This window comes from Chiloscyllium punctatum, chromosome 19 (assembly GCF_047496795.1).
Source record: "Chiloscyllium punctatum isolate Juve2018m chromosome 19, sChiPun1.3, whole genome shotgun sequence".
NCBI lineage: Eukaryota > Metazoa > Chordata > Chondrichthyes > Orectolobiformes > Hemiscylliidae > Chiloscyllium > Chiloscyllium punctatum.
In genome coordinates, this window is record NC_092757.1 from 65379954 (window position 1) to 65452042 (window position 72089).

Here is a 72089-nt window from a genome sequence, read left to right on the forward strand (position 1 = left end):
GCATTCTTTTTCAAAAGATATAAATTTAGAGTTTTGCAGCTAATTAGACATAAAAGTACAAAGGTGCATGTTGTCAAGTTGATAATTATAAAAACAAGTAAATCACAGTTCTGGTGATGGTATAATTGCCTTGAGAGGTACTATCGTTCTCTGTCACACTTGTTTAATAACTTAATTGTCTTCTGCTCATCATTGTCACTCAACATTGTCACATATTCACCATTGTCAGGGTGATTTTCTAAATGCTCCATACATGGTTGGTGTGCCACACATTAATTTGAACTGGTTTCTGTTCATTTGTAATGAGGCACCATGATCAATAATGATTTTGTGTGATTTGGATTGGTTGCATGTTTTAGAAAACTTTGCTGCCATTCAAGATTTTCCTTTTGGATTTGTAACTTGCACATTCTGCCCAGTGTACAGTTTTGATCCTTCTCTACCTGCTCATATGTTATTTGTCTTATTTATTCTCCTGTCTTTGATGAACAATGTCCTGTGTTTTGGAATGGTTAGATAATGTGCTGCTGGTAAGGGTTGTTCATACTTGTCTTCCGAGCATAAATTATGCTGGGGTTGGTAATCCCTTCTCCATTGATGTTGCAGAAAAATGCAACAATGTACTGTGAATGTCTTCTTTCTCAACAGTTAATTATGTTTGATTTGATAGTACATGTTCTGCAAGACTGTTTGATCTTAGATAGTTGAATGATGATATAAGACCGTAAGACATAGGAGTGGAAGTAAGGCCATTCGGCCCATCGAGTCCACTCCACCATTCAATCATGGCTGATGGGCATTTCAGCTCCACTTACCCGCATTCTCCCCGTAGCCCTTAATTCCTTGTGACATCAAGAATTTATCAATCTCTGCCTTGAAGACATTTAGCGTCCTGGCCTCCATTGCACTCTGCGGCAATGAATTCCACAGGCCCACCACTCTCTGGCTGAAGAAATGTCTCCACATTTCTGTTCTGAATTTACCCTCTCTAATTCTATATGATTGATATGGGTCACTCCCTGCTTCATAACACATTGAAATGGGTTCTCAGTAGTTATGAACCAAACCAGACACTGTCAAAATATTTTAAGAAGGTAGCCTAGACCCTCATTTTTTCTTGTTTTAAAGGTAGATGTGAAGTGTTGTATCCTAGTGGCTGGTCAAACTACTCAGCATCAAGTAGAACATAATTTATTTAAACATTATAGTTAAAATACAAACAAAAGAAACAGGAGTTTCAAATAACTTAGCTCTGTTGGAAAACTTAGCTGAATGATAGATCCAATAACTATGACTCATTAACTGTTCCAATATAGTAACATCCCACAAACACATCCCTTGTCAAAAAGACAAGTTACGACACAGATTCTCACAGGCAGTTCTCCAATCCAGGAGGAAAAATTATCAAGAGAAAATTCAGAGAGGGTAGCTGCTAGGAGACATTCAGTGAGACTTGCATCTCTTTTGAGACCCCAATAACTTCTGCTGTTACTCAGAAATCCTGATCTGTGAGAGTTGGCCACACATAACCAGGCTTTTGAAAAAAACAAGGCCTCACAAGTTGTTTATTTTCTTAGAGACAGTTTGACAACTCTCTTGATAATAAAAGTAGGACAATATAACCTCTTAAAGTGACAGCATTGTCACACAGTGTACTGCAGTCTATTGCCAAATGCTAGTTATTTCAAAGCATCCAATAAATTGAAAATAACACTTATTGTATCAGCAACAGGTGCATTCATTGTATTGCAAAGTCATCAACAATGGAAAATTCTGAGAAATAATTGCTCACAAGGATGTAGTCTACTATGAAAAGGCTTGTTGTTACTTTGGTCCAAAGGATGGATGGAACATTTTATGGAAGTACCCTCAGCTGCTGGAGTTGATATGTTTGGCATGCCTTACGTGCATTCACACGTTATTGACTATCTTGATTCAAGCCTGTACACAGATTCATGTGCTGGCAATCTTGTACATTTAATACCTATATGTCCTGAGTGAACATGATGTCTTCGCTCAATGCTTTTGGTATTAGTATGCTTTCCATTGAAAATGATTTGTCATGATTTACTAAGATAATCTCTGTTTAGCCAAAATAATTGAATCTACTCGAGTACTTTTTAATACTTTTCTATATTTCACTGCAAAATCATGTGCATGGAGTTTATTGACTATTTTGAAGTCATCAAATGTAGTCTGTCCTGCTATGAGTGTGTGGTTTGACTCTCATAAGTTATAACTAGACTGGGTTCTGTACATACTGTTAACCCTGCCACTGCTGGACCATTTGTAGCTACTTGGTAGAGGATTTCAGGAAGCCAAGATAAGCTTGTGCATTGGCACTGCAAAGTGATTCTGCCAGTACATGGAATTGGTAAACCATTTTGGTCAACATGTTGGCTCAGTGGTTAGCACTGTTGCCTCACTGTGCCAGGGACGTGAGTTTGATTCCAGTCTCAGGTGACTGTCTGTGTGCAACATAGAACATAGAATATTACAGCCCAGTACAAACCCTTTGGCCCTCGATGTTGCATCGCCTTGTGAAGCCCATCTAACCTACGCTATTCCATTCTCCTCCTTATGCCTATCCAATGACCACTTAAATGCTCTTTAAGTTTGCAAGTCTACAACTGTGGCAGGCAGTGTTTTCCACGCTCCGACTACTCTCTTAGTAAAAAAGCTACCTCTGACACCTGTCCTATATCTATCACCCCTCAATTTAAAGCTATGTCCCCTCATGCCAGCCATCACCATCCTATGAAAAAGGGTCTCACTGTCCACCCGAACTAACTCTCTGAGTATCTTACATGTCTCAATTAAATTATCTCTCAACCTTCTTCTCTCTAACGAAAATCAGCCTCAAATCCTTCAACCTTTCATTGTAAGACTTTCGCTCCATACCAGGCAACATCCTAGTACATCTCCTCTGAACCCTTTCCAAAGCTTCCGCATCCTTCCTATAATGCAGTGACTAGAACCTCACGCAATACTCCAAGTGTGGCCGCACCGGAGTTTTGTACAGCTGTAGCATGACCTCATGGTTCCAAAACTCAATCCCTTTACCAATAAAAGACTAATACGCCAAATGCCTTCTAAACAGCCCTCTCAACCTGGATGGCAACTTTGAGGGATCTATATACATGGACACCGCGATCTCTCTGCTCATCTACACTGCCAGGAATCTTACCATTTGCCCAGTACTCTGCATTCCTGTTACTCTGACCAAAGTGAATCACCTCACACTTTTCTGCATTAAACTTTATTTGCCACCTCTCACCCCAGCTCTGTAGCTTATCTATGTCCCTCTGTAACCTACAATATCCTTTGGCACTATCCACAACTGTTCCAACCTTAGTGTCGTCCACAAATTTATAAATCTATCCTTCTACACCCTCATCCAGGCCGTTTATAAAAATGACAAACAGGAGTGGACCCAAAACAGATCCTTGCGGTACACCACTAGTAACTGAACTCCAGGATGAACATTTCCCATCAACCGCCATCCTCTGTCTTCCTTCAGCTAGCTAATTTCTGATCCAAACCACTAAATCACCCTCAATCTCATGCCTCCATATTTTGTGCAGTAGCCTACCCTGGGGAACCTTATCAAATGCTTTACTGAAATCCATATACACGACATCAACGGCTTTACCTCATTCACCTGTTTGGTCACCTTCTCAAAGAATTCAATAAGGTTTCTGAGGCACAAACTACCCTTCACAAAACCACGCTGACTATCCATAATCAAATTATTCCTATCGAGATGATTTTAAATCTTATCTCTAATGACCTTTTCCAACACTTGACCCACAACCAAAGTAAGACTCACAGGTCTATAATTACCAGGGTTGTCTCTACTCCCCTTCTTGAACAAGGGGACAACATTTGCTCCAGTCTTCTGGTACTATTCCTGTAGAGAATGATGACATAAAGACCAAAGCCAAATGCTCGGCAAACTCCTCCCTGGCTTCCCAGAGAATCCTAACATAAATCCCATCTGGCCTAATTTGCACATTCTCCCTGCATCTGCGTGGATTTCCACTGGGTGGTTGAGTTTCCTCCCACATTCCACAGATGTGCAAGTTAGGCGGATAGGCCATGGTAATGCAGTATTATAAGGGGTAGGGAGGTGGTTCTGGGTGGAATGGTGTCAGAGGGTTGGTGGCGATTTAATGGGCCAAATATCCTGCTTCCACACTGTAGTGATTCTATGATTCAACACTATGTGATGATCCCTCTTCAGCTGTATTATCAAGTGCCATTTGCTGAGGGTACGTCTTTCAGGATATATAGCGGTAATATACTTTCAAGAGCTCCCATATCAATTTTAGCTTTTAGTGTGTGCTTTTCTGTCTTTTCAGGGCACATGATATTAATCTTGTGAAAGTTTCAGATTACCTTATACCTTGGATATGCTGCATGAGGTTAACAATAAGCAAAAGTTGGTTATTTTCTGAAATTTGCCATTTGGACAATTAACTCAAAATCTCATCAATTTGTTTGTGTTTTGGCAACTTCTTAATACTGTTCTTGCTGCCAGTGTTGTGGTGTTGTACAACCTTTTTATTATCTCTGCTTTGTTCTGGGATCTGGTTTGGCTTTTAGAACCAAATTTCCTGTCTACTTTCCCTGGGCACCACATGCTTTACAGATATAATTATGGACAGCATAGTGGCTTAATGGTTAGCACTGTTGCCTCACTGCATCAGTGACCTAGGTTTGATTCCATCCTCAGGTAACTGTGTGGAGTTTGCACATTCTCCCCATGTCTGTGTGGGTTTCCTCCAGGTGCTCCGGTTTCCTCCCACAGTCAAAGGATGTGCACGTTAGCTGAATTGGCCATGCTAAATTATCCAAAGCATCTAGGGGTGTGCAGGCCAGGTGAATTGTCACAATAAATGCAGGGTTACAGGGATTGGTTAGGGAGCTGGGGTTGGGTCTGGGTGGGATGCTCATCAGAAGGTCGATGATAGGCCAAATGGCCTGCTTCCAGACCACAGGGATCCTGTGATTTTAACTAATGCACAAGAGTATGGGAAGAAAGCAAGCAATTGTCAGTAGGTAATGATGCTCATTTGAAGAGTTGGTGCCGATACAATAGGCTGAATGGCGTCCTTGTACACTGTAACAGTTTTGGGATTATGTGAACTTCATAGATTTCCAAATTGCTGAACTGCACTACATTGGCATCAGTGCAAGAGTGAACCTCAGCCTTTTCATTTTTTTTTATAAAAAGCAATCGTAGAAATTTATTTTATTTCGAAAGAACTATAGTTTAATCAATAGGATATTAATTCTGATGTCAATGCTTTCTCAACAGGTCTGTATAACTGTTAATACTCATTGAAACTTTGCTGCTTATGGGTTAGAGATTCTCCCTTTGTCCGAATTCTCTGTTGTCTAAGGCTGTTGATCTTCAATTAGTTTTTCAAGTCTCTACCATTAAGATATTGGAGTGTCTTATAGATGGCACCACAACTACCGTGATGTGAATTTGCCTTCAACGGGGTTCTTTTTTAACTGATGCAGAAATGAGAATGTTATTCCTAGTAGCATAAGGAACTGCGGATATTGGAACATTGATGAAAATTTTTTTCCTTCCTGTCTAGGCCAGTGTTTGCAGTCTGTCCCTAATTGCCCTGTAGAAGATCGTAGTGAACTGGCTTTTTGAACCGTTGCAGTCCTTTTGTTGTAAGGCCTTCCACAGTGTTTTTACGAATGGAACTCCAGGATTTCGAAACAGTGAAAGAATAGCAATATATTTCCAAGTCAGGCTGGTATGTGATATTACATACTGTTGCCACTGTTTGTTGATGGTGAAGATAGTAAAAGTTCAAAGTACTATTAAACAAGTGAGCCACTTCTATGTGCTGGTGTCAAGCTTCTCCAGTGTTGTAGGAGTTGCCCCCATCTAGGCAAGTAGACAATATTTCATCATACCATTGACATGCACCTTCTAGATGATGAATAGGCATTGAGAGACAGAAGGTAAACACTTATTGCAGCATTCCTATCCTCTGATATACTTTCATAGCTAGAGTATTTATATGGTATGTTCTGTTCATTTTCTGGTCAATGGTAACCCTCATTGATGTTAAACCATTGAAAATCAAGGGGTGGGTGTTAGATTGTCTTTTATTGGAGGTGGTCATTGCCTGAAACTTATGTGGCATGAATGTTACTTGTCACTTATCAGCTCAAATCTGGACTTTGGCCAGGTCTTGCTTCCTATGGTGACGGACTGCTTCTGTATCTGAGGAGTTGTGATTGGTGCAGAACATTGTTTAATCATTAGTAAACATCCCCAGTTCTGACCTTATATTGGAGGGAAACATTATGCGGAGATGCCAGTGTTGGGCTATGGGTGGACAAAGTTAAATACCAGGTTATAGTCCAACAGGTTTATTTGGAAGTGCAAACTTTCAGAGCACTGCTCCTTTGTCAGGTAGCTAGTGGGGCAAGGTCATAGATCACAGAATTTATAATAAGAGATCAAAGTGTCATACAACTGATGTGATGTATTGAATAAATCTAGATTGCTGTTAAGTCTTTAATGACTTAGAATGGGGATGCAGGTTTCGATTCATTAATATGTAAATCCTAGAACTTCTTTCAAGTCACATTCCCAAGATAACTTAAGGCTTTATAAAAAAAGTGCTGAATGCATTAAAGGTATGAGGTTAGAGTCTGTCTGAATCCCAAACTTGAGTCAGTCTGGTTCTATTTCGAGAGTAGGAATTTATAAAACGTCACATGGACTGAGTGCCTACAGATTATGTGCTTTTTGAACAAAGTAGAATATATCTACAAATACAAATCTGCAAATGCAAATTCACTCCATAGACTTATTGCCTCAGTTGTATGACATTTTGATCTTTTACTATAAATTCTGTGTCCTATGATCCTGCCCCACTAGCTACCTGATGAAGGAGCAGTGCTCTGAAAACTTGTTCTTCCAAATAAATTTGTTGGATTATAAACTGGTGTTGTGTGATTTTTAACTTTGATGGAGGGAATGCCATTGATGAAGCAGCTGAAAACGGTTGGGCGTAAATCACAACCCTGAGGAATTTCTGTCAAGGTGTCTTGGAGCTGAGACAATCGACTTCCAATAACCATTACTAATGTCCTTTGTGCCAGCTATGACTCCAATCAATAGAGAACTTTCTTCTGATTCTCATTGACTCCAGTTTTGCTAGGCTACTTGAAGCCACACTTTGTCAAATGCTGCCTTGATGTCAAAAGCACTCCCTCTTCCATCACCTTAAATTCATCCAAGGCTGGAATGAGGTAAAGAGCTGAATGACCCTGCAGAACCCAAAATGAACATTAGTAAACAGGTGCTGCTTGATAGTACTTGATAGTACTTAACTGTCACTGACCCCTTTCATCACTTTACTGATGATCAAGTGTAGATTGAGAGATAAATAATTAGCTGGGCTGGATTTGTCCTGCTTTTCTTGCATAGGGCTTATATGGGCATTCATTCACAGATTTGGCTGGATGCCAGTGTTTGGCTGCACCAGAACAGCTTGGTGGGGTTAGCAAGTATATTCTGCAGCATTTCTTGCTGGAATGTTGACCATAGTATCGAGTCTGTTTAGCCTTTTCTTGATATCATGTGGAGTGATTCAATTTGGTAAAAGATCTGTGGTGCTGGAGTCTTCAGGAAGCTGAGTTGGATTATTCACTTGGCGCTTCTGTCTGAATGTGGATGCAAATATTTTAGCCTTGCATTTCGCACAGGACTCCTCCATCACTGAGGATGGGCAGGTTTGCAGACCATCCTCCTCCTATTTTGTTATTCAGTTGTTCACTCCATTCATGACTGCATGTGACAGAACTGCAGGTTTAGATCTGACCTGCTGGTTTTGGGAACATTTAGCACTGTCATTTACATAGCGAGCCCTGTGTTGTAACCTTGCCAGGTTAGCACGTATTTCTAAGTGTTGCTGCTCTTGACATGCCCTCCTACACTCTTCATTGAGGCAGGATTGATCTCACAGATTGGTGACATTAATAGAGTGGAGAATATGCCAGGCAATTCTACAACTGATGATGATCCACAGCACCTCAATAATGCCTACTTTTAAGTTACTTAGATCTATGTGATGTCACATTGAGCACAGTTGTTGTGACATACCACATGATGGAGGGTATCCTCAGTGTGAAGACTGGACTTTGCCTCTTGTGGAACTTTGTGGTGGTCACTCCTGCTTATACTGTTATAGGCAGATCGCATCTGCAATAGCTAGATTGACAACAATGTGAATAAGTGAATGTTTCCTTTTTGTCAGTTCTCTTACCACCTGCTGAAGACCAGTCTAGTAGTTATGTCTTTACGACTTAGTGCACTGCAGAGTAGATGCTGAAGTTTTGTATCCTACAGCTTGCAAAATACAATTGCTTCTTCCAGTGACACAGTAACTAAATACTCAATGGGGTATTGATCTGAACCAATCAGAACAGCCAGGTACCAGGGTTTGATTGTCAGTCTGTGCTCAGCTCAGTTGCCTTTTATAATGAACCATGCCTATGCCAGTTGTACTGGCCCCTTAGTGTGCTGTAACCTCACCTTGGTGGGCCCAGGCCAGTGATCAGGATAATCATGAAGAAATTACTTTTTCTAGTTATCAACTGGAGAAAATCCTATCAAACTTACTTTCAGGTTGTCAAAGTTTCTCAAGACATGGGTGTCTGAAACAGGTGACGCTGGAGTCGTTCTGATCTTTATATAAAAGCAGATTTAGGTGATGTCAGTACTGTGATGATGGGAATTCTTCTGATTACAATTCAATGACTCCAATGGGATGGAACAGTATTGATCGGGTTGATCTGTTCGCTGTCTTTATCTCATTCATGACATTGCATCATCGACTCCTAACCTTTCGTTATCTTATCATCTTTACAATGTATAAAATCATATTCCTTGGTAACTCACAGCATTATATCACATAATCACACAGTAAAGAAGAGGCCCTTTAGTCCATCGAGTCTGTTCCATCAAAAATATACTCAATCTATTCTTCAATTACTTAATGGAATATATCAATGGTCTTTATATTGTTGCACCCACATAAGTAGTTTAAAGACTGACTATGCAGATACAACTTTTAAAAGGCACTTAGATAAGTACTTGAATATGAAAGTTTTGGAAGGATATGGGCCAGGAACAAGCAGGTGAGACTAATTTAGTTTGGTATTATACTCCACATGATCTAGTTGGACTGAAGGGTCTGTTTCCATCCTGCATGATTCTATGGTTCTGTGACTATGACTCTATGAAGGATGTAGAGAGGAGGCTTGTGTTTAGCATATCACCCGCAGAAACCACCCGCCTCCCCTAGTTGGGTCAAATGGTTCTGTTTCCAGGGAGCAAACTCTGTCACTAATCTACAAAACAGTAGCTAATTGTTAAAAATCACACAACACCACCTGATGAAGGAACGGCACTCCGAAAGCTAGTGCTTCCAATTAAACTTGTGGACTATAACCTGGTGTTGTGTGATTTTTAACTTTGTACACCCCAGCCCAACACCGGCATCTCCAAATCGTAGCTAATTGTGTTTACTATTTTTCAGAACTTCAGTTCATTGGAACTTCCCTTGGAATTACCTACAATCAGCTCTGTATTCTATTCTTTTTAAGCATAAGGTTGTACATGAGTTTAACTTTGGAATTTTGATCCATTGCAGCATCAGAAAGCTTGAGAGCCACAACTTCCCTTTCCCTCAAGCACAGCAGTTTAGTTTGTGCCAGAGCTCAATCAGCTCAGCACAAACACTAAGCTAGTACTCAATTCCAGCCCAATCTATCACCTGCTTTCCACTGCCATGTATTGATTTGCCTATTCAAGCGAGCTTTGTAGATCAATAACTGTTTTTAGAGCAATATTGTGTGGGGCTAAATAAATTAGTTTATTTTGTAATAGGAAGAAACAAGGTGTCACTCAGTAGGGCTAGTGCTACAGTTTCCTTTCATTAAAACCTCAGCATTACCTTTCAGTAAACTATTTCTTTCTTTAATTTTGAAAGGTAAATGTTTGAATTTTCCCCTTTGTTAATGTGAAGTGAACACATGAGGTCTGCCCTTCATAATTTGATGCCACGTTTTTCAATGTTATGGAGAGAATACATTCCAGTGTCAGTTGTGAGACATATTTTAGGTGAAGCATGTATTGTAAGATTAGAAGAGTTACACATGCAAATATATCTGAAATATAGAATCATTTTCATTGTTAAAATTGGTTTGAGTAGATCATCCATGAAATTGCCTAAGGAAGATGACAGTTCTGTTGCTTTTACCTAATGTCTGATATATTGCACCCAGTATAAAATGTACTTTTCAATATAAACAGCCTCCCTATGCACTCCAAGACATATTGTTTGCCTGCTTTCCAAATGTTCTCTAAAGAGAAAAACAGAAAGACCTTTGAGACATGGAGACAATTTGCGACTTTTGAGCCCACGACTGAGCATAAGAATCTGGGGTACAAACTTGTCTCGAGGTGGAGTAGGGAGTGTATAAGAGTAAAAGCTGTAAAAGAACTATACTCACCACTTGACATTCAATTCCACTATCATTAAGAGCATTGAAAATCAAAGTGGATGAGGCAGTGCTGTGTGCATCACTACCACCAACCCCAAGGTGACTTTCCACCCTTTTATCTGGCCTCTGAATGCATTAAATAGAATTGAGATTTTCTTGAAAAAGTGGATAAAAGTCATTTTTATACCAGAATCCCCAAAGACTATTGTGTAAATGTTTGCAAATGCAGCTTTTAGTATAAAAAGTACTAAACGGAGACAAATTGTACAACCACCTCCCCGAACCATTAATGGAGGATGATTTTGGTTTAAAGATTAAACAAGGAATATTGACACCAGGCACCCGCAGACACATACAGTTGTACACCTGCAGGAGCAATGGCTGTGCCTGACATCAGGTGCCTCAAGCCTATATGAGGAGAGATCCCTTACAGGAGACTGGGATTGTTTTGGGTAAGTGCTATTCTTTATTCCATGAGTGGCTCGCTGTCAGTGAGGATTGCTGAAGATGATGTGTCTTCTCAGCCCCAGGCAGAAGAGGAGCTTGTGGGTGTCAGTAATCAGGGCATCATCTCCATGAACAGGAGCAGCGGACAGGCACTCTGCTGGAGGACCACCACAAACAGCCCACCCAGAAGAATCTTATCAGGTCACGTCAGAGGTGGTTAGACCCTCCATGTCTACCCTGCCTGTCCTGTTCTGACCCTTGGTACCTCAAGGTGAAGAAGGTCCACTTGCCTCTGGTGAGAGAACCCACAGACTGTCTGGGCCATCCAGATACCAACTCCGGGGTTACCCAACCAAACTTTGAGGGACAATGGGCTCCACTGCCATGCAGGATCCTTCCTCCTCACTTATGGAACCTGGGACAACACTATGTGGTAATGGAAAGAAAAAGGGAACAAAACGCCTTTTGAAGGTATTTTGGTGGAACAGTCACAGCATACTCCATGTAAAAATACTCGTTTGCATAAAACTGATAGGTTTTGCAATACAGCTGAGCCAGCAAGATGCTTAACTTTATGACCATACTGGATCCACCATGGATCGATGTCTAGGTTGAGAGGTTGTTGTAGCATGTGGAAACAAGGAGAACCAGGTGTATTTAGGGCAATGGTTTCTGCTGCCATCATTGCCCCTTGTGGGTAAACATCCTTACTCTTTGCCTGGCTCTGTGCCAATTGTGATGGCATGAATGAAGTGGGTCAATAATGGCTGGAGCACACAGGGAGCCAATATATTTGGATTGCCAGTGATTACAGACCCTGCAGATCTCTGTCCTGTGTTTGGCTCTATGTCTAATGTGGTTGGCCTCTAATGTATCTCACATTGGTAGGTCTTGCAGCCCCCTCCCTCATAGATCAAGACAGTTACCTGACCCCGCTGGGTGTGATCATACCTATTTTATTCCCCATTGTGCATCCAGTACAATGAAAGGCGACAATGAAAACTCTTTGACTAGTGGCTTCCAGTCCTCATCTCTAAGTGTTGATGAGGCTCCAAACATTGAGATCCTGTAAACCCCATCGGCTTTGCATTTCCCTGAACTTATCTACATGAGCCTGGACCTGCCCACGTTTTCCCCACCCCATCCCTGACACATGAGGAGACTACACCAGACTGAGTCATCCATGGCTCACCCCATCCCTGCTTAAAGGCAAGGTGCCTGTGACTGTGGATGAACCTCCCTCCCACAATACCTCATTCTTATCCATGCTTTACCATGTTCCCCTCCTACAAATACAATTAGTTCCCTTCACAATTATCACACCTGCCCCCCTCCCCACCCCACCAATCACCACAAATTGATCCCCGAGTCTCCTTCCCATGACAGTGCACCCCTTCCCCTTGCCCTAATCCCTCCTCCTCAAACTCCTTTCCCCTTAGTTTCTCTGGTTGGACCGAATGGACTGGTCACTGTCCATTGTCTTGAGTAATCAAAGAGGATAGCCCCTGACTGATGCCAATACATCTCCTTAATTGCATTAGGCCTGGATCCTAGACTGGCCATTATGAAAAAGGGACCTAAGGGGCAATTTTTACATGCAGAAGGTGGTGCATGTATGAATGAGCTGCCTGAGGAAGTGGTGGAGGCTGGTACAATTGCAACATTTAAAAGGCATCTGGATGGGTATGTGAACAGGAAGGGTTTAGAGGGATATGGGCCAGGTGCTAGCAAATGGGACTAGGTTAGGTTGGGATAGGATGGCATGAACGAGTAGGACTGAAGGGTCTGTTTCCATGCTGTACATCTCTATGACTCTATCTATGACCCTATCAAGTTATAGGACTTACTCCCTGGACTATAGACCTTGACCAACAACAGCCTAACTGAATGTCTGACTGGAATGGTATTGATGGTTGCCCTTGATATTCTGCTGAGAGTGTGATGCTGGAAAAGCACAGCAGGTCAGGCAGTATCCGAGGAGCAGGAAAATTGATGTTTTCGGGCTAAAGCCCTTTATCAGGAATGAGTACTCACTTTCGCCTTGATTTAATGTGCCAGGACTCACTGATTGATGGGTGCCTCCATGGACCTTGGTGAAGACTATTCCCCTTAGACTCTGAAATCTGGCTGTTTGTTTACTGCACATGCTGTGTGTTTGTCATGTAAGCTAATGGTTTAGATGTGAGGTTGATGTAGCCAACTACTGTAGCACAAAATGTGTTCCCCTGTGAATAAGGACTGGTGATCAACAAGTTGTGTAATTGTGGTTTACAGGCACAGCAAGCTATTGTAAGGTAACACAGGGCATGGTAGCTGTGAGCTTGCAGGTAGGTGCTAAGTGAATGAGTGCTTAGAGAGCAAGTGAGCAGCCCACACCAAGTGAGTAATCTATGGGCTGGTTGCCTCTCCCGGCAGGAACAGTATAATTTCAGCAGCCTTTCAATGCGAGTTGCTGGTGCACCCTGCAATGCAAATCTGTGCTTCCAGAATGTTCTGTAAGTAGAATGGAGAAGTGCCATGATGATCATGAGGGGTTGAACAATATCAGATGCCAATCTCTTTGGACTGGTGCCTATGAATCACACCCTGAGATGTTACTTTGTGCTGAGCAGCATTGAAGTTGTCCACAGCAAACAGTGAACTGAAGTTGTCTGTAAGCTTATCTGACCGGAATATTGGCAGACCTTGACATTTAGCCTCATTTGTACATTTGGTAAAATGGCAAGTGACAAAATAATGAGGCAAGTTGTACTGTTATTAATGGATTACCAAGCAAAAATCCCCTTTAACTGGCAACTTGTCACTGCCTTGCAAGTAGCTCACCTCAATGTCCAGCAGAAGCATAAAAGTTGCAGTGAGTTGCTCCCAGTGTCGATATTGGTCTCCTTGGACTTCTTGCCCAATTTTGTCACAAGTCTCCCATCAGCTATGCTCTTCAGGCCCTCAAATGATTCCACCCAAACTTAATGTTTCAAGTCCAAAGTCTCTTCTTTGGAACCTTGTCTCAGGTGATAATTAGGACTTTGGTTTAGTTGCGTCTTGATTCATGTCAAACATTTTTGGAACAATTAAAAAAACACTTGGTGACAACTGATCATCAACTTTCTCTGCAATCATACAGTTTGATGTGTTATTAAATAGTACTAACAAAAATGTTTTGACATTTACATTATGAAGGAGATTTGCACCTCTTTCAATTCAGGGAGAAGTTTTGAATTCCAAAGTTGCATTAGAAACAGGGGCATTCATGTATAACATTACATCATGAATGTGGCCAATGATTGTTCTATCCAAAAGTCTGTTGCGTATCAAATAGTCCTAGCAATATGCTCTAAATGTTGTTATACCAAATCCATTTGGGGTGATTTATTTTTATGGGTTTAAATGTTGCATTCTTACTACATCTTCCAGTTTTAATGGGTGGCTTAATTTAGAAATAAATGTCTCAAAAGTAAAGTACCATGCATGTATTGTGGAATGTTATCTCATCTTTTCCTCTCTTCATTGAAGCTCGTTGAGCGAGAATCATAGGGCAAAATCCTATAGAGACCTGAATGCCATGGGCTATGATATGAAATCTGGGATAATTGCCTCCACATCGCCAACCCTTCAGTCTCATTATGGAACAACTCCAGTCCATATACAGTCTAGTTCTGATCTTTCAAGCTGCATCTCAGGATGTATCAGCAACTGTCATTGTTATCATGCTGCAAGGACATTTTATGTGTGGGAAAGGAAGCCAACTCATAGATTGGAATAGGCTGCATCTTTGGCTTGTTCGCTTACTTACTTAGTGTTCACTAATTTTGAGCCGACTTGGATGCTTACGGCATCTCTGCCTTGCCTTTTCGCACTTTGTCTCTCTCAGCCAGAACTACGAGTACTGGCTTGCCTTGCTGTTTAGTTCAAATACAAAGCCAGGTAGCTTCAACTAAAAGCAAAACACTGTGGAGCTGAAAATCTAAAATAAAAAAACCGGAAGTACTGGAGAAAGTCAACAGGTCTGGCAGCAGAGAAACAAAGTTAACATCATGGAAAGTCATATTAGACCTGAAAGAAGTCCTGAGTGCAGAATCAGGGAGCCCACCACTAGCTCCCGTTAGATTTGTTATCACTAGCTTATGACAGTATTTGTAATTATTCCTGACTAGCCAATGTAACTTGCATCCATTGCTGTCAGGCAAAAATGACATCTTGTTAAGACTTATGGGTGGATCACAGTTAACCAAACAGGCTCCACTTTATTAAGGTGGATTATGAGTTCTTGTAATGTACTGGTAGGGTCCCTAGCTCTGAGTCAGGGGCCCTGGGATTCTTGTCTCACCTGCTTCAGTGATATGTAACAACAACTCTGAACAGGTTGATACTGAACAGTTTGTCAGACTGTATCTGAACAAGTTGATTCAAAATAACTGCAAAGAAGGGTTGGTGGCATAATGGTTGGTTGGTTCCATAGACATACAACAACATGTTTAGGGGAGGTGATGGCTTAATGGTGTTATTGCCAGACTATTAATCCAGAGACCCAGGTAATGTTCTGGGAACCTGCGTTCGAATCCATTCTAAATGGTGGTATTTGAATTCAGCAAAATCTGGAATAATAAGTCTAATGATGAACATCAAACCATTGACAATTGTCATAAAACAAAACATCTTACTCACTAATGTCCTTTAGAGAAGGAACGTGCTGTCCTTACCTGGTCTAACCGACGCATAAATCCAAACCCACAGCAATGTGGTTGACTCTTAATTACCAAATTGGAGATGGGTAATAAATGCTGTGGCCTGGCCAACAATGCAAACATCCCACAAACAAATAATGACAACATGGCACAAAAGGTTAAAATATATATAGCACAGCATCCAATCCAGAAGGTGCAGTCACAAACCTGCATACATTCCTTTAGGAGCTGGTCTGCTTGAAATGTCCAGATCTGACAGCAGCTTCAGGAGACTCCACATATGCGGAAATGCAAACATTCTCCAGAGTGTAATGTTTTCAGGTCATCTGGACTGCAATCAATGGAAATCAACTGAATTACCAAGAACTTCCACTTTTACGCTGTTGGGTTCACCGTAAAAGTCTTCGAAAACATTTAACCACATTGAATGAGGTGTAACTGAGTTGTAAAAAATGTTAACTTCACCATCACTGCTACATGCCAACATTGATTCTACAAAGGTCATTTCCTGGTTGTGAAATGTCAAACTTCCTAATAATATTTTTAAAAATAGTAAGTTCACCTTCACTTCTAACAATCCAATTGTAGTGATTTATTTTGCCACATGTGAATTTGAAGCTATTAAATGCTTTTAATTTCTTGGTTTGCTGTGAGTGTAGCCATCATTATGATTGTCTCATTATCTGCTTGATTCATGACAAGACATAACATCATAAAATCCCTACAGTGTGTAAGCATCATCAAGTCCACACTGACCATCCAAAGAACATCCCACCCAGACACACCCTATCCCTGGAGCCATGAATTTCCCATGGCCAATCCATGTATCCTTCATATCCTTGGACAGTATAGCATGGCCAATCCACCCAAGCTGCACATGTTTGGACTGAGGGAGGAAACCCACGCAGCCACATGGAGAATGTGCAACCACCACACAACCTAAGAGTGGAACTGAATCCAGGTCCCTGGCACTGTGAGGCAGCAGTGCTAATGACTGAACCACTGTTCCACCTTAAGACATGCCCTTGACTTGGTATCAGATGTAACCTGTTTTTAGTAAAGAAGAGGCCTACACCACAGTGATTACAAGATGACAGTGGGCCCCTTGAGGTCAGTGGTAAGTGCCTTGTTTCACTGCTGACTATCCATCACATTATATATTACTTGGAAAACCAGTTCCCCTGTCTCGATCTGCTTAATTGCACCAGGATGTTGTAAACAAGTTCTTCAACACAAACTCTAATGTTTAGTTGAGAATATTGGTCTGTGTTGTAAGAGTTCCAGAGGCAAGAAAGTATTATTTTATATATTTTAAAATATACATTCTTAAAGGGCTCTGTGATTTTAAAGATCTCTTTACAAAGACACATCTCTAGATTGTTCCACAATTCCGCAGTACTGCTGGAACTCACTGTCCATTTAATATGTGGTTAATATCAGCCAAGATTAGCAATGTGGAGATAGGATCAGAAGTTGCAGCAAGTGGAGGACTGAATGTGTCAAGACTGGATCTGCAACCCAACTATCAGTGATTACTAATTCAGCACTGCCTGGTGGCTATATGTCAATACAGAAAGGTTACATAGAGGTAAGATAAATGGTCTGAAGGGAGTTAATATTTTTTATTGGATGTGACAGAAATGAACATCGTTTTTGGAGCACAGAAACAGGCTGTATATCCTGAAAAGTTTATTCTGATGTTCATGCTCCAAACTGTCTCCTATCATTTTGCTTTATTAGCATATCCTTTATTTCCTTCTCCAGTTTGTGCTTAATAAGCTTCCCTTTAAATCCTTCTACAATTAGTCTGTCAACAGAACATAGCCAGACGTAAAACTGCAGTTGCTGGAAAATTGAAAGAAAAACATAAATTGCTGGAATATTTCAGAAGATCATTTGGCTAAACTGGGCAGAACAAGTTGTCGTTTCAAATCAGATTAACAAAAATTACACCAATGGACTCTTTCTACCATTTTCTATACTTGTTATGTGAATTAAACCAATATTACTGATGATACAGTAAAGATTCTTTGAAAACTTTAGCATTATTAAAATGAATAAAGACACAAGAGCCATTAAATTATATAATTATAAGAATAAATCTCTGAAATAAAAGCCTGTTTACTGGTTGTTGAGGGATATAACTTGATAGGTTTTTGTATACTCCCATGATAAAATTACAAGAGTAAATGGATGCTAGCAATGTTTATTTACCTTTCTTTCTATAGATGTTTTCATGATGGTATTCATTCCTTGCCATGATGCAGTTCCATCGAATCAATATAGTAATCATATAGTAATAGGTTCTATGGTTCTAAAAAGTTAATAGGAAGAATGTTTTGCAATCATTAGAACATCAATATAAGATGTTACAACTACACCCACCTTGTTTTCAACCAATGTCAATACATGCACTTTTCCTAATGTTTTACTGATTCATATGACAAGGTGGGCAGTTGAAATTCAATGTTGAGGTTAACAATCTACGAATAAGTTAAAGAAGATGATTAAGAAGGCATTTAGCATCCTTGCCCTTATTGCTCAGACCACTGAGTATAGGAGGTTGTACAGGACATTAGTGAGGCCTCTTCTGGAATACTGTGTGCAGTTCCAGTTATAGGATGAATATTATTAAGCTGCAGAGGATTCCAAACAGATTTACAAGGATGTTGCTGGGAATGGAGGCTTTGAGGTATATAGAAAAGCTGGTCAGTCTGGAACTTTGTTTGCTGGAGTATAGGAGGTTAAGGGATGACCCTGTAGAGGTTTATAAAATCGTGAGGGGTACGGATAAGGTGAATAGCAGGTGCCTTATCCCTCAGGTAGGAGATTTCAATACAAGGGAGCAGATTTTTAAGGTGAGAGGAGAAAGGTTCGAAAGGACATGAGGGGCATTTCCTTTTACACAGAGAGTAGTTTGTGTGTGGAATGAACTGCCAGAAGATGGATGCATGTATAGTTACAACATTTAAAAGACATTTGGAGAAGTTCAGGAACAAGAAATGTTTGGAGAGATAGGGGTCAAGAGTAGGTAGGTGGGACTAGTTTAATTTGGGGTTATGGTTGGCATCGATTGTTTGGAAGGAAGGGTCTGTCTCTGTGAGGTATGACTCTATGACTCTATGAATAGTTTCAGTTGATTAAGTTTGAAGGCTCTGATGCCACAACAGCTCATTGCTGCATCTTGCAGAATATGAGGTGAATGGGCAATGACACAGTCACATTTGGAACTATTCCTCATGCTCCTCTTCATTGGATCATATAATTGTTATGGTGCAGAATATGGCCATTTGGCCATCATGCCTGCACTGATCCAATTACCTAGTGCCTATCTCCTGCCTTACCCCAAATCCATACACAACATTTCTATTCAAATGATCTCAGCGATCTGTGAGAATAATAGGGTGGTCATGGTAAGGGATTTTAACTTTCCGAACATAGACTGGGACTGCCGTAGTGTTAAGGGTTTAGATGGAGAGGAATTTGTTAAGTGTGTACAAGAAAATTATCTGATTTAGTATGTGGATGTACCTATTAGAGAAGGTGCAAAACTTGACCTACTCTTGGGAAATAAGGTAGGGCAGGTGACTGAGGTGTCAATGGGGGGGCACTTTGGGGCCAGCGACCATAATTCCATTAGATTTAAAATAGTGATGGAAAAGGATAGACCAGATCCAAAAGTTGAAGTTCTAAATTGGAGAAAGGCCAATTTTGACAGGATTAGGCAAGAACTTTCAAAAGCTAATTGGGGACAGATATTCACAGGTAAAGGGACTGCTGGAAAATGGGAAGCCTTCAGAAATGAAATAACGAGAATCCAGAGAAAGTATATTCCTGTTACGATGAAAGGAAAGGCTGATAGGCACAGGGAATGCTGGATGATTAAAGAAATTTAGGGTTTGGTTAAGAAAAAGAAGGAAGCATTTGTAAGGTATAGACAGGATAGATCGAGTGAATCTTTAGAAGAGTGTAAAAGCAGTAGGAGTATACTTAAGAGGGAAATCAGGAGGGTAAAACGGGGACATGAAAAAGGGATTTTACAAATATATTAAGGACAAAAGGAGAACTAGGGAGAGAATAGGGCCCCTCAAAGATCAGCAAGGCAGCCTTTGTGTGGAGCCGCAGAAAATGAGGGAGATACTAAACAAGTATTTTGCATCAGTATTTACTGTGGAAAAGGATATGAAAGATATAGACTGTGGGGAAATAGATGATGACACCTTACAAAATGTCCATATTACAGAGGAGAAAGTGCTGGATGTCTTGAGACGCGTAAAGGTGGATAAATCCCCAGGACCTGATCAGGTGTACCCTAGAACTCTGTGGGAAGCTAGAGAAGTGATTGCTGGGCCTCTTGCTGAGATATTTGTATCATTGATAGTCGCAGGTGAGTTGCGGGAAGACTGGAGGTTGGCAAACGTGGTGCCACTGTTTAAGAAGGGTGGTAAGGAATTATAACCAGCGAGCGGTAAATGTGATCTATATGGACTTCAGTAAGGCGTTTGACAAGGTTCCCTATGGGAGACTGGTTAGTAAGGTAAGATCTCACGGAATACAGGGAGAACTAGCCATTTGGATACAGAACTGGCTGAAAGGTAGAAGACAGAGGGTGGTGGTGGAGGGTAGTTTTTCAGACTGGAGGCCTGTGACCAGTGGAGTGCCACAAGGATCGGTGCTGGGTCCTCTACTTTTTGTCATTTACATAAATGATTTGGATGCGAGCATAAGAGGTACTGTTAGTAAGTTTGCAGATGACACCAAAATTGGATGTATAGTGGACAGTGAAGAAGGTTACCTCAGATTACAACAGGATCTTGACCAGATGGCCAATGAGCTGAGAAGTGGCAGATAGAGTTTAATTCAGATAAATGCAAGCTGCTGCATTTTGGGAAAGCAAATTTTAGTAGGACTCACAAACTTAATAGTAAGGTCCTAGGGAGTGATGCTTGGAGTGCAGGTTCATAGCTCCTTGAAAGTGGAGTCGCAGGTACATAGGATAGTGAATAAGGCGTTTGGTATGCTTTTTTTATTGTCAGAGTATTGAGTAGAAAATATAGACAATAAATAATAGATGCAGGAGTAGGCCATTCTGCCCTTCAAGCCTGCACCACCATTCAATATGATCATGGCTGATCATCCTTAATTAGTATCCTGTTCCTGCCTTATCTCCATAACGCTTGATTCCACTATCCTTGAGAGCTCTATCCAACTCTTTCTTAAATGAATCCAGAGATTGGGCCTCCACTGCCCTTTGGGGCAGAGCATTCCACACAGCCACCACTCTCTGGGTGAAGACGTTTCTCCTCATCTCTGTCCTAAATGGTCGTATTTTTAAGCTATGTCCTCTGGTTCGGCACTCACCCCATCAGCGGAAACATGTTTCCTGCCATCAGAGTGTCCAATCCTTTAATAATTTTATATGTCTCAATCAGATCCCTTCTCAGTCTTCTAAACTCAAGGGTATACAAGCCCAGTCGTTCCAGTTTTTCAGCGTAAGGTAGTTCCACCATTCCAGGAGTTGGGAGGTCATGTTGCGGCTGTACAGGACATTGGGTCAGCCACTGTTGGAATATTGCATGCAATTCTGGTCTGCTTCCTATCGGAAAGATGTTGTGAGACTTGAGAGGGTTCAGAAAAGATTTACAAGGATGTTGCCAGGGTTGGAGGATTTGAGCTACAGGGAGAGGCTGAACAGGCTGGGTCTGTTTTCCCTGGAATGTCAGAGGCTGAGGGGTGACCTTATAGAGGTTAACAAAATTATGATGGGCATGGATAGGATAAATAGACAAAGTCTTTTCCCTGGAGTGGGGGAGTTCAGAACAAGAGGTTTTAGGATGAGAGGGGAAAGATATAAAAGAGTCCTAGGGCGCAACTTTTTCACACAGATTGTGGTATGTTTATGGAATGAGCTGCCAGAGGAAATGGTGGAGGCTGGTACAATTGCAACATTTAAAAGGCATTTGGATGGGTATATGAATAGGAAGGGTTTGGAGGTATATGGGCCGGGTGCTGGCAGGTGGGACTAGATTGGGTTGGGATATCTGGTCGGCATGGACAGGTTGGACCGAAGGGTCTGTTTCCATGCTGTACATCTCTATGACTCTATGGTCATCAAATGTTTTCTTGAACACCTCAATTGAACCTGCATTTCCAGGCAATACCCTAATTACTCACTGTATATTTTACTACCTCACCCTTGCTTTGTTTGCACATCATTTAAAGTTTATACCTTCTTGAGCTTACTTCTTTTATGAGTGGGGACTTCTCCCCACATACTTTTGAAAACCTCCAAGGGGAACTGTCCCAACTTAGATTTATAGAGTTATAGAGATGTACAGCATGGAAACAGATCATTCGGTCCAACCTGTCCATGCCGACCAGATATCCCAACCCAATCTCGTCCCACCTGCTAGCACCCAGCCCGTATGTTGACTATCTCTAATCAGTCCTTGCCTTTCCAAATACATGTACATCCTGTCCCTCAGGATTCCCTCCAACTTCTTTAATCTATTCTCATATTGGAAGTTTCTCCTTCCTGGAGTCATTCTTGTAAATCACTTCTACACTCTCTCCAAAGCACACCATCTTTCCTCTAAGGTGCTGCCCACAACTGTGCACTCATTGAGTGAGTAGCTACAACTTCCCTCTTCCGTCCTCAAGCAGTTGAGGGATGTGCAGCTTATCTTTGGAAGGTAGAAACTGGTGACATCACCATTCAGGTTGGATACCCTAGCTGGTGATGTTTTCATTCAACCAGGAAATTCCCTATCAAGAGATAAGCCTGACATCAGATTGTAAGGCATGCAGTGTGTCCTAGTGGGAGCTCTGGGATTTCAGACAGGTGGATGAGTTTTTATTTTTTGGAGGTCCTGCGTCAGTGGGAGTTCTTTGTTACTGGTCAGCCAATAGTATTCCTTCTGGATGTTGTTATTTCTGCAGATATCAAGCAATTTGATATACACGTGTACTAGAATTCACTTAAGTTGCTTTAGTTTCAACATCTGAAAAATTATCCTCATAAATTTCAGGAGGTGAATGTCTGTCATGTTGTAATGATGTCTCCTGAGCCAGGGAGAACAGTAGTCTGCAGATGGATAGTGTGACTAGGGGAAGCAGAGTGCAGTGTGTTGACTCTTTTGCCCCAGGTGGTGTCTACCGGTTTCTGCATGATTTGCTCTCATCTTGACCTTGGCTCTGATGTTTTATTTTAGCAAGTGGAGATTTTGACCAAACACTGTTTAGACTGTTGTTCCAGCTTGCAGCCTGAAGATCTTTAAATGTAGCAAAGAACTTCATATCTAATCTATGCTGATCACTCTTGAAAATTGGGGTACCCTTTCAAACTATGTTGCTGTAGACTTTCATTATTCAGTATTACCTGTGTGGCATGAGACCTCATTTAGATGTGTTATAACAGAACGAGTGGCATACTACCCTAGAGGGCATTTTATCCCGTATCAACAACCATTTGCTCTAAATTATCAATGGTTTCCCAGAATTCATTAAGCACAGCTTGATGATGAAAAAAAATCTTCCATAAACTCAGGCATCTGAAAAACTTTAAAGCTAATGGTGTAGGAAGGGTACTTGCTGAAGTAAGGAGGAAATATTAGAATAATGTATCGATTAAAATTAGAGCATGTATCCTTTAAATAGAATGCTTTATTTGTTTCAAAGCACAAGCACTTATTCACTTTTATTGTGATTTTTAATATGGTTGAGTTTGAAAGCTAGACATTGAAATTTGTTTAGTTGCACTTTGCTTGCCTCAGTCTGAAGAGATGTGGCATTGAAATTGTATCGGTTGACGTGATCTCTAAATGATTTGTTTGCAGTTTGCCAATTAATTGAAGTGAGAGCCCGTAGAAATTTTATTAGCTGCCATTGAAACCTTCCTGAGTTTTAATCCATATTTGTAGCCACCATTGTATCCTGTTTGGTTACTGCTGTGCTTTTGTGGATTAAGGTATTGCTTTGTGCTGCTGTAAGTTTTCGTGAGTGATGAGCGTAAGTGATTTTGTAAAGCTCAAAGCAGGTGGTTGGAAACAACAGGTTAACAATACTTTAACCATGTTGAACATACATGTACCATACTGAAACCATGCCACTGTCCCTACTATCTTAATTATTCTTCATTTGTGATCCTAGAGAGTAAGGGACTGTATTTAGAATAATGATGAACATCCATTTGCTAGGGCCTCTATCATGCTAACTTGATGCTCCCAAATTTGACTTGAAAAGCTATGATTGTGCATAGCAAAAGGAATTGTGCAAATTGGAAACAGGTAATCAATTAACTCTATGTATGCATGATTGTTAGTCTTACATGGTGTGTACAATCCAGTTCCATGTTACCTAGTGCTGTACATTTAGTTACTGAAACAGCAAACCAATGTAAACTTTTCCCGAGTAAACGTTTAGTAATAATGTGGCAATTACTGAAGGGTACCACAGATTCACAGCATGGCTACAGATATTTGGTGGCAGCTTGATAGCTCCTACAGGTAAACAAACAGAATAAAAATTACAAGATGCGTTTGAAAATATAAGGACGAATTTCAAAGTAACCTGGTTGTGGAATTCAAATAACAGACATCAATTGCTAAAGCATGACTGGAAAACTGATCATCATCATTTGAACCTATTGATGAAATTACACCATGCTAATCTGACCGAGCTGACTCCATTGTCACCTCTTTAAACCTGGAATGGTGGGAACAAGCTTTAATCCTTTGGTATTGATGTGCTGACAAATCAGATGGAATGCATTGACAAACAATGTCAATTAAGACATCCACAGCTGACTGCGGAAGGCCAAGCATTGAATCCTTTATATATTATTATAAATAATAGATGTCACATCAGTGAGTGCAAGGTTATAATTTCATCTATCAGTTTGGTGGTCACTTCATATTGTTCTCAGAGTTTACAATGTTGTCAGCTGAGATTTCTGCTCAGCGGTCAGCTTTGAATTCATCTCTCTGAAATCTCAGGCCACAGTGTATAAGGTTTTGCTGCCAAAGGTAATTGGCAAAAGAACCAGAGGGGAGTTGATAAATACAGAATTAATGTGAGCCGTGATCTGAAAGGATGTGAAATCAGATGCAACAGCAACGTTCAAAGGAAATCGTCTACATTTTTGAAGGGGAGGGATTTGTAAGGCTTGGGAGAAACATAATGACATGTGTATAATTGGGTTGTAGTTTCAAAGAGTCTTGTTCTGGTATAATGGATTGAGTGGCCTCTCCCTGTGTTATATTATTCTATGATCTTATAATTTTAAGACTTATTTGAAATTTCTCTCAAAAGGGATTATAGGTTCACATTAAAGCAGGCACATTTTCCAGGGGCATTTACTGTCCTGACGCATTCTTTAACACAGTTCAATGTGCTACTCTTTGAATGTAATTACCTGGAAAATGCTATTAGCAATTTTTGCACACACGTTAAACATTGCCAGAAAATCTAATTAAATGTTTATTGACTAATCTAATGAGGTCATAACTAAACATTTCCATGCTTCATATAATTCACTAAAAGTTTAAGCTAGTGAATAATTGCCTCTGGGATTCCCTAAACTTTAAGTACTTGAGCAGAGAGGAGTTAATGTGATGGAATACTTCAATCTCTTCTTTGGAATCTGAACTATAAAATCTTGTCTGGTCAAGGAAGTAACATTTCCAAGCCCTCAAGAAAGCAAAGAGTGGCAGGTTTTACAAATTGGCTCCCCTCTGATTTTTTAAAACAATCATTTTCATGACCTGTGTGTTGTTTTCATTTGTTGTCCATATCTAGTTGCCAGGAAAAGGTTATGGACCTACTTTTGCTCCTGCACTGGCAGGATCATAGACTAACATCTGTATTTTGCCAATAATTTTTATTATCAATGTAGTTAACAGTGTGATAAGACCAGATAATCCAGTTTTTCCTCCGATATTGATAGAGGAATAGATGTTGACCAAGATTCTCGGTTTTTTTTCACATGTACTTGAACAGGTAGGTGGGACCATTGTTTAAAGGTGTCATTCATAAGACAGTATCTCTGGCAGTGTAATGCTCCCTCAGTACAGTCCTGAAGTGTCAACCTTGGATTTATGCATTCATGCCCTTGAGTAAAGCTTAGAATCTGAAATCATTGTAGGTCTGAGGTAACAGTGCTAGATATTGAACCAGATCTGACGGCATGCTATTTTCACTTGCATCACCTGAATCACTTGCATATAGCTGTCTAGAAAATCCACATTGTCAAAGGAATGGGGTGACTGGAGAGATGGTGGCTTAATGGTAATGTCACTGGACTATTATTCCAGAGGCCCAGATGGTTAATATGAGGACATGGGTTCAGATCACACCAAGACAAATGGTGGAAGTGGAATTTAATATAACCCCTATAGTGCTGAAAGAGGCCATTCAGCTCATTTAGTCTGCACTGACCTTCTGAAGAATGACCCACATCCCCATCCAACCCATCTCCGTAACCCTACATGTGGCCTTTGCCATGGTTAACCCGCCAAACCTGCATATTCCCAGACACTATGGTGCAATTTTTTAACATGGACAATCCACCTAAGCTGCTCATGTTGGAACTCTGGGAAGAAACCAGAGCATCCAGAGGAAACTCATGCAGACACAGGTAGAACATGCAAACTTCACACAGACAGTCACCCAAGGTCGGAATCAAACCCAGATCTCTAGTGTTGTGAGGCAGCAGTGCAAACCACTGAACCACTGTGCTGCTCAACTGAATAAATCTGGAATTCTAGATTCATTATCAGTAATGATGACTATAAAACCATCACCAATTGTTGTAACAGATAATCTAGTTGACTAATGTTCCTTAGGGAAGGAAGTATGTTGTTCTTATGGTCTACATGTAACTCCAGACCCATAGTGATGTGGTTGTCTTAACTGACTTCTGAAATGGCCCAGCAAAATGACATAATCAAGAGCAATTGGAGTTGGACAACAAATCTTAGCCTTATCAGTCACACCTCCATCCTGTGAAAATGACATTTACTATTGTACAATACAGTATGGGTACAAGCTTTTTGTTCTCATATTTGATCAGAACACGATTTTCAAATTCCTCTTCGCTAGATTACTACTTTAGATGCAAAACCATTACATCTTTGTATCTGACATGGATGCAAGCTTATAACATATCTTAGATGCCAGTGAAATCACAAAGAAGCCCAAGATACAAGAACATAAAAGGAAAGCCTGCTCACAAATACAGCTTTGTGGGGTGCATGATTCTCATTCATGCTGAGTTGCCCTCAATGGAAGGTAGCAGAACTGATCAGCCAGCACTTTCAGCATCCTGGGATATCAGTGGTCAGTAAGGGGCTTTTACATTGAAGTAAAATGAGATATGAAATATGAAAAGGGACCCGGAGCAATATCATTGCCGTTTTATATCAATGAAATTGCTCCCCTGCCACAGACTGATCTGCCTAGTTGTATATGCAATTTGACATATTTCATAAAGCATGCCAAAACATTTTAGTATGATAAATCCATTATACTGTTGGGTAAAGCATATGGCATCTGCAACTGCTGTGTCTTCATAACATCAGTATAAGAAAATGCAAGAGGGTGTCAAAAATGTCACTCAGAGGACTGCTATGTTGAATTTTAGCACTGTAACAAGGGAAAATATCTATCATCTGAGCTTTCATATATATCTTGGCTGATAACCATGTATCGCGAGACTAATGAGACATGTAATGACAAAGGAAGACATCAGTTTTGTGAAATGTACGGCACAGAAGACCATTTCTCCTATCATGGTTGTGCTAGTTCCAATTCTTTGATTGACCATAATCCTATTTCCTTGCCTTTTCCCCAATTCTTTGTGTATTTCATTTTCCAATACCCATCTACATTATTGTACTGTCTGCCTCAATATTCAGCGACAGTAGGACTCAACATACTGTGTGAAGAACATTGTCTAACTGCACCCTACGTGGAGTTTTATTTTGAATATTTACCATTAGCAGTTTATTTATATTATTTAATTATTATTGATCATACAAATCTTGGAATTCTAATTACTATTTGTTATAATATTCTTTACCCTCTTTACTCTACCTTTACTGATTGATGTGGGGGTCTTGGTTAGGTCAGCTGGCTGTTATATGAATCAGATTAATGGTAAATGCTCAGGGTTTGATCCCTGTTTTGACAGAAGCAGACTTGAGACTTGCATCGGCACCCTAAGTGTAGTAAAGAATTATTCACTTTGCAATGGTTCAGTGAATAATCACCAAGGATCTGCTTTCAGTCAGAAATCTCAAAAAGTATCTGAAATCTTGGAGTTCCCTCCCTAATGCCAATGTGGATCCACCAAAAACATATTAACAATGGTTAAAGAATGCAGCTTACCACCCCCTTCTCAAGGGCACTGGGGATGGGTAATAAATGCTCACGTCCCACAAGTGAATAAAAAATCTAAAAGGGAGACATTTTAACTTTTGATGATAAGTGTAACAAGTGTGCCATCCTTTGAAGCCCATGAGCAATATCAGGATGGACAGTAGGTGACTAATCTGACATTGTCTATTTGCATTATTATCAAATGTTAAATTTAGACCTACATAGTTCTATGTTCCTCAACTCTATTAGGAGTCAGAGCACTTAAAGTACACAAACATTTAATATTCCTTATTCCAGGTTTTCCTATTTATTTATTGATCTGCATCAACCACCTGTTTGCTTACTCTTCTATTATATTCTTCTCCATGGTTTACCGTATCCCCATTTTAGGTATTTTCAGCAAAACCTCTTCTTATACCCACACCAAATGAAAAGCAGAAACTATACATCCCCACAACGTAAAATAAATATCCATTTACACTATTGTAGCTATCTCGGTTCATCAGGCTTCATTCCTTGTCCTATCATGTATGTTGATTCTTGCAACAACTGTTTGTGTTACATTTTAATACATCCTTCCAGAAATTCACATGTGTAAACTCAATTGCATTCCATTTATACAGTATACGATTTTTAAACCATCCAAAAGCTTGTTGTCCATGATTGATTGTAAGATTTTTCCTGACCTCATTCAGGATGTCTGCATGTGAAACTGTGAACGATGAGCCAATTGGCAGGAATGATCAAGTTTTCCCACTTTGTATAACTTTTAAACAGGGGGAGAGAAATAAATGTAAACATTGCAGTGATGCTGTTCCTTTGTTTGAAATATTATAGAATATTGCCAATTTATGATTTTCCACTACTTTGCTTGACCACCTTTTGACAATAAAATGAAAATTTGGATTATAGTGTAATATAAGAAAACGGAAGCATGCAGCTGTGATTTGTTTAAACTCCTAATACTGTAGCGATAAAAGAGTGAATTTGAACAACCAAGGTATAACTGGGTTTTTGTGACTGTATGAGGAACCTTTTAAAAATTTTCTGCAATGTTATTGAACAATTTCTGTACCTTTTCAGTATAGCAGACAATAAACTCCACAATACATACATGGAAAAATAAATTACACTGCTCTCTGCTTCTCATGAATCTTAGGATAGAATAAAAAGGGAACGTTTTCTAACATTAGAGAGGGACAATGTTAATGACAAATGTTTTCAGTTAAAGAAGAAAGGAGCTCGAAGAGCTGTGTGTTATTTTGTGACATGATGAGATGATCAGTTCTGACATGATTCATGATTAGATTGTGTTTGCAAACAAATGGAAAAAGATTCACCAGATATTCTCCCCTTAACAAGACTTGGCAATTGTGGTAATGCTGAATATTATTGGCTTCTTATACTAGTTTTTTCCTTGCCAGACATCCTTAATTCAAATGCAAGAATGCTTACCTCCTGCTCTCTAGTGTGATGACTTCAGTTTGACTTCAAGCTTAGAAATGCACCATTGTCATGTTGCAAGTGCTTTGTATTTGAAAGCGCTGCACCTAAGTTATATAGTTTTCGTCCATTTATCAACTGTTTCGAGAAAGGTTGCCGATAGACACTGGTAAATTGATTCCAGTCAGCTAATCTCCATAATTAAATAATGCTGACAGTTTATAGTTCATGTGCTGTGAGAACAGCAGTTTCACATTGTTGGAAAATCCTGTCCCTGTGATTCCTAAGTGGCTGCTAGCACTTTGTCTGGAGTAGGTATGGCTGCAGCTCAACTGGAACGAAGAGCCAACCTGCAAATACTCCCTATTTCCCCATTTCATCTCTCTTAGATTAGATTACCTACAGTGTGGAAACAGGCCCTTCGGCCCAACAAGTCCACACCGCCCCGCCGAAGCGTAACCCACCCACACCCCTACATCTACATCTAGATCTACATCTACCCCTTACCTAACACTACGGGCAATTTAGCATGGCCAATTCACCTGACCTGCACATCTTTGGAGTGTGGGAGGAAACCGGAGCACCCGGAGGAAACCCACGCAGACATGGGGAGAACGTGTAAACTCCACACAGAGAGTCGCCTGAGGCGGGAATTGAACCCAGATCTCTGGCGCTGTGAGGCAGCAGTGCTAACCACTGTGCCACCGTGCCGCCCACAATACTCCAACTTCACTAACTTCTATTCTTCATTGTTTCCTTCACTCAAGTTCCCCTTCCAGATTTGATTCCTTTGAAATGATCCAACAGTTTACCTTTCTGACTCTTGGTATTCCCTGCAAAGCCCAGTCAGGCACCCTTTGTCTCCCCTCACCCTTGCCACCTTGCAGACCTATCAGCTGGTATCTTGCCAATCTTCACCCCATACCTCCTATCATTCACAGCTCAACCCCTCTGGACTCTACCAATAAAAGTTAGTATATCAGTGCATCTATTTTTCCAGAATATACAATTCTTTGTAAATAGGGGCTACAGAGTTACACAGTCATCGTGGACAATTCTCTTGACATCATCACATTGGCACATACATGGTTGAGGAGTGATGACATTTTGTATCTTAATAAAGTTTCCTAGTTGAGGTATAGTTTTGAACAATTGCCCTATTTGATCAGCCATGGAAGTGACTATTGTATATGGGACTGAAGGGGCTAACACTTGATTGAGTGCAGAAAACACCCATCCATTGTGATGATACAATGAGGATTTGGTCAGAGGAAACAAGGAGCTTGTATGAGATAGACTTGGGGTTTGTGTGCTCCTAACAATCTCTGTAGTAATGTAGGCCATATTCATGTCATCTGTAAAAAGTCTCATTAGACAGTTAAAGCTTTGGGCTTGGAGAAAAACCAAACACACCTTTGCTGATGCCTCTTTATTTAAATTATTCTTTGGTCTCCCTCTGGTCACTACTCTTTTGAGTATTTTTTTTACTCCTTCCTTACATCACCGTTCTTAAATCCTTGCCCTGTACCATGCACACCCAGGTATCACACCAAATTTCCCACTGAGCCATCTTCCCTGCTTTCCTATTTCTGCATCTGGGATGAGCGACTTGGTGATTTCAATTTCATCACAATCAGTGTTCCCTTGAAACTGTACAGTTGCACAGAATTTGCAACAGACAATCCAGTAAAAAAAAATGGTAAAATTCTATTTAATATGTGCCAGTGCAGTTGTTCAATGATCTTTGAGGATGATGTTATACACAATAAAGAAATTTAGAGGGAATGTTGATTGTTAACTCTCCTTTCCTTGCTAGATCTTCATCTCCTTAAGAACTCTTCTACCTCTTGCCAATCTCTCAATCATGTTATTTTATGTGGCCTCTCTGCTTCCATTATAACCTTCATGCTTAATGCACTCACTGTTCATTTCCTACATACTTTACAATTCATATTCCCCCCTCTGAACCTGATTTTATTGTATTCATCTTTAGAGAAAACTCTCCCTCATGTCTCTCAGCTCTGCGTTTTCAAATCCCCAATTAGCTCACCTTTCACTTCTGTTTCATCATAACATTTCTGCAACTATAGATTTGCCTAATCACACACTATCCACCATCTTTGAAGTATTGCCATCATTAATACTTTAACATACACTGCTAGTCAATCTCATCAATTTTGATCACTTAAATCCAAGGAACCTGGATTTGGACATCATTGGCAGACAGCCATCACATCTGGTTTGATCACATGAAGCATTGTCAGATCTTAATCTCCATTGGTCAAGCTCCTGTTATTTATTTGTTTATTCAGGAAAGCAGAGACGGCACCTGACTTTCCTGACTGCCACTGACCATCTATGAAACCATCCTCCTCTGCCTACACTACTCTCACGTCCAACAGTAAGTATGCAATGCTCACAAAGGCATTCTTCATAGCACAGGGCACATTGCAGTCCAGGCTATTTTTATAGCTTTGTAGCTTCCATAATAAAGTACCAGTTAGATTTTGGAGCCCAATTTCACTGACATAACATTGTTAAGGGCTTGACAGAATAGAAGCTGGGAAGATTTTTCTCTCCTTACTGGGAAACCTAGAATACAATAGCACACACTGACAATAAATTACTCCCTCTCTTATCTCTGTTTCATATAATACATTCTAATTAGAGTATGTTTTAGTGAAAGTATTCCCAATGCAGAAAGTCACTGTTCATGGGCAATAAATGAGTTTTCCTCAGGTTCTTACCTTTTTCAGTGCCAACATGAGAGGCCATCAAGGGCGAGATGTGCGTAGAGCTGCCCATCATTTAGGACCAAGATAAAGGTAAATTCCTTTACCCAATGAATTGTGAATCCTTTGAATTTTCTACCATTGACAGATGCAGGTATTCAGTCATTAAGTATATTTAAGGCAGAGATTGATAGAAACTTGGGAAGCAAAGGAATTAAGGTAGATGGGGATAATGTGAAAAAGCCTAGCTGATGCAAGGAATCAACCATGAATTAATAGAATGGCAAAGTCAAACGGTCCCCACTTCTTTTACCATTTCTTAGGTTTTTAAGTTCTCATGACAGCAAAGTTGGCACTGGTATGGTGGAATATATGGAACACTTCACAAACTTAAAACACTTGAATCTTCATTAAGCACTTGAATCTTCATTAAGGAGTATGAATACTTTGGATGCCTGTGCTTTATGAAGCTTCTAAAAGTGGGTTAAACTCATCCGCAAAGTAATTGTGCATCTTAATACAATTTTTAATAGAATCCCTACGGTATGGAAGGGGGCCATTCAGCCCAATAAGTCCACACCAACTCTTTGAAGAGAATCCCAGACAGACCCATACCCAATAACCCTGCATTTCCCACAGCTAATGCACCTAATCTACACATCCCTGGTCAATCTGGGCAATTTAGCATGGCCAATCCACCTGATTTATACATCTGTAGACACTGGGAGGAAAACCAAGCAGACCCATGCAAACTCCACACAGACAATTGCCTGAGGGTTGAATTGAACCCAGGTCACTGGTGCTAACCACTGAGCCACTGGGCCATCCCATTGTGAGTGGGGATAACAATATTCTCAGTATGAACCTGCATAGTGTTTGTACTCCATAATAGAAAACAACTACTCTTTCTTGACATGAATAAAGAAGCTGAGATAACAATCAGTTTAGACCAGGTTAGTCTGAAGACTGGGCTAGGCTGTACTGGAAAAGAAATAGAAGGAGTAGATGTAAAACTTTGAAAAGAATATGTTGCTAACTTCATAGTTTTGATGAGCTGAAGGTTTTATCACTTAGAGAGGGTTTTGAATATTTATTTATGCTTAAAAACCTGGTGTTGCTGACAATGATGCATCACTGGGTTCTAATAATTATAAGCAGCTGGAGCTCTGCGCGAGTTGTTTGTTCATTCATCAGAATTGATTGTGTTGCCATTGTGCAGAACAGGTCCAGACGGCCATTATATTCTCTATGTATAACTGACCAAGTTCATGACGTTATAAATATTGTACAGATTCCAGACACAAATTGCTTCCGCTATTATCTCCATTTTATATAATACATTCTAATCAGAGTAAGCTTTAGTGAAAGCTTTCCAAATGCAGAGAGTAGTGAATATGTTTTCCTCAGGTTCCTGCCTTTCTGAGTGCCAAAATGAGAGGCTGTCAAGTCTCAGAGGTGCATGAATACAGAACAAAGGGTTATGTTGGCAGAAGAGGGCCTCAATCTTCTGATTTTGTCACCAGGGTATGGTGCCCCTTGAATGAGTCAAAGACAGGACTTGTAGTTTATCACAACAAACAACAGGCCCTATCACAAAATGTTCATTACATGAGGTTAATTAGTGTTTACAACACAAGAACGAGCTATTTGGCCCAACAAATCTGTGCTGATGGTCATGCACAGCATGAGCCTCCTAAATAACTTTATTGACTTCTAACAGCTCGTTCTATTCCCACCCATGTCATGTAGTGTTCCTTTAAATATATTTTTTCTGTTCATCTCAACTGCTCCATCTGGCAGCAAACTTCATATCCTCAGCACAATTGGCGTCAAAGCACTTCTCAATTTCATACTGGATTTACTGGTGATGACCTTATATTTTCAGTCCCTAGTTTTCAATTGTCCCACATGTGAAAATGGAGTCATAGAGATGTACAGCACGGAAACAGACCCTTTGGTCCAACTCGTCCGTGCCAACCAGATATCCCAACCTAATCTAGTCCTATTTGCCAGCACTTGGCCCATATCCCTCTATTCATGTACCCATCCTGAAGCCTTTTAAATGTTGCAATTGTACCAGCCTCCACCACTTCCTTTGGCAGCTCATTCCAAACACGCACCATCCTCTGTGTGAAAAACTTCTCTTTGTCTGCCTACCAAACCACTTCATGCTGTTTAAGGTGCCTGTTGGATCGTCTTTCAGTCTTGTCTTTTGCTAGGAAAGGAGTTGCAGACTGGTGTGTGTTCCCTGATATTGTGCTACAAACCATTCAAATCATTTCAACTTCTCCTCTCCATAAAATCCAGATCAACCATGAAACATTAATCTGTCCCACACCCTTTGGAGGACAGCTAAGGCTGTTGTTTCGTTTTTGTGGTCAGGTCTTGACGTCTTTTAAGTGACTCTGCAATAGTGTGTGTATATATTTAACATGCCTTTTATTTACAGACTAACACTTTATACATTCATGGATTTACAAAAGCTCAAAGAGTCTCCATCATGAGATCGTTCTTCAGCTCCTCCCTTGCTTAGCTGTGTGCTCTTACATCTGCATTACATTACGATCCCTTAAGTTCAAAGCCATTACTCCACAGATGTACTTCCTAATTTCACCCGAATGGGAAAATAACAGTGTGCTCTCCATAAGTGTATAAAACACTTTGGAAACAAGATGCATGTGTAAGAAGAAGGTAATGTATCATTCTGAAAGAAATACAGAAAACGTGGCAACAGAATATGGCAGATGTTGGAAACTGAATATTTTAAAAAACAAGATGCTGGAAACTCTCACCAGCCTAGCAGCCTCTGTGGAGAGAGAAACAGAGTTCAGGTTGATGACCTTCCAGCAGAGCTGGAAGACGTTAGCCATAAAACAATTCTCAGGGGGATGGGAAGTGGGAGATGGGAAAGACAGGAGAGAACAAATAGGAAAGGAGGGCAGAAGCAATCCCTGATTTTCATAGAAACAGCAAAGGATAGCTATAATCCCTTTTCAAAGGACTGAGTGAAATAAATGATCAAATTTGAAATTCTCATGAGTGTATCCTTTACAGCGTTATGACAAGTTTGCGAAATCTGGATGTCCTGTAAAATCATATCCTTGGGGCAAGATGACATTGTGTTTTAAATCAATTTGTTGTTCTTTCCTCCATTGTACCAAATGAGTAAAATAAAGCTCTGTTTTACATTTGTGGAGCAAAGTGAATTATGATATTAAGCCAATATGTCTTATCGGATTTTGATTATATTCGCTTTTCAAAAAAGATCGAGTGCTTTGGATTTTCAGAACGATTTAATTTATTCCTTTTTTCTTTCTCATTATAATTTGAAACATTTATTCTTTCAATGGCCTTTTTATGAAATGTTGCATGAAAAGATTATCATTATTCCCAGGATCTGTTTGAGTTTGGCCTTTTTGGCTAACAGCAGAGGATGAGAAATGATCACCGACTTCAAGCAACCCTTTAAAGATTCTTCCACCTGCTTGGCTGCAATAAAAATAACAATTGAAAAACCCAAGTTGAACAAGTCTCCATGTGCAATCACTAATGTTCTTGCACATAATGGTAACACTTCATGAGTTTTATGCTCTTTCTGGAATAGATTGACTAGAATGAAATAATTCTCTGCAGGTTTCTGTTGGACAGCTGCTCAGTTAGTTAACCAAGCTGGTAGACAGGAAGGAAATTTTGGATTGGGAACACATGGGGAGATCTTACCCAAGAGTCAGAGGACATCTCTGATGGTGATTGATAGAAGGAAGGAATAAAGATTTTCAGCTTCAATTGGGAGATGGCTGCCCTCATGATTTGAGCAGGTTGTAGATTTCCTTTTGTGGCCTGAGTGGAACCACTAAGAGATTAATACCAGAAAAATTCTAATGTTTTTCTGCACTACTTCTGGCTAGTTAGCATTCACCTCTCCTGATGTTGTCAATTCTGAAAAGCAGACTGTTCAGATTTCCCCCCACCCTTTGTGATAAGGTGAAAATAAATTCCGCAACAATCAAACAAACAGATCATGACTCTAGCATGGTAAGTATATCCAAATTGGGCTGCCATGGTAACACATTAGCACAGTAGGTAGCACCCTCATCTCTGAGTCAGGTAATGGATTCAAGTTTCACTGCAGGACTTGAGAGCAATCACTCTAGTGCAGTCTGCACTGCCAAGGGTGCGACATTTCTAAAGTGACTCTCAGCTAAAACACTGCCTGCCTATCAGGTGGATGTAAGGGATCCCATGACAGTATTTCTGGGAAGGGTAGGCAGGGCTAGCCAATATATAGAATTCAATTTACGTCACAAAAACATCTTGTTGTTATCACATTGCTGCTTATCAATCTTGCTGTGCATAAATTATCTGCCATGTTTCCTGTTGTGCAAGTGTAGATTGTGGAGAGTGAGTGTGAAGTGGTGTCATTTGTGTCTCAACTCTGCTTGGAGTAATGCACTGGAAATTAAGCCCCAATCTTCCATGAGTTGCCACAAACGTGGAAAATGATCAGTTTAATCTCTGGGATGGTTAACACCTGACTTTGGCACTCGTCTTAAGATGAAAGAAATACATCAGGTGTTATGAATGAACAAGCACACTAATACTTGTTTGTTAAAACAGCTTTATCTTCTCGCATGTGGTAAAAACAGATTATTCATTATTAATGAAAACTTGAACCATACTGACTTGAAATCCAAAAATGTATACACTCGTTTATAAATAGGAATGAACAGAACAGATGAGCCAAACAGTTTTATTTAGAAATATCATGAGTGGAAAATATAGGCAAAAAGATACAAAGGCTTTGGATCTGTGTCCAAACCACAATAGGAAAATGAGGTGACTTTCTCACAGCTCTTTACTTTGATTTTTGGTGTTGATACCACATTTTTTTGTTGACTGTAGTAATCTTCAATTGAATCAGTAACTGGTCAGTTAGACCTAGGACTTGGTTTGAATTAAAATTTATTTTTTGTTTTGCGAATTCCTTGAGGGTTATTTCTATTCCAATTAAAGAGAGAGAGAGACAGTGTGTCATTTCACTTGACACAAGCTTTTTGGAGGTTTGTGTCCCAAGTACTTTTACTCCTCTCAGTTCTGTGATAGACTATGCTTAAACCAATCCACAAGTTGTTAATGGGCAGTTACTTGTTTTTCACTGACAGCTGATGTCATAATGTCTCACAAAAATAAACAAATCCCACCTTAAAAGAACACATATTCGGGTAACCCCTAAGTGACTGCCCAGTTCCATTTTTTTCCTTCAAGTATTATAAATAAAAATTGGTTCTTTCTCTACAACAAGATGTCTAAACTTGTGGTTTATATTTCCACACAAAATATTTGCAATCCTTTCACTTGAACAAGGATAGCCACTTTCCTGGTCTGGACTAGTCTGGTTGAAGAAACAGTGGAAAGTTCATTACATTACTGCAACTGTTCACAGATTACATGAATATGACCTGCACTGTGCTGTGCTATTCCATGTCCTAGAAAAACAGGTTATTAATTATTAATGAAAACTTAAATTAATAGAGATTGTTAGGAGGACACTAGCATCAGGTCTGTCCATATCTGCTCCCACACATCAATCCAAATCTCTACTGCACTCAATCAAGTATTAAGCCTTTCAGACCTATATATAACATTTCCAATATTACAACTCTAATATATCAAAACTACTTCATTGGTTATAAACCACCTTGAGACATCTGAGGTTGCTAATATAAATGGAAGTCATTGTATAACTTTTCTTTCGACAGGAGCCTCCCTCATGATCTGACTTACCAGTGTTAATATTATAGTGACCAGCAACGGCACCAGGTTAGAAATGGGTTATTTGATTCAGATATTTTAATCAGACATTTTTCCAATTCTTACGTTGGGATGAGAAATTTAAAACAAAGCGATGGAATCAAGCAAATTAACAGAAAATTTGGAACTGTTGTGAAGAAATTCTTCTATATGCAGAGAATCAGTGCATGATATAGGCTCCAAGGTAGGGTAACTGATGTGGAAATATTAATAAAATTTGATAAATAGTGCATACACATGTAGGGGAGTGAACCTTCTTTCTTAGATGGCTTACAGACTGTAGGAGCTCCTTTACCGTATGGGCTGCAGCAGTTCAAGAACAGCTCACCATCACCTTCTCAAGGGCATTTAAGATTGAGCAATAAATACTGGTCTTACAAGCAATGCCCACATTCAATATGTAATTGAAAAGAAAATGTTGTTGTCATCTCTTGATTATCTGGTGCAAATGATTGCACCAAAAGAAAACTAAATACTTGTATTTTTATAATCACCATCCATAATTCCAGGATTTCCCAAAAGGTTTTATAACCAATCAAGTACTTAAGTGCATTAAATGTTATGCAAAAACATTATGCTAATTTGAAAACAACAAGATCCCACCGACAGCAATGTTATAATGACCACATAGTCTGTTCAGCTGATGCTGGCTAAATGATAAATATTGCCTAGGCCATTGCGAAACACTCCTTCGGTTTTTATTTACACAATTAGTTGGGAATGTAGGCGATGCTTTGATTTTAAGTCTGATCTGAAAAGTGATATCTCTGATGATACACCCTTCCTCATTATTGCACTGGAAGGTCAACCTAGTCATTTCTGCTCAGGCCTTTTGACGTGACATGAATTAACAGTCTTCTGAGGTTGCAGGGCTTCCCATTATTGTGCTGTTATAATGGCTGTTAGGACTATGCTATTACCTATTTAAAGTAAGAAATCCAATGGAATTGGAGATAGTTCGTGGAACCCAACATCAAGCAAAACATGAGTCTGATTTGGGTCATATCTGCTGCAGTTAGTGTCTCAGAAGATGTTCAGGTGAAAGTCTACTCCAGTCTCCACTACCATACTCCCATACTCTAGATTAGAGTGGTGCTGGAAAAGCACAGCAGGTCAGGCAGCATCCGAGGAGCAGGAAAATCGACGTCTCGGGCAAAAGCCCTTCATCAGGAATACCCCTTGCAAGAGGATTTGCAGTAGGGTTAAAATCAACTATGTAAAAACAATGACTGCAGATGCTGGAAACCAGAGTCTAGATTAGAGTGGTGCTGGAAAAGCACAGCAGTTCAGGCAGCATCTGAGGAGCAGGAAAATCGACGTTTCGGGCAAAAGCCCTTCATCAGGTATTCCTGATGAAGGGCTTTTGCCCGAAACGTCGATTTTACTGCTCCTCCGATGCTGCCTGAACTGCTGTGCTTTTCCAGCACCACTCTAATCTAGACTCTGGTTTCCAGCATCTGCAGTCATTGTTTTTACATAGTTGATTTTAACCCTACTGCAAATCCTCTTGCAAGGGGTATTCCTGATGAAGGGCTTTTGCCCGAAATGTCGATTTTACTGGTCCTCGGATGCTGCCTGAACTGCTGCGCTTTTCCAGCACCACTCTAATCTAGACTCTGGCTTCCAGCATCTGCAGTCATTATTTTTATCCACTACCATATTGCCTCAGCCACAATATTTTCATCAGATCAGTAACAGGAAGGCAAATGCCATTAATATTTCTCAACAATGAGTAACTCAATTTCTCTGACACGATCCCAAAATGCAGACTATCTGCTATAATTGAGCTTGTGTTAATTCACAAATATAACAAGCTTAATAATGGCTGCACAATATCAAAGGTCAAGGAGAACAGAGACTGTTGTGCTACTTGACTCTCCACACTTGTACATTTATCTTGACATCTAGAGATCATTCTGACACTCAGTGATGGTGTAGATAGAGCATTGAATACTATGGGAAAGTTGAACTTTATAACATTGTGACCTGAACAGATAGCTTATCACATGTGAAATGGCTTGCTTTTATCCAATTCTGTTTAAAAATAAAACTGGGCTTGCTAATTTTTTCCTTGCTCATCTTTCAAACTGCCAAATTAATTTTGCTCACTAGGCTTAATTGAGGTGATGCTTCCATAATGATTCACTATAATTAAGCAGGCTCCCTCTTGGTGGTAGCATCACTGAAAAGCTCCACAGAGATTATTCGGAGGAGCTGCATGCAAAGGATTTGAAAAAGACCAGACAATATTCAAAAAAGAAAATGATATCATTTGATTTAGCTAATAGCTAATCAGCAAGGTTTATATAATTTTGCCTCTGACATTTTCCAGCACTCACTAAATCCTGCTGTGCTTCATTTGTTCTGGTACAGTATTTAACAGAGTAAAAGGGACACTTCAATATTGTTCAGAACTGCTTGTCATTTCTGAAGGTTCACTGGTGTGAAATCACGTGCAATGGAACGCCAGCAAAACTTCAAAGCATTCCAGCACCTTAATTTGCAGAACAGAGTTGGCTGTATATAGTGATACCATTATACCCAGTCACGATGAAGCTGACTCAGGAAATTTCACCTTCTTAATCGTAGGTGATTGAATTTGTTTTTAAATCCATTGTGTGTAACTATCTTTTACCACCATGCTGTACTGGAGAAATCACACAGATAAAATTAAAAATAAAATAAAAATAAAAATTAGGAGTTATTGCTGCAGTTTGGTCATGACTTCTGTTTGCTGCAGTTCATAGTGTCTCTTTTTTGAGTAGATTCTGTAGACTGTTTGCTGTAGTCTGTCAGTTAAATAGACAATTCGCTGAGTAAGTTGATTTGCTAACTGCAAAATAAATTGCTCTGAGCCCTGCCATATATTCACTTCGCTACCAACCCTTTTGAAGTCACTTACACTCAGAATAAAAAGGGATTTTCTTTTTATTAATGCAGGGACCAGTGTCAAATGAGAAATTTTCCATAATTAGACACCTTTCTCCAAATCTAATTGTCATTCATTAAGCTAAAATTTACAAACACATTCAAAAAATATTAGAAATCATTTTAATACACAATTTCCTGAAATCAGAAATACTGCCGTTATTATGTAAATTGTTTAATCATTCTTTGGATCATTGTAAGTCAATCTACCAAGATATAGAAATTGTGCAACATAAAATAATAGAATGGTCATGACATAGAAAGATGCCATTCAGTCCATTGTGTCAATACTGGCCCGCTGCAAGATAAACTCAGCTTGTCCCACTCTCCTGGTCTTTACTTGCAGCCAGATAATTCAGAAAAATGATTCAATTCTTTTTTGAAAGCCCCATTTGACCCTGCCTGCACCACTCTCTCAGGCACTGATGTAAAATAGCTTTTTCTCATATTGTCACTGTTTCTTTCACCAAGCACCTTAAAACTATGTCCAAAAATAGGTACAATTTGTCCTGATCTCCTCCACCCAGATTTTGAATATATTTGCTAAATCTTCTCTTAACTTTCTCTGCTCCAAGGAAAGAGTTCCACATTGAAATTGAAGATCCTCCTCACTGGACTATTGTTGTGAATCTTTTCTGCACCCCCTCTGAAAAAATCATACAATCACGACAGTGCAGATTGAGGCCACTCAGTCTGCATTGATCCCCCAAAGAGCATTCCACCCAGACCCATAATTCAGCATTTCCCATGGCTAATCCACCTAATCTGTACATCCCTGAACACTATGAGAAATTTAGCATGGCCAATCCACCTAACCTGCACATCTTTGGACTGTGGGAGGGAACCAGAGCACCTGATGGAAACTCACGTAGACACGGGGAGAACAAGCAAACCCCACATAGATAGTTACCCAAGTTAAGAATCAAACCCAGGTCCCTGGTGCTGTGGAGTAACAGTGTTAAACACTAAGCCACCATGCCACCCAAAAAGGGTGAGTTTAAATTTTTATTTTCTCTTCAATCAGGGTTTTTTGTTCAAATGGTTATTTATGCATGCTGCACATCTCCAAAAATCTTGTGCCTAAATTAGCTGTCACACTTTCTGCATAACATTAATGCATAAGTACTTGATTGATTATAAAGGCTTTTAGGACATCCTGAAATTGTGGAAGGTGATTCTATAAATGTAAGTATTTAGTTTAGCTCAGTTGGCTGTGTGGTCGTTTTGGGAAGCAGTGTTGTGCCTATAGTGTGGGTTCAATTCCCATCACTGGCTGAGGTTATTACGAAGGACTCTCCTTCTCAACTTCTCCCCTCTCCTGAGGTATGGTAGTCCTCAGGTTAAACCACCACCAAACACTGGATAATCACCAGATGATAAAAAAAAGTTTGCCTTTCAGTTACTCATTGAATGTGGGCATTGCTTGCACGGTCAATATTCCTTGCCTAATCTAATGCTTTCACATTCATCCTAAAATGTACAAAGTTAAAAATCACACAACACCAGTTTATAGTCCAACAGGTTTATTTGGAAGCATTAGCTTTCGGAGCCCTGCTCCTTCATCAGGTGGTTGTGGAGTGTAAGATCGTAAGACACAGAATTTATAGCAAAAGTTTACAGTGTGATGTAACTGAAATTATAAATTGAAAAAGACCTGGATTTTTTGTTAAGTCTCTCATCCTTTAGAATGAACATTTTTGTTTCAGTTCTTTCATACGTAAACTGCAAAACTTTTTAAAAGTTATATTCTCAAGTGAACTTTAACAATTGGTGTCATGTCAGCCGAGATAATGCACTTAATGTGTGAGGTGCCCTTTGTGAGGCTGTCTGTGCTGCAATGTTCAGACCAATTTACAGCATCTTACATGGATTCAGCAGTTTTTGAGCAAAATAAAATATAATTCTGCAAGTACAAATTCAACCCATGAACTTATGTGTGTGTGTGTGAGTGTAAAGGGATATAAGTCATTGAGAGGGTACATTTGTGGGTGTGAGTGTGGGAGTTTATGTGTGAGTGCATGAGAGAAGGCTTGTGTATGAGAGAGGATCTGTGTTAGGGTATGGTTTTGTAGGAGTGTATGTATGTGTGTGTGTCTGTCTGTGAGCATGCATCTGTCTGTGTGTATCTGTCTGTCTGTGATCATGCATTTGTCTGTATCTGTGTGTATAGTGCAGTAGGGTCACCTGTAGTGTGACATGAGCCCAAGGTCCTGGTTGAGGCCATCCCCATGGGTACCGAACTTTGCTATCAGCCTCTGCTCGGCCACTTTTCGTTGTTGCCTGTTTCGAAGTCAGACTTGGAGGACAGTCACCCGAAGGTCCGATGTCGAATATCCTGGACCTCTGAAGTGTTCACCGACTGGGAGGGAACACTTCTGTCTGTTGATTGTTGTGGGGTGCCCATTCATCCGTTGCCATAGCCTCTGCTCAATCTCACCAATGTACCATGCCTCAGGGCATCCTTGCCTGCAGCACACTGTGCTATGGCAGAAGCTGCTACATTTGCTGGAGATTCACCTCCCGAATTAAACTTGCAGCTGAGAGTTTTATTATGTCCCTGTGAACTCCACTGCTGTGGTAGAATCAATTAACTATGAGTAAGCTTCAAAGACATATTCACAGGGGTTGAAATTAAAAGCCATCACCTTTAGGGAGAAAAATACACCAATTTTAAAGGCCTCAGTCCTGCATTCAAATGGTACATTAGCTAAATATGCCCAAACCATCCTGATGATCACCTTAAATAGGCATTGCTGTTGAAACACCAGGGACCCTGCCCCACATCTGAGGAAAGTTAAGCAGAGCATTGAGACACTGAAAAACAAATAGCTTTTAAAAAATCAGAAAGGTGTTATGGCCTCAGTAAAGATGAACAACTTATTCAGTTCTTTTTCAGAACCTGAAAACCACAGGTATTTAATAAAAGAATGAAGCTACAAGGTTCAGAGATTAAAATAAAAGAATTCTATTACAGAAAAATCAAAATGATATGAACATAAATAACTGTGCTTCAATTCACATAGTCAGTTATATAAATCATATAAATCATAAAACAATCCTAGTTGTATTCTAAACTGAGCCTTAACTCAAAATGCCTCCTATACCCATTAGACATTCACCCGCAGTGACAGACAGTTGTCAAAATTGGAAGAACAACCGTTTGGTCTGATGACTGTTTCAAAAATTCAGGTAATGATTGAGATTTTTTGGGTCTTCATCAATTTCTGGCCAGGCTATCCCATCAAATCTCCTTCAAATATCCCATCATTTCAAATTCTTTATGCAATTTGAGCATCATTGGTTTCTTAAGGATAGCCATTTCTGCTCAAGTATTCTACAATTCTGGAGTCTTACACCTAAGAAATCTCTCTGCTCAGTTTGGCTGCTTAAGAGTTCATCATATAGCAAGCAGAGTCCTTCAGTATCAAGGACATCTTTGTAGAAAATCAAACTCTTTTAGCCAGCATATACATAATTTCAACTAAACTTTATTGGAACTTTCTTTTCCTACAATCGGCTTGTTTTAAACTTACTAACTTCAAACTGCTTCCAAAACAAACCACATCTAGGAACCTACTCACTCCCTTCATTACCCTCTTGTTGACCCTGCTTCTATTGTTTATCTCCCACACAACTTTGTAACATGATCAATTACTAGGAGCTTGTTGCTTTACTAGAAACCCCCATTTAGAGAAATTAAATTTTTAAAAGGATCATCAGCTCAACATAAAATATTGGTTTCTCTCCAAAAGCACATGGACCATTCCAATAGCAAAACGAATCATATGTTGCAAGGAGAAAGATTACCTGGAAAGATGAAAAGGGGCAGTATTTTTAAAAGCAACTCAACCAATTAATTTCCTTCAAGAAAAATGCTTGAAGAGCTTAAACTTTCTTATTATTCATTCATGGGCCACATGTGTCACTGGCAAGCTAGGGTATATTGCCCGACCCTAGTTGCATTAAAGAAGTTGGTGGTGAGCTGCCTTCTTGAACTGCTGCAGTCCATGATTTGTAGGTTGATGCACAATGTCCTTCAGGAGGTAATTCCAGGACATTGACCTTGTGAAAGTGAAGGAACAGTGATACATTTCCAAGTCAGGATTGTGATTGTCTTAGAACCTACTCAAGTACTTCATCTCTTATGAAACAAACATTTAAATTCTACGAGCACTTAGGGCTGCCCATGAAACTGTATTGAAAAGGCACTAATTAATGACAATGATAATTTAGGAAATCAGTCTTACAGCATAAATCCTATAATAACTTATGCCAGCAGGACACTGAAATAGCAAGCGCTGGTTTTAAGCAAAGTTAAAATCCTTGACAGTTTTTTGACAGCTTGACAGTGCTTCAGTTCCAATGGACTGAATTTTCCAGCACTTGAACAATGTGAGCAGTGGTGAGATCAGAAAAATCAGATTTTTGTTGGTGACAGACCATTTAGCTCAGTCAGGGTTTCTCCACTATTTCTGTCAATAAAATTTCACGTTATCTACAGTTTTGCAAAAATCTTGATGTTGAGGTAAAATCCAATCTTCCTTCAAAACAATCAGTGTGGACAATAACTGTGATAGGGACAATGCAACATATATGCTCAGTGGTAGTGTATTTAGCTCTGAGGTAGAGTTGGCCAAGTTGAAGTCCCTACCACCCTGGGTGTGTTCATAACAGGGCTGTACAGGTTGAATAAAACAAAACCGGCTCAGTGGGACCACTCTCACTTCTGAGTCAAAAGGTTGTGTCCCAAAGCGGACACTCGATGTTTTAGACTAAAGGAAGACATGCTTTTGTGGTGCGGTGGTATGTCCCTACATCCAGGCCAGGAGACCCAGGTTCAGGCCCCTCCTGCTCCAGATGAGTTTATAGTAACACCTCTGAACAGGCTGATAAGAAAATATCTGTAAGGGTGAGACATGGAATAGTGTAGGATAGTTCGGCTTCAGATTGGTTCCACAGCTCGGTGCAACATTGAAGGCCAAAGGGCCTGTACTGCGCTGTAATGTTCTATGTTCTGTATATGACAGTGCATTGGAGGACATGAGTTACTGCTGGAAAGTCTATCAGCAATTGTCACTACCTCCCTGGCTTCAAAAGTTCAACAGTGCATCATGGTGATTAGCATGGCCAACCCAGGGATTGGGGACTATTGTTGGGAGATACAGAATTAACTGAAAGAGTTGGGGAGAACATGGGGAAACTCAATGGGTCACAGGAAGTGCAAGGAAGAAAAGGATCTGAATATTTTTAATATTTAGGGTTGCATTAGATGGGAGGTGGGGAGGCTCTTGAAGCAGTGTGTACCAGACAATCATTGCATGCTGTGCTCTGCATTACTGGAGTAGTTGAAGAGAGATGTATTGGAGGTTGAAGAGCTGGGAGAGCAGATGCAGACTTTTGAGTTGCATGATGAGGACATTTAGCAGCAGGAATATCACCTTTAACTATGATCAAGTGGTGCAGCATTGAGTGCAATAAGCTAGGCAGAACTCAATTGACATTTACTTTCAATGGAGTGTGATGATTGACTGCAGATATGTTGTTCTTCAAAGGCAAGCAGTCCCCGTCTGTTCCCAGAAGCAAATGCAACTTCTAATTAATCTGTTTGCATCTTCTTAGCTTGATCAATAACTTTTTTTTAACTGTTTGAATACTTTCCAGCATCTGATACTTCTAGTTTGAACAACAAGAAGATGTTATGCTGCGCTGGGTGTAAGGGAAAGAGTAGCACTCCTATTGACAGGGTTCTAACATGGTAAGGCACTGAGGACAAGTAACCTGGGTAACTTGACTCCTGCAGCTACAGTTACTATAACAGTTGATCAGACAGGTGATGATGTAAAGTAGCAATACATTTATGAATGTGAGGTTCTATTTCCAATGAGGAACCACCAGTGGTACCTGTGTGCCCTTAAAGATTGTTCTTATTCATTTCCCTCCCGTTGCATGTACTGTGACATGCTACTCATGGCTGGCAGTGCACAGCCTGGTGCACAGCTGGGCTTTAAACATGGTTCCTGTGAGGGGTATGAATGCCACAAAGTCCTGGCATTGGCATTGCTGCTAGTGAGCACATGATAGCGCAAGTGGAGTGTCACAGAAGTATACTGCATACATAATAAAGTGGGCAGCGGTTAATTATGACAACAAAGTCATTACAGCAAACAGAAAGGAGCCCTCCAGGAAACTCCCTGAGATTGAGACTTAGCTGACATTTGGTGAAATTCAGCCAAATAGGTTTTTGCATGTTGTATGAAAATTTATATATATCATAAACATTGAGAAGGATTCTGCACCCACCCCAATGCAGCTCCTCAAAAGTGCCACAGGATGATATCCAAAGGGGTACTCTGGTTATCCAAATGAATATATAAAGTGAAGACCTACTCTTCTCTGTGCATTTTTCTGGTTCAATGCTATGGCAGCACAGAAGGGTCAAAGTCCCACTGAAAAACTAGGATCAGGAGAAGGCTGATTGGGTTCTTTGAACCTGCTTCACCATTCAATATGATCACTGCAGATCCTCAATCTCAATGCAATATGTCTGCTTTCTATGGCAGTGGAGGCAGCTCATGTTTTAAGTCTTCCATTAACCACACATGGTGTAAAATCTGGCATGAGTCCACTCATGATCCCATGACGTTGGGGAGCACTGCGTTCAGGAGTGGGACTTCTGATCTCTGGTCACATCTGTCGTTCTCACCACAGAGCGAGGCTCTCAGTCAAGGCAAAAAAAAACTGGGTCCATGCTATTTTTTTCAAATCAATAACCTTACATTTGAATAACCAGGTCCTGATCAGCCCCCAAAGCCTGAGGGTTCACCTTGCATTTGCAGAGACAGACTGTTCTTCTCCACTCTGAGCCCCCACTGGCTCCCTAGTGCACCTCAAAATCTGACAGCGTATTCACCTGAATTGCTGGGCCTGGATTTAATCGCCCTTGTTTAAATTCGGCCATTTAACTTTTAATCCAACCCTGCATTATATTATCATGAATCACTTGCACAAATTTGTTGGTGCAATGTGGGTTAGGAATACACTGTCGAAAATGGTTAGAAAATAACTCGAAATGTAAAATAGATGGAGAAACAATGATTGCACAGTGCCCAGAGCTGGCATGTTGCAGGCTTGCCAAGATTGTGACTAAATCCTTAACAATCTGGGTCAGGAATATTGCCAAAACATCATGTAGCAAATTTAATAACCATATAAACACCATGAAGGAAACTGGATTTCAGATCTGTAATAAAAACTCATTAAATTTGCATGAACAACATTGGCTCATGGTAATTCCCAGATGTACAGCACAGTTTAATTCTTTTTTTACTAGCTGCGGAGTGCTCATTTACTGTCCATTTAAACGCAGCTGCACAGTTAAGAGGACGAAAGGACTAATGCATTTTTTTTAACCAAAGATTTTATGGCCTTTTCTATAAACAGAAACATAAATCATTCTGAATGGTTCCAAAAAAAATTGTATTGATGTGTACTTTTAATCGGTTTCGCAGTTTGCCAATGAAGACACCATACAGTATGTTGGCAAAGCCAATGCTGAACTGCCAGCACAGTCTGTGCCCCCTTACTATCTGTCAAGGCACAGCACATTGTAGCACCATCTGCCCCCGCACGCAAATGAAGGAGATTAGATTTCATGGGGAAGGCATTCTCTGCAATGGAATTTCAACATGAAAACATTTAGAAACATCAATATATCAATAATATGTGTCTGCTTCTTTGGGAAAAAAATAACTTGCAAGTACCGTTTCCGACACATTATTTGCATGTCATTATGGTGACAATTTGGAACTTGAAGTTGACAACTTCAAGTTAATCTGTTAATGTCCACCTTCAAGTATCGGTTAGCAAACATCATTTACATGGACAAAGCAAGGTCAAAGGAACTTTGGGTGAGTGACTGTAGCATGCATTGAACATAACAACAAAGGTGTGCATTTTGCTCATTTTATTAAATATCTAGAATGAATATTTTGAAGTATTGGTGGATGTAGATAAATGATAATTTTCAAAATAGAAATGGATAAATTCTCAAAAGGGAAAATAGAACCATAGAATCCCTACAGCGCAGATAGATAGATGTAACTATTCTATGCTCACTCTGTATGGATCAAGATGTGGGAATCTATACTTGGTGCATAGATGGGATGATTGAATCAAACAATAAATTTGGAATTATACACTTGTACAATCTGATCTCCAATTAGTCCAAAGACAAGCTAAGGCTATCTCACTAACCAACTAGAACATCCATAAACAATTATCAAAACAAGAAAAAGTGTCCAAATGTGCACATTTCAGTAAATGTATCCCAAGTACTACAGTCAAGATCATTATTGAAATTTAAACAAGAATCCTAGCTTATTTCTTGGATTTTGGTGGAATCACTAGAAACTAATTGACAATATTGTACAGGAGTCAGTAGGAATCTTTGTGTAGTGACTGGAACCAACTAGATCTTGTTGATTATGAGATCCTTGATTGGGGTTGTTAACCTGGGATAATCAGGAAAACCCTAGCTGACCAATATCGACACTCTTGAGATTTTCAGGGAGAGGTGGGCACAGTGGGGTGTGAAGTGTTCTATTTCCCCCTCCGATTCTATTTTGATTTAATCCGGGCCCTCCCCTTCACCTTTTTGATCCCTTAGACATTGTCCTTTGTTGAGCAGAGCTTTGCCTGTCACTGGCCACTCGGGTGTTTCCTTTCTTCCTGAAGGTAGAGTATGAATAAAGTTTTTTGCACTTGTTCTTCGCTGTGTCCTACATCTGCACACAGGGCATGGGTGATGGGAAGAAATAAGCACTGCCATTGTTTGGCGAAAAAAAAATATAACCAGGAGGTACCAACATTCTCAATGTCTTCAGGGAAAGGTGGGCACTGTGGGACCTGGAGTGTTCTGTTTCCCCTGCCAACACTATTTTGGCTTAACCCCTGACCTCCCCTTCACTTTTTCGTTCACGTAGGCATTGCCTGTGAGGAGGGGGACACTGCTTGTCACTGGCCACTCGGGCATTTTGTCCTCCTGGTGGTGGATTGCAAATAAGGTTTTTTGCACTCAATGTTTCTTCATTGTGTCCTACACTCACACACACACGACATGGGTACTGGGGAGAAATAGGCACTATTTATGTTTGGCAGTAGTGTGGAGAAGGGATTTAAAACAGATAGAAAAGAAAAAGAAAGAAAAAAAAATGGTTTAGAATCTCCTCAGTGCAGGGGACAGACTCCAAATTGGCTGGCTGCAGCCAGTGTACTCTGCACAAGTAAATACTCCACAACCACCTGATGAAGGAGCAGCGCTTCGAAAGTGAGTGCTTCCAATCAAACCTGTTGGACTATAACCTGGTATTGAGTGATTTTTAAACCAAGTAAATAAAGCGTGACTTGGTGATGAGACACTGGTCTCTGTGCTGTTATTTCATTTTGTTATGCTGTTTGAATTGTACACTAGCACATCCAGATCTGATTAGATTAGAATCCCTACAGTATGGAAACAGGCCCTTTGGTCCAACAAGTCCACACCGACCCTCCGAAACGTAATCCACCCAGATCCATTCCTCTATCCTACATTTACCCCTGACTGATGCAGCTAACACTATGGACAATTTAGCATGACCAATTCAGTTAACCTGCACATCTTTGTGAATGTGGGAGGGAACCGGAGCATCCGGAGGAAGCCCACACAGACACGGGGAGAACGTGCAAACTCCACAGACAGTCACCTGAGGCAGGAATCGAACCCGGGTCCCTGGCACTATGAAGCACTATGCCGCCCCAAGGTATAGTGTATACTAAGGTATTAGACTACATACTCTGAGGTATTCTGATGTATGATCAAATTAGAAACTTCTTTCTGCTATTCGTAACTTTCTAAATGATCAGTAAACAGTGGTTGCATTGTTTATGCTAAACAGTGTGTCAGTGTCCACTGAAGATGTAGTGCAGATTACCATGGTGGCTTGAAATAAGCCCCATTTTGAAAGGCTAAATTGTAAAGTTGTGAAGAAGTTCGACAGCTCTGAAGCAAATTTGCTGAACAAACGCACAAGGAAGAAGCATTGAAATACTTGAAAATACACAGCACCTACTCACAATTAACACCAATATCCAAGGTGCAAGCTGGAGACTCACTTCGAACAGTTATTCTATTCAGGTATTCAACATCGGGAGCATAGTTCAAGAAATCCACATTCACTGAGACTTTGCTGCAATTACCAACATGTTTTAGCCTCCTAATAAGCCCGATGCACAATACATATTCAGGTTTTCAATCCTGGAAGTACTTCTGACACGTATTATCACATGCATTGGGTATTTGAGTCTGAGCATCGCAACACTCTGCAGGGCAGGCACACTCCAGCTGCTGAAGAGCATGCTATAAGCTGATATATGTGAAATATTAAATCTACAAATCTATATGCCACTATAATTAGACTGCTGGATGGCGCCAATTAGCTTTTGATAATTTGCTTCAAGGTATCCTTGACTTGCAGCTCAGTCATTACATTTAATTGGAAAGTTATGTAATCAGCATCAGGGCACTCTTCTTTAATTTGGCCTAAAGAAATGGCTCAGCTAAATTAAATGCAAAAAGACACAATGTTAGAATCCAGATATACACCTCCTCCAACGATTGAAATGTGGAAACTGCACCAGTGAACAGCGACTCATTACATGTAAGTTGGGTTGGTCATTGCTGTGGTTTATTCATCTCATTTTCTAGTAAAATGAGGGGCTCATTACTGAAAGCTGGGAATTACAATACTGACTCATTGGTCACCTGTCAATTATTCTTTTCTCTAAGAAAGAATTTGTGTTAATATAACGCACGTCATGATTTTGTAACAACAAAAATAACTTATATTTATATCCCATCTTTAAAATTGTAAACCTCTTAAAGTGTATTAATAATTAAATTTGGCAGTGAGTGAAATAAATCGATATTAGCTCTAACAATAAAAACCTTGGTGAATTAGGTAGACTTTAAAGAGCCTGTTAAGATTAGATTAGATTGTTAACAAAGAGAGAAGTAGAGAATGGAGGAGTTTAGGGAGGGAATCCTGGGTCATCGAGCTTAAACCACTCAAGACATGGTGGCTCAGTGGTTAGCACTGCTGCCTCATGGCATCAGGGACCTGGGCTTGATCCCAACCTCGAGCAACTGTCTGTGTGGGGTTTGCACATTCTCCCATGTCTGCGCGAGTCCACTCTGGATGCTCCAGCTTCCTCCCACAGTCCAAAGATGTGCAGATTAGGTAGATTGGCCATGTTAAATTGACCATAACGTTCAGGGATGTGTAAATTAGGTGCATTAGTCAGTGGTAAATACAGAATAATAGAGTAGGGGAATGGGTCCAGGTGGGTTACTCTTCAGAGGGTCGGTGTGGATTTGCTGGGCCAAATGACTTGTTTCTACACTGTAGGGATTGTATAATTAAAAAAACAAATAAGGCTGCCAATAATGCAATTATTAAAATTAGGGTTGCTCAAGAAGCTAGAATTGGGAGTGTGCAGATATTTGTGGGATTGGAGAAAACTGCAGATAGGGAGAGGCAAGGCCAAAGAGGAATTAGAAAATAAAGGCAAGAATTTTAAGATCAGGATGGCTGCTGGACTGGGAGCTGTGTAGATGAGTGAGTACAGGACATCCCCAGGTAATTCAATATCAATTAAACATTTTCAAAGTTTAAAACTAGTTGTTGTATTATATCTGGTAGCTCTCAGCCCAGCATGCTTGTCTGCTGGCCTGGCATGGCTGTCTCTCAGCCTGGTGAGGATGTCTCTTGGCTTGGTCAGGATGTCTCTCAGCCTGGTGTGGCATGGTCTTGGCCTGGCGGGGCTGTCTCCTGGCCCGATCTGGCAATGTCTCAGTCTGGCGAGGATGTCTCTCAGTCTAGATCAGAGTGGTGCTGGATAAATGGCTCCATTTATCTCTCCACCCTGGAGGCTTCCTGCCTCTATTCTTGAGGGGCTTTTGCCTGAAATGTCGATTTTCCTGCCCCTCGGATGCTGCCTGACCTGATGTGCTTTTCCAGCACCACTCTGATCTAGACTCTGGCTTCCAGCATCTGCAGTCCTCACTTTTGCCTGCGTGGCTGTCTCTCAGCCTGGCGGGGATGTCTCCTGGTTCAGAGTGGTTGTATCTTGGCCTGGCGCGGCAGTGTCTCGGCCCGGTGTGGTTGTCTCTCGGTCTGGCGTGGCTATCTCTTGGCCTGACAGGGATATCTGCTGGTTCAGAGTGGCTGTCTCTCGACCCGGCATGGCTGTCTCTTGGCCTGGCGTGGCCTAATGTGGTTGTCTCTTGGCCCAGCATGGTTATCTCTCGGCCCGGCGTGGCTGTCTCTCAGCCTGGCGTGGCTGTCTCTTGGCCCGGCATGGCTGTCTTTTGGCCTGATGTGGTTGTCTCTTGACCCGGCGTGGCCATTTTTCGGCCTGGTATGGCTGTCTCTCAGCCCGGCATGGCTGTCTCTAGGCCCGGTGTGACTGCCTCTCGGCCCAGCTTGGTGTCCCTTGGTTTGGCGTAGCTGTCTCCCAGCTTGGTCGGGATGTCGCTTGGCCTGTTGTAGCCTCAACATGGATATCTGGCCTTGAGGTGAAGCCTGGCTTGGTTTGGAGCCTAGGTGCCAGCGTGGACCAGGTTGTAATGACTGTTATTTTGAACTTTTATTTCTTTATTTTCCTAATTCTTTTTCCCTCAGAGTTTATATTTAAGAATCTATCCAAAGGTACCTTTTTAATTAAGGTGGCGCAATTGGTGGAGGCTTGTAAACTTTTCACTATACTCATTTCAGTACATGTGGCAATAAAGTTAATTCTAATTCCAAATTTCTGTGAATTGCCTTGGGCCTTCCTACTTTGTGTTGCAACATTATAGAAATGCAAGTTATTATTGTAATGCATTGAAAAATGGCATCTGGTCACTCACAGCAAAGACCCACAAGTAGCAACCAGATAAATGTTTTTGTAATTTTAGGTAAACAATAAATGGCGCCTTGACCACCAGGAGAACCTCCTGCACTTCATCAAATAATGCTATTGTTTATCTTTTACAACCTGAGAAAGCAGATGGTGCTTTAGGGTTTTTTTTGCCATCACCAAATCACCCGTTTTTGTTTGTGAAGAGAAATCCGAGTTATTGTTTTGAGTCTGGTGCCCCTTTCTCAGAACTCAGTTCTTTCGGTTTTTACCTGTTTTCATTTTATCTATTAACCGCCACCAATAAATCACCCGTGTTGTCCAATTGGCTAATTTACATGCAAAGCCCATTAAGAGCAATGCAGACCACCAAAGGTGTGGGAGAGCTAGGAAGAAGGGGAGGGGTTTGATCAAAATGGAGTTGGAAGGGGAGATAAAACATTTCACCCTCTGCTGTGCTCACCTCACTCTAACGGCATCGAGAATATCAGCAGACACTGTATGCTCCCTCTCCAATAACAGCTTGGGCATGAATGTAGCCACAGAAGAGGGGCAGACAGTCACAAGTATGACCCTCTCCACTGCCTGGACCTGTTCATGACCAATTTGGCCAGGACTAGGAGAAGAACACAAGGAGATCCTGCAACTGCTTTTACCCCTCTGCACTGGATGTCCATAGGAGCATGGGGCTGAATTGCAATGAAAAGAACAAAAAGCCTTTCTTGAAACTACTAAAAAGGAAATGTAACCGCCTGCAACCAAAGCGTACATGGACCATAGAGTCTGCATGCAAAATAACCAGTTGGCTGGAGGTCCGTGAAACACCTTAAACTGCAGTTACATGGGATGACTGCATGCAACACAGATGGAGCTTTAAAGAACTGTGTGTAAATTAGCACAAATTACCTCAATTCACCTACTTATTCAGAAATCTCACAGACGATGAAATATTGAAACAATTACTTGAACTTTATTAGCAACTGAAGTAACCACCCTCACAAACAGTTTATTCCAGCCAGTGTTATTGCTGATATTTTTTCAATCCGTGAACAGTTATTAAATTTCTAAAGTTTACAGTCTCACATTTGCACAGTTTAGGAATGGATGAGATGCTATTAATGGGGTTGTTGCTCATTATCACCCTTACTTATACTGACCCGTGCACCATTAATATGCAGGTTATCTTATCATGGAACAAATAGAAATTAGACACCAAGTATGTCTGCGAGAGTTAGAGTGGTTACTTGGCAACTCCAGCTTGCAAATTGCTTCTCTGCATTGCCATCTTGGACGCATGGCACCAACATCTTCGGGTGTGCTTCATGGGCGGTGGTCACATGCATCCCCTTTTCTATGGATGTTGGGATCCAATGCATGCCAGCCTTTCTGTGACATCATACCACATTTCCCAAACGCTTACAGTATTGCTGCACTTGCAGCACACTGACTACTACCTTTGATATGCTGCTGCAAAGACACTTTGTATGTACGGACAGGCAGCCAGCTCACGGATTGAGCCAGACTGCTTTGCTTTTGGTGCTTTTCTAACCTGAGTTTCCTCAACTGGAGCTTTGCATGTGTTAAAGATGTAAGGCATGATGGTAGTACTATGAGATCACAGTAAAAGTTTCTTATGTCCAGTGTCAGTGTTCATTCCTCTGAGCCTGGAGGCCTGGGTTCAAGTCCCATCTATCTGAGATATGTGTGTATCGTAACATATCTGAAAAGGTTGATTAAAATAACTAAAGGTTCTCAGTACTGCAGTTATCTCTCATATGTTTAGCACTGATGCAAAGCCAGGTATCCTGTCATGGTTCTCAGCAGTGACCAGCCAAGGGAGTGGACACATTGCTGTACAGTACATTGCTAGTTTAATATCACACTTACCGTATGTGTAGCAAACACACTGCACATACTTCAAGCAAATGGACATGTCTCAAATTCTTAGGGAGTAGTGCTAACTGATGTCCAGAGAGACCCCTGTTTAATTAGGGGTCTCAATACTACAAGTCAAGGGAAGCCTCTGATATATACAGGGACTTGGGCATGGCCAGGTGTCCAGTCTGAGCAGTTACAGACATAGGGTACGTACCTCTATACTCCAGGGAATGGGTCATGGTCAACCGTGTGGGTCTAGTGCAGCTAGCCTGCGAAGTCCTGGGAAGATATTTGGGGATTTGTACAGATATCTGTCAAGTCACTGATCATTCATTGTTTGGGAATGCCTAGCTATTTTGCTCAAAATGTTGGATCACCTTTCGTCCAAGTTATCTGTCCACTAATTGACAAGCAGGTTTATCAGGGGGATGGTTCTGCAGGAAGGAGGCTAGGGAGTTTGGGAGTCGGAGCAGAATGCTGGGATGTGGAGGAGATTACTATAGCATAGGGGGACAATTCAATTTATAAGGGGAAGGGAAGGGCCATGTGGTGGAGACCTTTGATGGTGAGCAACAGTCTGGTTTGTGGGGGAAAGGGGAACAGTGAACCACAAAAACCTAACATGGTCACTTCATAGGCCTTTGACTGGGATGGACAGGAGGGGAAGATGGGAAAGTGGAGATTCACATTGATGGGTTGGGTGGGGATTTGAGGAAGTGTATCAGCTATGTGTTTGATATGGAGGGTTACTGGGAGTGGAATGTTGATATTTGGGTATTCACCTACAAAACAAGGCAAAGCCCAAAACTCAACGTCTGAAGAGCAGCTACTGTTTCTTTCCATTGTCCTGTAAAACGCAAAAGCACGATGGAAATGAAAATGGCTGCAGCCACACCTGGTGGGGTAAGTGTCGCCATATAAAGGCCCTTCAAAGGGCAGCAGCAGTAAACACACACCCACACCCAGTGAAGGTGAAACACACTTGTGAGCTCAGCATTCCTTATGCTCCATAGACATTGTCCTCCTGTGTGTAGCCCCGAGACCTGCTGACCATTTCATGCAGGTAAACAACTGAACCCCACTCAGGTCTGCAATGTTATGTGATAGCAATCTCTGGCAACCTGGAGAAATGGGCCCTGATTACCAAGGTTGTAATCACCCATTGCCTGTTCATGGGGCAGCTGCTATGCTCTTCATTCTTTGGTCTACAGAAAGTTCTCCAGAGGTAAGGATTGGTGGCTTCAGGACCTTACGTTGTGGCTACATAGAGACATGTACAAACAGATGTGAGTGAAAAGTGAACATATATTGACCAAAATGCAAGCACATATACCAACAAATGTCCCCTGGGCCACCAATGTGCCCTGAATATATTTTCCTCTTTCTATCCCTCCCACTGTGCCTCAGTGCAGTCCCAGGGTCTGCGGTTGAGGTGGAAGGACCTTGCCCTGTGGTGGATTCCTTTGGCTTTGGAGATTTGGTCCGACGATTCCAGCGCTGCTTGTGTCCTGGGGGCTGTGGTTGGTTCCTACTCTGGCCCAGTGCATGCTTGTGCCACCATATCCCATTGTGAAGAACGGGCACCTGGAGTGAGGGCGAAGTTCCTCTGTCTGCTATCATTGCACCATTGGTGCTGATCACCAATAGCTACACTGAGGAACTGCCAGTTCGTTCACATATCCAGAGGTTCTGCAATGGGACTTGACACATAGCTTTCATACTAAAACATCTGATTGCTAATATAATAATACTGCATATTAAAATCTAGTAAAATAAAGTTACTTCTTGCAATTTCATGTGTGCTTTCATCTGATTTAATTTGAAAATTAATTTCCAATCACCATGCAAAGTTTCATCTTCCTGCGGTAATTAATCTGCTGAGATCTGTTCTACTGCATGTCCATCTAATAATCCCAATGCATTTAATAATAAACTCATGACATTTACTGCTGTAGATTTAAAGTTATTAAACAAGCATAGCTTTTGCACCACTGGGTCTTTGGAATTTTCCAGCTTTGACAAGTATAGTGTAACCTCCTGCCTGAGGAATAGCATCTCTTTTTGATTGGGATATTGCGTAAACTCCTTTACGGCTCACAGTTCTTTTTATGAACATTGTGGTTTGCAGTTTTTTTTTGCTTTTTATTGTTCCGTTTCAAGCAATAATCATTAGAAATTGTTGCAATTGCCTAAAGCCAGTTATACTCATCAAGTGGCAATTTAGCTGTTTGAGAATCTGAAAGGACAGTTATTAAAGGTGCACTTTGACTGACCCAGTTTCTTTTGTTTGTAATAATAGATTCATATTTGTTGAAACGACCTGCATCTGTCACTGGGATTTAGGCCCTTTATAATTGCTGTTTGTAAGAGTAGTCCACACTAAATTTGCAAATAAAAACACGACCTTCAGGTTTACATTATTCATTATTTGTTTTGGACCAACATTGCTGTAAAAGCTTTAATAGTTCCGTCCCAATATAATATTCAGCACCAGTGTAATAGGAATGGAGGAACCTATACATTTCCTAAATCTACTGTACCATAGAGAGATAGCTGCTGTAATTACCAACAAAGTCTCCTCTATAGTTGGGACTGACTGCTAACAATGATAGTGTCACTTTCTACTAATGGTCATTTGGGAAAGGGAAAGATTCAGCAAAACTGAATCACTATATAAGACATCTCTTTCAGAATGCAATGGATGAGGAAGACAGAGTGAATAAAAGCAAAAATCTTGTGTTACTACTGAATGTCCACAATGAGCTAACTTAATTTAAAACTAAATAATTGGGAAATACACCAGAAAGAATGAAATAAACTGCATGTACGTCTAGAAAACATTGAGAGATCGAAATGTTACTTTTAATTTATTGGAAGATTACTTTGGTGTCATGCATTTCATTGCCATTTTATTAAGATGTTAGATATAGGAAGTTGCGTGCTTTAGAAAATAATCTTAGTTTTTTTGGATAAATCTTTTGCAGCCAACATTTTACAGCAACTAGTTACAGATGCTTGAATTAATTGAGCAAAGGTACATTTAGTCCTGTTCAGGAGGACAGTGGGAATGAATAAAATTAAATGATATCATCTGTTCCATCCGGCAGTTTGCGGCATCAAATTCTAGACTGTGAATTTTATAATTGAAATGCTGCACAGGTCATGTTTGTCACTATAAAGATTAATTCGGATTTACTCAGAATCCTCTGATGTTTCTGGCAATGTAATTCTGATATGAGATCTTTATGAAATATAATACGTGGATGTGCAGGGATTTCTGTCTCTTGGCAGAAGGTGCATGTTGTTGAAAAGATTACTGTTATCCAGACACTCTACAGCCAGAAGATGGTTATTTCAGGAGATTTAAACAAAGTCAAAGTATTGAAATCTTGAAATACTTTCATAAGTATTACACTGCTGATGGTTAAACGAACCATGAATTCCAAATGGCATTGTGAGATCCCTCATATCAGGAATTGAATTGTACTGTGGTTACTAAGATTACAAGTTAAATTCATGCTGGAAAATTTTATTCAAGGCAAAGACAAGTGATGTCTTTTTTTGGGAATGCCCTCACTCCTCACCATCTTATAGATCTTAAAATCTATTCTTCAATAGTGACCAGTGGAGTGCCATAACGATCGGTGCTGGGTCCACTACTTTTCATCATTTATATAAATGATTTGGATGTGAATAAAGGAGGTATGGTTAGTAAGTTTGCAGATTGCACAAAAATTGGAGATGGAGTGGACAGCGGGAGTACAATGGGACCTTAATGTTCTGGGTCAATGGGCTGAGGAGTGGCAGATGGAATTGAACTTAAATAAATGTCAGATGCTGCATTTTGGAAAGGCAAATCAGAGCAGGGCTTATACACTTAGTGGTAAGGTTATAGGGAGTGTTGCTGAACAAAGAGACCTTGGAGTGCAGCTTCATTGTTCCCCCTTGGAAGTGGAGTGAAAGGTAGATAAGATAGTGAAGAAGGCATTTAGTGTGCTTGCCTTTATTGGTCAGTGTGTACAGGAGTTGGGAGGTCATGTTGCAGCTGTACTGGATATTGGTTAGGCTACTTTTGGAATATTGCATGCAATTCTTGTCTCCCTCCTATAAAAAAGGATGTTGTGAAACTTGAAAGGGTTCAGAAAGGATTAACTGTGATGGTGCCAGGATTGGAAGGTTTGAGCTGTTGGGAGAGGTTGAATGGCTGAGGCTGCTTCCCTGGAGCATCAGAGGTTGAAGGGTGACCTTGTAAGAGTTTATAAAATTACGAGGGGCATGAATAGGGTAAATAGCTTAGGCCTTTTCTCCAAGGTGGGGCAGTCCAGAACCAGTGGGCATAGGTTTAGGGTGAGAGGGGAAAGATTTATAAGGGACTAAGGGGCAACTTTTTAAAGCAGAGGGGGATGTGTGTATGGAATGAGCTGCCAGAGGAAGTGGTGGAGGCCATTACAATTACAGCATTTTAAAGGCATCTGGATGGGTACATGAATGGGAAGGGTTTAGAAGGACATGGGCCAAATGCTGGCAAATAGGGCTAGATTAGGTTGGGAAATCTGGTTGGCACGGACAAGTTAGACTAAAGTGTCTGTTTCTGTGCTGTACATCTCTACAACTGCATGACTCTAATGCCATGCAATGGATGAACAATGAGCCAGTTAACAATGAGCCACTTAAGAATTCTACTCTGTCTCGTGTCATTTTGGAAGATGGAAAATATTAGCTACGGCAGACAATTTTGTGACAAGTTAAATTATAAAATCAATTTACTCACATTAGTGCTATCTGCAACATTGTGAAATATTGGGCTTAATTTTCTCCTGTGATCTGACCCCAAATTGGGTGATATGATAGGTGAAGATATGTCTAATTGAATTGGTTCAAATATGCAATCTGTCAGGGTGTAAGTGCCCAATCTTAAAAAAGGGATAAATATGACAGGCTGCACCGAAACAAAGAGTAAAATGTTCTTCAAAATTTTAATCGTAAGAGATTAGTGAAGGATGACGTGGAGCCCTTAAGGAACAAGCAGGGTGAGTTGCTCAGAGGAAAAAGGGGTATATCAGAGACACTAAATAGAGTCATAGAAATGTACAGCATGGAAACAGACCCTTCAGTCCTACCCATCCATGCTGACCAGATATCCCAACCCAATCTAGTCCCACCTGCCAGCACCCGGCCCATATGCCTCCAAACCCTTCCTATTCATATACCCATCTTAAATGGTGCAATTGTACTAGCCTCCACCACTTCCTCTGGCAGCTCATTCCATTTCACCCTCTGTGTGAAAAAGTTGCCCCTTAGGTCTCTTTTACATCTTTCCCCTCTCACCCTAAACCTATGCCCTCTAGTTCTGGACTCCCCGACCCAGGGAAAAGACTTTGTCTATTTATCCTATCCATGCCCCTCATAACTTTGTAAACCTCTATAAGGTCACCCCTCAACCTCCAATGATCCAGGAAAACAGCCTAAGCCTGTTCAGCCTCTCTCTGTAGCTCAAATCCTCTAACCCTGGCAACATCCTTGTAAATCTTTTCTGAACCCTTTCAAGTTTCACAACATCTTTCCGATAGGAAGGAGACCAGAATTGCACGTAATATTCCAACAATGGCCTAACCAATGTCCTGTACAGCCGCAACATGACCTCCCAACTCCTGTACTCAATACTCTGACTAATAAAAGAAAGCATACCAAACGTCTTCTTCACTATCATATCTATCTGAGACGCCACTTTCAAGGAGCTATGAACCTGCACTGCAAGGTCTCTTTGTTCAATAACACTCCCTAGGACCTTACCATGAAGTGTATAAGTCTTGCTAAAATTTGCTTTTCCAAAATGCAGCACCTTGCATTTATCTAACTTAAACTCCATTTGCCACTTCTTAGGCCATTGGCCCATCTGATCAAGATCCTGTGGTAATTGGAGGTAACCTTCTTTGCTGTTCACTACACCTCCAATTTTGGTGTCATCTGCAAACTTACTAACTGTACCTCTTATGCTGTACCATTTATGTAACTGACACAAAGTAGAGGACCCAGCACCGATCCTTGTGGCACTCCACTGGTCAGAGGCCTCCAGTCTGAAAAACAACTCTCCACCACCACCCTCTTTCTTCTACCTTTGAGCCAGTTCTGTATCCTAACGGCTAGTTCTCCCTTTATTCCATGAGATCTAACCTTGCTAACCAGTCTCCCATGGGGAACCTTGTCGAACGCCTTACTGAAGTCCATATTGATCACATTTACTGCTCTGCCCTCATCAGTCCTCTTTGCTGCTTCCTCAAAAAACTCAATCAAGTTTGTGAGACATGATTTCCCACGCACAAAGCCATGTTGACTATCCTGAATCAGTCCTTGCCTTTTCAAATACATGTACATCCTGTCCCTCAGGATTCCCTCCAACAACTTGCCCACCACCGAGGTCAGGCTCACTGGTCTATAATTCCCTGGTTTCTCCTTACCACCCTCCTTAAACAGTGGCACCACGTTAGCCAACTTCCACTCTTCCGGCACCTCACCTATGACTATCGATGATACAAATATCTCAGCAAGGGGCCAAGCAATCACTTCTCTAGCTTCCCACAGAGTTCTCAGGTACACCTGATCAGGTTCTGTGGATTTATCCACCTTTACCCATTTCAAGACATCCAGCACTTCCTCCTCTGTAATTTGGACATATTTCAAGAATTCACCATCTGTTTCTCTACAGTCTATATCTTTCATATCCTTTCTACAGTAAATACTGATGCAAAATATTCATTTCGTATCTCCCCCATTTTCTGCGGCTCCACACAAAGGCCGCCTTGCTGATCTTTGAGGGGCCCTATTCTCTCCCTAGTTACGCTTTTGTCCTTAATGTATTTGTAAAAACCCTTTGGATTCTCTTTAACTCTATTTGCCAAAGCTATTTCATATCCCCTTTTTGCCCTCCTGATTTCCCTCTTAAGTATACTCCTACTGCCTTTATACTCTTTTAAGGATTTATTAATCAATCCTGTCTATACCTGACATATGCTTCTTTCTTTTCCTTTACAAAACCCTCAATTTCTTTAGTCATCCAGCATTCCCTATGCCTACCAGCCTTTCCTTTCACCCAAATAGGAATATACTGTCTCTGGATTCTCGTTATCTCATTCCTGAAGGCTTCCCATTTTTCAGCCGTCCCTTTACCTGGGAACATCTGCCCCTAATCAGCTTTTGAAAGTTCTTGCCTAATACCGTCAAACTTGGCCTTTCTCCAATTTAGAACTTCAACTTTTAGATCTGGTCTATCCTTTTCCATCACGATTTTAAATCTTATAGTATTATGGTCACTGGCCCCAAGGTGTTCCCCCACTGACACCTCAGTCACCTGCCCTGCCCTATTTCCCAAGAGCAGGTCAAGTATTGCACCTGCTCTAGTAGCTACTTCCACACACTGAATCAGAAACTTTTCTTGTACACATTTAACAAATTCCTCTCCATCAAAACCCTTAACACTATGGCAGTCCTAGTCTATATTTGAAAAGTTAACATCCCCTACCATAACCACCCTATTATTCATGATTTGGAGATGCCGGTGCTGGACTGGGGTGTACAAAGTTAAAAATCACACAACACCAGGTTGTAGTCCGACAGGTTTAATTGGAAGCTAGTGTGCTTCTAATTAAACCTGTTGGACTATAACCTGGTTTTGTGTGACTTTTAACACCCTATTATTCTTACAGATAGCTGAGATCTCCTTACAAGTTTGTTTCTCAATCTCCTTCTGACTATCGGGGGTGTCTATAATACAATCTCAATAAGGTGATCATCCCTTTCTTATTTCTCAGTTCCACCCAAATAACTTCCCTGGATGTATTTCCGGGAATATCCTCCCTCAGCACAGCTATAATGCTATCCCTTATCAAGAACACCATGCCCCCTCCTCTCTTGCCTCCCTTTCTATCCTTCCTGTAGCATTTGTATCCTGGAACATTAAGCTGCCAGTCCTGCCCATCCCAGAGCCATGTTTCCATAATTGCTATGATATCCCAGTCCCGTGTTCCTAACCATGCCCTGAGTTCATCTGCCTTCCCTGTTAGGCCCCTTGCATTGAAATAAATGCAGTTTAATTTATTAGTCCTACCTTGTCCCTACCTGCCCTGACTGTTTGACTCACTTCTGTTTTCAACTGTACCAGTCTCAGATTGATCCCTTTCCTCACTTATCTCCCTGGGTCCCACCACCAACCACCACCACCAACCACTCCCCCCTTCCCCACTTTACTAATTTAAATCCTCCTGAGCAGCTCTAGCAAATTTCTCTGCCAGTATATTAGTCCCCTTCCAATTTAGGTGCAATCTATTCTTTTGTACAGGTCACTTCTACCCCAAAAGAGATTCCAATAATCCAAAAATGTGAATCCTTCTCCCATACACCAGCTGCTCAGCCATGCATTCATCTGCTCTATCCCCCTATTCCTGCCCTCACTAGCTCGTAGCACTGGGAGTAATCAAGATATTATTACTCTCGAGGACCTCCTTTTTAAATTCCTGCCTAACTCTCTGTAACCACCCTTCAGAATCTCAATCTTTTCCCTTCCAATGTCATTGGTTCCAATGTGGACAATGACCTCTTGCTGGCCCCTCTCCCCCTTGAGAACATTCTGCATCATCTCTGAGAAATCCTTGATCCCGGCACCAGGGAAGCAACACACCATTCTGATTTTTCACTGCTGGCCACAGAAACGTCTGTCTGTACCTCGGACTAGAGAATGCCCTAACACAATTGATCTCTTGGAACCCGACGTACCCCTCGTTGCGTTAGAGCCAGTCTCATACCAGAAACTTGGCTGCTTGTGCTACATTCCCCTGAGAATCCATCCCTCCCTACATTTTCCAAAACAGCATACCTGTTTGAACGCATCTGCACCTGGTACCTACCTCTCTTACCTTTCCTGGAGTTAACCCATCCAAGTGACTGTATCCGAGACTTTCCTCCTGCCTATAACTGCCATTCCTATAACTGTTGTTGCAAATTCCTCATTGCTTCTAACTGTCTCTCCAACTGATTCATTCGATCTGATAAGATTTGCAACCAACAGCATTTATTGCAGATATAATTTGCAGTAACCCTTAAACTCTCTTTAAACTCCCACATCTGACAAGAAGCATATATCACTCTATTAAAGGTCATTTTTGCTCCTTCACAATCTACAGACCCAGAAAATAACACCGTCTTATTCCTCTACAAAACATTGTCCCAGGTTAGATTAATAGTTGTGGCTTATATTTTAAGTTTAATCAAGAGGCACGGTGGCTCAGTGGTTAGCACTGCTGCCTCACAGCACCAGGGACCCGGGTTCAATTCCCACCTTGGGCAACTGTCTGTGTGGAGTTTGCACATTATCCCCGTGTCTGCTTGGGTTTCCTCCGGGTGGTCTGGTTTCCTCCCACAGTCCAAAGATGTACAAGGTAGGTGAATTGGCCATGCTAAATTGCCCATAGTGTTAGGTGTATTAGTCAAGGGTGAATGTAGGGGATTGGGTCTGGGTTGGGTTGCTCTTCGGAGGGTCGGTGTGGACTTGTTGGGTCGAAGGGCTGGGTTTCCACACTGTAGGGAATCTAATGTAATCATATCTCAAAAACATTTAATCAAGAAAGTACCCACTCTATTCACTATTGCAGACTTTCTGTAGGCCACTTAAAATAATTAACTAATCTGCTTCTGTGCTGTGAACTTAGTCCAAACAGTTCCTTCAAGATCAGTTGTGAATTTCACTGGTTGTTAATTTTCCCAGACGCACTCCGATGTCCAGTGATACATGAATTCAAACATCAAAGGCAGTAACTGCACAAATTGACTGTGGTGTCCATTTCTTTCTTTCTCTCTGTCCCTCCTGCACTGTCCTCACCATGTGCTTTCTTTGCCTGTTCTTCTCCTTTTTAAAATTGCTCTTGTTTTGATGTTTTTTCCAAAGTTCCAAAAGAGTGCAACAGCATATTAAACAGTAGTTGCTGCTCCTGGAATTCGAGGAAATCACCTCCAGCACCTAAAATACCTCGAAAAAGGAGCAGCTATTACAGCCAGAAATTTTACCCAGAATTTTGAGTACTCTGCTTCTGTCTTTATCAAATTAGAAGATCATGACAATAACCCTGTTGAAAATGTGGCTGTTGATTGACTGCGCAGTATAATAATAGATAAAGAAGAGGCGTTAAAAAGTTTGGCAGCATTCCAGGGACAGAAGTTATCAGGTCTGGATGCATCCCATATTTCTGAGAGTGGTAAGGGATTCCACATGTCTCTGAACACAGGATCAGTCCCGGAGGAACTGAATGATTGCAAATGTGCCATTGTTGTTTAAGAAAAGGGCAAAGGATTATCCAAGAAACTACAGACCTGTCAACCTGATGTCAATAGTGGGAAAACTCATGGAGATCATAATACATGTTAAGGTAAATACACACTGAGAGACAAATAAATTAATACTAGACAGTCAACATGGCATTGTCAAGGGCAGTTCGTGTCTGAGAAATTTAATTGAATTCTTTGATGAGGTGATACAGGCAGTGGATAAGGGGAGACGGTAGATGTTTGATGTCGTGTCACATGGCAGATTAGTTAGCAAGTTAGAAATATTTGGGATTGATGGGCCTTTGACAGCACAGATTGGAAGTTGGGACTCTTGCTGATTTATGTACAATTTGGAAATGGGTATTGAAGACAAAATCTCAAAATGTGCAGATGATAGTAAGCGAGGGAAAGTGGTGAGTTGTAAGGATAATGTTGAGTGACTTCAGAGGGACATTGACAGCTTGGCCAAATGGGCAGACACCTGGCAGATGAATTTTAATGCAGTGAGATGTGAGGTAATACATTTTGGTTGAAACATTTCAGACAGACAATATAGTCACAACTGTACAGTACAGTCATAATGGGGAGGAGCAGGAGGACCTTGAGACTCAAGTGCATGATTCTCTGAAGATGGCCAGACAAGTTGAAACAGTTTTTAAGAAGGCTTATAGGATATTGAGTTTATAAATAGAGGCAAAGTGTATAAAATCAAGGAAGTGATACTACACCACTACAAAGCATAGATTTGACCGCATCTGGAGTACAGGTTGATCTGCTCTAACATGTGTTTCGTCAATGTGTTTTGGTTAAAATGTGATTGACAAATTGTGGATGCTGTTTGGATAACACAAACTTTCTACTGAATGGTATAGTGATTTTCTATTAGCGATCTTCTACAGCAGGGTTTTGTACAGGTGTGTTCCATAGCATGATTTTCTATAGCATGAGGTTGTAGAGAAACACAACTGTTGCAGTATAGCAGAACGGCCTGTATTGTGTTCAGTTCTGGGTACCTTATTAAAGAAGAACGTTAAAGCACTGGAGAGAATGTAAAGGAAATTTGTTAGAATGATACCAGAAATTAGGGATTTTAGATACAAGGACTGACTAGAGAAATTGGGCTTATCCTCCTTGCAGCAGGGAAGGTCAAGAGGTGACCTTTTTCAGGAGTTCAAATTTGACAGGGTATAGGAAGGTATTCTGTTTCCACTAGTTGGTGTGTCAATAACAAGGGATCACAATTTAAAGATTGTCAGCAAGAGAGTTGGGAGTGAGAGGAGGAGAAATTTCTTTACTCAGAGAGTTGTTAGGATTTGGAAAGCACTGCCTGGAAGAGTGGTGGAGGCAGATTCCACAGGAAGTTTCAAAAGAGAGCTGAAGATATATATTTGAAAGAGATTAGAGGGCTGGAGAACGGACGAGCTGTGTAGCTCTCTCAGGAGCCGCTATAGACATGATGGGTCAAATGGCCTCCTTTGGTATTGTAAAATTCTATGATTCTAATATACATTTCATGTATATTCAAGTTGCTTCAGGCTTCAATGCATCAGATGGGAGGGCCTTATAGACAGTGACTTTTTCTTATTTGAGCTATATATCCATTGAAGCATGTTCCACCTTGCTCATGTAACTTGCTAGTGAGACATGAAATATATAGGATTTTTCTACTTCAAAAACTAATAAAATTTCTTGGGAGATTGGTATAATATACTGATCAAAACATGAAATTACACAATTGACTAACTTTGAATGAGATAAGAGCAGCCTTAGATTACTACGATTGTTAATAAATTGCACACCACTTTTTTTCCAAGATGCTTGCATATAAAACAACTTGGGGTATAGGAATTGGCATGTTTTATGCCCATTTTTCATGCATATAATAGAAGCTACATATACAAAAAACAATGGCCTTAGCCCAAGCCACACTGGCATTGGTTCCATTAATAAACGAGACAGAAGTTTTTAAAATTGGTTTAGGAGCTAATTTGAAGTTATTGTCAAATATGAATGAGGCCCCAGGCCTAACTGTTCAAGTGGAGCAGTAATTCCATGTGCCTAGTTTGTCTTGGTAATTTGCTTCATGCAATTTCTATCATGGGGTCCCTCCCAGGAGTTATTTCATGGCTGGAATTTCTGTGGTGTTCTTCCTACCTCTTGTCATAATTTTGACTGTAGTTCAGCAGAAATTGGAGTGAGCAGCTATTTTCGCTATTGTGCCTTGATTACCAAGGGGATAAAAGATTATCAGTGATAAACAGGAATGTCGAGTTAAAATCACATCAGCCATGATCTTATTGAACAGTAGAGTGAATTCAAGGGTGGAGTGGTCTACTCTTGTCCCTTATTCATATCATTTTATTTCCTCATTCCTTCTGTTGACATTACAGCAAGAAATCAGGAACAGCCGTTGGACATTCTAGGCAACTGCATTGGCTTGCAACTGAGCATGTGCCAAGACTTTTAATCATAAAGTTCTAAAACTCATTTGAACTAAAGGCATGACAATAACTTAACCACTTGGCAGTAAATTCATGAGTGAATCAAAAGTGAAATGGAGCAGGGGTTAAATGGGGAGCTGCTTCAAGCTCATGAATGTTCATAAGCATGGATTAGGTTAAAATTACTCCTAATTATTTTGTATAAAATGTGAGCAAAATTGCTGTTTGTCTTTTGATCAGGTTCATTTCATCATAATTAGTTAAACTGGGAATTTGCTTCTTGAACAGTAAGCAATATAACTCAAATCAATTATATGTACTGTGAGTTTGACTCAAGCAAAGTAGAAATAAAGATCGATGCCAAAAATTTAGTTTAAGCAAAGAGAAATTGCAAATAATTAACTGTTAGCAATATTAAAAAGATTTCATTCTTTATAATATTCTGTGTGATGCATTAGTTCAGATTTACATTTTCTACTTGTTGTGACACTGGGCTCATTATTTCTCAATTGCATCCGCTCATACAGGCAAAATGTATGATCAACTGAACAACAGGGAAATAATAAAAAGGAAGGTGGAAACTGTATTGATGAAGCTGACTTGCATTTATACAGCAGGTTTGTACATCTCTAAGAAATACCTTTTAGCATTTCAAAGAAATGAACACGAAAATTCATATAGTGCCTTCCATGACTACCAGCTGCTCCAATAGACTTTAAAGCCATGAATTACTTTTGAAATGTTGTCATTGTTGTAATGTGGTTAACATGGCAGCCAATGAGTGCAAAGCAAAGTCTCCAAAACAGCAAGGTGATAGTGACCCATAATTTGTGGTTGTGAACTTGGTTGAGGTATAAACATTAGTTCAGACTCTTGGGAGAACTCCACTGCTCTTATTTAAAATAAAGCCATGGGAGCTTTTAACTACATATAAGAGGACAGACAGGTAGGTAAATCAGATAGCCTAATATAATGTACATCCAGAAAACAAAACATTTTACTGTGTGCGCATAAACAATACTAAAAACATCAATATCTTGGAACTCGCTGGCCCCAACACTGCCATATTAAAATATCAAACTTTCATGCTGATTTCTTAGAGCAGAACTTAAATCAACAACTTTTGGATTCTAAGGCAAGAGAGCAACCAACTGAGCAACAATTGACATTTCAAAAGCATAGCATCAATTCAGCATGCAGTGCTGGTTGTTGTTAAGAAGGTGACGGTCACCGCACTTTATTGTACAGAGACAGAATAATAAAGAGTAATGGGATTATGATAATTGTTGAGAGTTGCAGTAGAAAGGTACACTGTCCCAATATTTAGTTGGAGCCAGGAAGACAGCAGGATGGGGGGAGGTGGTCATTGAATGAAAGGAGAATACAGATCTGGGGTTTCTCAGAGAAGATCCCGTAGGAAGGTTTTACAAAAAGTTTATGGCTTCACAGATTTATTTTTGGCAAGGTGAAGGCATCATTCACAGAATGGAGAGCAGATAAGTTGGCTCATCTGGGAATAGGAGAAAGTGAGGACTGCAGATACTGGAGATCAGAGCTGAAAATGTGTTGCTGGAAAAGTGCAGCAGGTCAGGCAGCATCCAAGGAGCAGGAGAATTGATGTTTCGGGCATAAGCCCTTCTTCAGGAATGAGGAAAGTGTGTCCAGCTGACTAAGATAAAAGGTAGGGAGGAGGGACTTGGGGGAGGGGCGTTGGGAATGCGATAGGTGGACACATTCCCAACACCCCTCCCCCAAGTCCCTCCTCCCTACCTTTTATCTTAGCCTGCTGGACACACTTTCCTCATTCCTGAAGAAGGGCTTATGCCCGAAACATCGATTCTCCTGCTCCTTGGATGCTGCCTGACCTGCTGCGCTTTTCCAGCAACACATTTTCAGCTCATCTGGGAATAGGACAGACTGAGATCATAGTTCATGGAAGAAGTTGCATATGAATTAGAGGGATAGAGAACAAATGAAGATCTCAGAGACTGTAAACAGGTTAGTTTGAGATACCAGGAGGAAACAAGCATGGATCTTACTGGTCCACAGGTTGTGCTAAAAATACATCTGGAATATAGGCAATTGAGAGATGACCTTATAGAAGTTTATAAAATCATGTGGGATATAGAAAGAGTTAATGGTAGGTGTCTTTCCGCTGGGATGGGGGATTTCAAGACTTGGGGTCATATTTTTAAGGTGAAAGAAGAGAGATTTTAAAAAGATAGGAAGGGTAATTTCTTTAAACAGAGGATGGTTTGTGTGTGGAATGAACTTCCTGAGGAAGTGGTAGATGTGAACACAATTACAACATTAAAACACATTTGGATAAGTACATGAATTGGAAAGGTTTGAAGGGATATAGGCCTGGAGCAGGCAGGTGTTACTAATTCAGTTTGGGATTATTTTTGGCATGGACTGGTTGGACCGAAGGGGCTGTTTCCATACGGTATGACTCTATGGTTATATGAATCCAGCCCTTATTACCTCCTTTGACACATTGGAGTTCCCAAGCCCCAAGGGACCCAGCCTCTCCTTGTATAGAAGTCATAGAATCCCTACAGTGTGGAAACAGGCCATTTGGTCAAACAAATTCACACTGACCCTCCAAAGAGTAATCCACACAGACCTATTCCCCTACCTAATGCACCTAACCTGCACATCCGTGAACACTATGGGCAATTTAGCATGGCCAATTCACCTAATCCGCACATCTTTGGACTGCAGGAGGAAACCCACACAGACAAGGGGAGAACGTGCAAACTCCACACAGACAGTTATCTGAAGCTAGAATCGAACCCAGGTCCCTGGTGCTGTGAGGCGGCAGTGTTAACCACTGAGCCAATGTGTCACCCTTAATCAGAGCAAGTTGCTTACATTGTCATCACTCCTCATCCCTAACCCTGACTTGTTTCACCCAAAGGCAGGTGAGAATTGACTTTGAGAAAGTTTATTTATTTTTGCCCCCTAACTGCCCTCGTCCTTTAAGTCAAATTTCATCTCAGTCTGTCTACTAAGAGCCGCATTTGAAGTCTGTGTTATGCCTGCCTGTACCAGAAAATTCCTAGTCATAGATCTGTCAGATATAATTTGTGACACTGCTGTGATTTACAGAGTAGATTCATTTTTATTGATTCAATCATTTAAGCATTTTATGATTTTAGGAAATATCGATCGGAGAGAAATGGGATCTTCAGTTACATTGTTGTATAGAGGGCACTTTAACAAAATCATGTTCCAGTTCACTTTGAAGTTTAATCCAGCAGAAGTAACTGTTTGTTTTGAAGATGGATTGTTAAACCTTGTAGTTACAGTAATTAATGATTAATTTGCTGGTGGAGAAGTCAGCAAACCCTGGAAAAGAGAATCAGGAACCACAGCCAACAGCATGTATAAGCAAGGGGGTTTGATAACAGGAATGGCTAGCTCTACTTAAAGACAGCCTACACCTCTTAAAGGACAAGTGCGTGGTAACTACGAGAAATGGTCAAAGACATTGAAAATTTTGATACATTGAGAAATGACTGAAAATAGTATAAAGCATGCACTGTGCTGGAGGT